Raw genomic sequence first — 60,948 nt, 5'->3', positions numbered from 1 at the left:
ATTTCTGCAACTTGCTGTACATGAGCCTATCTTTATGCCTGACACAGAAACAATTGGTCCAGAATGTGGCAGCCAGGGTTCCTATGGGAACCGCCTGGAGGGCCCTCATTTGGCCTTTGAATATCAGATCAAGCTTAAGGTTCTTGTAATCACCTTCAAGGATGATATGATAACCATCTTCAAATACTTGAAGGGGTGCCATATAGAAGATGGAGCTTGGGGTGGGAACTTCAATAGGATATAATGGCATAGATAAGAGTCCAACTTACCAAGTGGCCATTTCCCCCAAATGAACTGATCTCTGCCACTGGAGATCAACTGGAATAGCAGATCTTCAGCCAATACCCTAGTCTCCTAGTCTTTGGGTAAAATGACTGTATCAAAACAGTTTAAGGTCTGCGTTTAGGGGGATCCCTCCAACATATGCAGAAAGCCAGTTTTTTGGATTTGCAAAACCGGCTTAGCAGAGCACAACTGGTGCTGTTACTTGTGCTGTACCAGAGGGGGTTGGGGGTTTCCCAGGCATAGTTGTCACTTTGGAAACAACTGTGACAGTTTCTGTTTTTAATTATTGCGTTCTACAAGCCAAACAAGTATGAATCACAGTGTGAAAGCCCCCAGCATCAGGAGGCCCCTGGATCCATACGCCCGTGGCATGTGATACATGGGCTGCTAAGGTAAACCCCCTCTGTGTATTAGATTCCTTGCAGCTGATTTAGAAAACAGAACCCGAGAGTGTTCCTACATAGAGCACCCCAAGCCGCCTTCTAAAACGCCCAACACTCTAGTTAGCCTTTGCTTCTGGGTCCTAGATATGCCTTGGCTGAAAGGCAATTTATTCATTTTGCCAGAAACCAGAAATGCTGCAGTTGCACCGGGGAGCCGCTGGGCGGCCGCCGAAGGAGCTGAGCGTGGCCGGTCTAGGCAGAGACTCGTGTCCAAGGAACCGGAAACCAAGGCGGCGTTCCTGCCTGCGCGTGTGTTGCTGTGCAGGAAGCTCGGCAAGCAGCTCCAGGGGCTCCCCAGGTCATGGCGGAGAGGATCGAACAGCGTATTGAGGATCGGATCCCCGAGCTAGAGCAGCTGGAGCGGGTCGGGTTGTTCACGCGCAAGGAGATCAAGTGAGCAAGGCAAAGGCTGCCTTAAGAGCCATGGAGGGGACAACTTTGACCGTTGAGGCGCAGGGGTGCAAAGCTCCAGGTGGCACCCGGAGATCGCTTCCCTTGGAGTAAATGGCTGCTTTGGAGAATGAACTCCATTGCATTATACCCCGCTGAGGTCCCTTCCGTCCCCAAACCCGGCTGTGCCCAGGTTGCACCTAAAATCTCCAGGAATTTCCCAACCAACTGTTGGCAGCCCTACAACTTGGGAAGGACACCAAAGTCTAGATTTGATCTTTGGGACTAAGAATGTGGCTCAGAACAAATGTGTGACAAAGTCCAGTAAATATGTGGCGTTTCCTATTGCTGTAATCTTGGAGTAACTGCTCTCTTGATTTCATTTCCCTACTTGTTAATGCTGAGTATAATCCTATTGGTTATGCCTGCATGTTTTTGACCCATGGTGTTTTTAAAGTTTGGTAAGGATGAAACATTAAGGTGTTTGTAAATGTGTGATGTGGCCATGTGGGTGACCCTGCCTCCTGATTAACACTTTAATTGATACTTGTTAAGATTTTCATATGAATTCTAGGCTTTTGTTTTTTTTACGTATCTAGCTTCTTATTCTCTTCCTCTTAACAACTGATGACCCTTGTTTGCTACTTAAGTGATGGAAAGTCTTGTTAAAACATTGCTTAATTCACCTATCTTCCGTGTATTGTTTGGTCAAAGGAAATCCAGTATCAAACTGCAAAGTTCTGCTGAACAAGAGTCAACCCTAGAGAACAGCATTATGAATCCGTATAGTGTTTCAAGCTATATTAAAGTATTGGATTGTTACAATCTGTTGGTTGTGTTGTACCTATTTTATCTTTCAACCACAGGTGCAGAAGATAACTTTCTGTGTATGGATCAAGATGGGTAGTCATGTTAGTTTGTAATAGTAGAAAAGAACAAGAGTCCAGTAGCACCTTAAAAACTGACAGAATTTGTGGGAAGGTATGAGTTTTCATAAATTACTGCTCACTTCTTCAAATAAATGAAGAAGTGAGTAGTGACTCACTAAAGCTCATACCCTGTCACAAAATTTGTTAGACTTTATGGTGTTACTGGACCCTTGCTCTTCTGTGTGTAGAAACTGTGCAAGCTGTTAATGTGATATTTAAAGCTTGCATTCAAATTACACTTTCAATTAATCTTGGAAACAATTCACTTCAAGTTAGTTGTAATTGCCAGTTTAATATAGCAAAGTAACAAGACACTAATAAAATCTATTTCTAGACCCCTTGTTTACAGAGAAATATTTGCAGGTATGGAGGCAGTACATGATAAAAGATAGGAAGTAAGTAATCAGATAGGAATTGTGAATAGGGTTTTACATGTTACATGGAATATATACTTTTCTGGTTATGTCCCTTGTTTGTTTAACCTTCTCTCTCCCACACCCACATTTCCCATCAAAAACTTGCACATTCAGAAGGGAGGTCTATATTCTGTATATTAAAAATAATCTGCTGGATTAGACAATCTGTTCTAGCATTCGGTTTTCCAAGGCAGCCAAGTGAGTGTCTGTGGGAAGTCCCCAAGCAGAGCATGAAACCAATGGCTTTGTTGCACTTATTGGGAGGCTCAGTCCCCTGTAATATACTTAATTCCATTCAAATATAATGATGGAATAAATTAGAGCTGAATAAAGTTAAGATGATGTTTTGTTCTCCTGAGAACTTTTTAAGTACATAAATCTAGACATTAGATGACTGCATGCTCCTTGCAGACATAACCATGATGCACCTGGGACTTGGGTGAACTTTCTGCTTCAAGTGGGGGTGAAGCCAGGATTGGCTATTTATTCTGGCAAAGTGATGCTTTAAGGAAGAAACCAGTGGTATGCCAGGGGGGAAAATGTATTAATGGGCACCATGTATGGAATACTGTTGTAGAAAAATGAACAGAGAAAGAGAGAACTGAATACTCTCAAATATTGGCTGTCATTTGATTTCTTAACACAAGCACACACATGTATAATTATTGGAATTTAGAAATAGCAGGTGTTTCTCTGTATAGCTGTGTAGATGTATGTCAATCTAGCCAATGCCAGTTGTCATATTTAAAAATGCAAAAATTTAGGAGAGGTTTTGATAAAAATAAAATATAATGAAGGTGTATTGTATGGGTCAGAACCATGACAGGATGCTACCTTCTTACCTTCCTATAGGGCAGTTATTAAGAAGACCTCAGCTCTAGAATATAAAATACAACGGAGAGCTCTTCATAAGAAGGATTTTATCAGTTATATTCAGGTAACTTTCCTATGTAGAATTCTTCTCTCTTGATATTTATCTCAATTACCTCTTTACTTCAGTTGTTTTTGTCTTTTTTCCTGTCCATTACACAACTCATTTAGCAGCTATTCTACGGTATGGCATATGAAGCATTCTGGTCTTTGATTCAGTCTGTATGTTGAGCCAGTCGTCTTGATGTTTGAGCCAGTCGTTTTGATCCCAGTTTTGTGAATGTTCACAGCTAGGCTGAAATAAAATTTCAGCATGCAGTATGACTATAGAGGATCATGTGCCTTGAGACAAATCAGCACTTGGTAACCTTATTATAATAGCCCATGTAGAATTCCAATTAATTCCACTATGGTGACACGCGAAAGTCTGGGTGCCTACCCTGTGCTATGTTAGAGGGGCTGGTAAGAAAAGGAATCTTTAATGTGAATTCTTTCAAAGAGGCTCATCAGATCCAGGTAAAGCCCTCATATAAAAGGAACTCCTCATATTAAATAATCTGTCCCGGCAGCATGTTGGCAGATTGAGCCCTCTGTTCTGCTGCAACACTTCTGCTTTTAGGAAGAATGTGACATAGTTAACTCTGCGTTTTCAGACTTCAGTAGAAATTATAGCAATAAGCCATATATTATTTTAGCTGTGTGGTATATATAGTTTATATCTAAAATTGTTACTGGGATTAATTATGGTGTTGGCTTTCCCCCCCACCTCTCTTGTCCCAGACAGCTTCCTTTGTCGTCATCTTTGTGCATGTGTCTAAAGTATAGTTGTGTGAGCTTGGCATACTAGCTGTTTAGTCCTGGAGAATTGTGCTATTCTTTAAATATTTTTCCTTTCTAGTATGAAATCAATCTGCTGGAATTGATTAAGAAAAGAAGAGCGGTAAGTAGACAAGTAGCTGAAAATGAACTCTTCTTCATTTTATTCTGGGGGATTTTAAAAGATTGCAGTGTGCTGATAATCGTCTCTTTCCCCTACTCCTTAGCGAATCGGCTACTCATTTAAGAAAGATGAGATTGAGTACTCTATTGTGCAGCGGATACATGGCATCTTCAAACGTGCCACAACAAAATGGAAGGTAAACCTATTTTTAAGCCGAACGTGGCATCAGGCAATGCCTGGAACCATTTGACTAACAGGTCTAGGCCATCCAAACTGGTATGTCAGTTACTTTATTGAAAATATTAAATATAGAAAAAGGAAATTTCATTGCAGGAAATAGAATAACTACAGCAGGATAACATGGAGCGACTTTTTAAATAATTTGTCCCGATCACTATGTCACTGCTGACTTTGCTCTTGGGCCAAAGATTGGCTCCATAAAAGAGGGGTGGCCAAGAATTTCAGCAAAAGGCTGAAGCTTCTTAGGTGACCTTGTAGCTTGGTGTAGTGGTCATGAGCGTTGACTTCTAATCTGGCGAGCTGGGTTTGATTCCGTGCTTCCCCACATGCAGCCAGCTGGGTGACCTTGGGCTCGCCAAGACACTTATAAAGCTGTTCTGACCAAGCAATGATATCAGGGCTCTCTCAGCCTCACCCACCTCACAGGGTGTCTGTTGTGGGGAGAGGAAAGGGAAGGAGATTGTAAGTCACCTTGAGACTCCTTCAGGTAGAGAAAAATGGCATATAAGAACCAACTCTTCTTCATTTTATTCTGAGGGAAGTGTTGGTGCTGCAAAGTGCCATGTGTATTACAGATTCTAATGGCTACTCTGTGTGGCAACAGTATGAAACACACAGTCAGCAGAACTTTGCTTCTTTGTGAAGCCTCCTTGTGGCTGGAAGGGAAGGATCCAGAAAGAGAGATCCAGAGCTTACAGTCAGTGGGTTAGTCTAAGCGAGGGAGTTCTGCTTCTACCCAAGTATCTGGGGAGAGTCAAAAGGCCAGCAATAGGAGCAGTTGGTTTAGCCGGAAGGCTTGGAGAGAAGACTGGAGGCAAAAGCTTCCTATGTGGGATGAGAATCCAGGTGCCAGCCTTTCGGCTATCCCTCCCTTCATTTCCAACATGCTGAAGAAGAATGCCCTCTTTCCAACATGTGCAAGGGCCCTCCCCTTTCTAAAAGAATACCCGTGCAGCTCCCTCAGTCAGGTTGCTGCATTATTATTTGAATGGTATGATCTGAATTTGCATGGAAAGATGCTTTGGGAGCCAGTGTGTCTGCAAAGGATTGACTGCTCTGGGTTCTATGCAAGGCACTTGCCAAGTTGAAAGCAGCTCCTTGTGTGGGGCTTTGCAGCGTTTGGTGTGATGTTTCTCACCACCAGGTACTCCATGTAAAAAGAGTAGATGCCCAGCAAGCCTCTGCAATGTCCCACATCCTCTTGAGCACTGCTGGGAGAGGGACCTTGGAGGCTCAGCAACTTCTAGATGAACGTTGTTTAAATATTTTCCTTGAAATGAGCGTGTGGTGGTGTGGTGGTGGTTTAATGCCAAAATGTTGGTGCTCTGGATCCATTTCTTAAAAGCCATGAGCTGGATGCTTTAGGTGCTGTTGGGTGTTCTGTAATGCTCGCAAATGAATGCACAGTGATTGCACTGCCCAGCTCATAACTTTCTGAGTTTGGATTTGTGGATTCAGCTCTCAGCTCACCTTGGCCTTGCTGAGTTGTCCTCTCTCATCTTACCTGTCATTTGATGAATAAGCCTGGTCTGTCTGCAAGATCAGCATGCAGAGGAGACACAGCACATTTGTAGTTGTAATGCCGTACAAAATGAAGACAGAAAAGTGATGCAGGTTGAGAAGTCAACAGTGGTTCTAGAGGAGCATATTGACAAGGGGCAGGGTTATCTTGACTTGCTTATTGGCTCTTAGCCTACAACCTGATAGCCTTGCTACTCCAGTGGATCCGTTCTCTGCCCCCAAACAAGTGAGTTGTGCATTTTATGGGTGCAGAACATGAATACAGATTCCACAATGGCACAGAGCAAACGTAAGGAAATGCTTGTTTGACTGTTTCTGGAGGAGAGGGCTGGAATCGGCTGATAATTAAAGCGATGCACCTTCATGTCCCTGCTCCCGTTGCAGATTGGGAAATTTGTTATTGTGTTGCTGTGCCGCTCCCAGTTGCTACAGCAAGGCTTATTGTGTGTTGGGTGAATGGTACATAGAAAATAGCACTTGTGTGCTCAGCTGTTTCTTTTTCCCCTGTGCTTCATCCCAATAGGATGACGTTCAGCTGTGGCTGTCTCATGTTGCCTTTTGCAAGAAATGGGTGAGTATTTGGGCATGTCATTCCCCATTCAGGCTGCACAAATTGCGATAACACACCACGAGGGACAGCAACACAAAGCAGGGGAAAAAAATTCTCGAACCGCTGCCGCTGCAGGTTATTTTATTCCCTGTGGAGAATCCCAAACGCTTTTTCCAGAAAATTGGCTTGTCTGTTAGAGGAATGTAAAATATCACTGCATTAGTGGTCTTGTAAAAAGAGCTGATACTGCCTTTCATTTGCATTGTTCGCTGACCAGAATTAATAAGACATTGAGCTTCTTTCAAGGAAGTACTGGGTGAAGGCTTGGCATTGGTGGAGAGCTTGATCAAAATGCCTGAACTTGACTGAAGTTTCTATTTGTATTTGGTAACACCAAGCGCAGCCTGCCCTGGATGGCCTAGGCTAGCTTGATCTCAGAAGCTAAGCAGGGTTGGCCCTGGTTAGTACACAGATGGAAGACCACTAAGGAATACCAGGGTCTTTTGGAGAGGCAGGCAACAGGAAACCATCTATGAATGTCTCTTGCCTTGAAAACCCCTTGAGGGGTCACCATAAGCGGATGCATTGCAGGTAGAGGAATGTTTTCCACAGTTAATTGTACTTTAGAACAGTGGTCCCCAACCCCCGGTCTGGGGACCGGTCCCGGTCCGTGGATCAGTTGGTACTGGGTCACGGCTCCTCCTTGTCCTCCTCCCCGGCTGCTGCCTCAGGGGCTGCCCTGCCACTCTGCCGCCGGCTCACCTTTGGTGCTCTCCAGAGGCCACCATGGCTGAGGCTCTGCTGCTGGCAGCACCCCCCAGCGGGCGGCAGGAAGTCAGGGGCGCCAGCGGGAAAGCAAGTGGAGCAGGGGCTCAAGCGGCAGCGGCAACGTCCCTTGGCAAAAGACTACCCCCCAGGCCTCAGTAAAATTGTCAAGCGTTGACCGGTCCCCGGTGATAAAAAGGTTGGGGACCACTGCTTTAGAAGAATCAACAGTACAGCCATTCTAGCAATGGGCCAATGTGACCGATGCCTTCTGTCTCCTAACAGAACAGGAAAATACAGCTGAGCAAGGTGTTTTCTTCCCTCTTGGCCCTTCATCCAAACAAACCAGGTACAGTAACTAAAAGCAGTAATTTGCAACCAAAGAGGTGCGACATGTAAGAAACAGACTCAGTTTGCTTGTACCATTTTTAAATTGACGCGACAGGCTAGCCTGATAAACTAGTACTGAGATATATTTGAGGTGCGTTTCTTTTTTTCTTTTTCATTTCTTTCTTGGGGGGGACGACCCTAGAAAAAAAGAACAAGGGAAAAACCATAAAATCCAACAATTAAACACATCGGGGGAGGGAAATAAACATAGAGATGAAATTCTAACAGTGGTGGCAGATCTATACATGTTTCTATAAACAGTTTACCAGTATTTAAAAATAAGTCCATACGCAATTGTCATCGACATGCCATGCCTTCAGATTTTGATAGTGCTCCAAAGTCCTCAATGCACTGATTTGTGATTCTCTGTTAGGGGTGGGCCCAAGGCACAGTTTCCCATGAAAATACCCCAGTGTCTCCCCCAAACATTTTATGGAGCTTTGTCCAGTTTAGTTCAGCCGTTTGCCTGGCAGCCATTACAGACTGACAGCAGTTGGGAGTGCCTGCCCGCCCAAAGCATGTATTTTAGGGATGCCCACAATTAGACACCTTACTCTTTGCTACAGAGTCACTGCGGTGTTCAGAGTTCATACTCTTTTTACTTTGTGAGTCACAACTTAAAACAGACACGGAGAGAACTGGCATAAACTGGAAGGCCATAGTCAAACGGCAGTCAAGTTTCTTGTTCCATTAATTGCTGAGGCTTGTTTCAAATTGAACAACACACAGAGGTCCCCTGTGGGTGACCACTTCTTTTCGTTGGGTGTTTCCCTGCGGAAAGTAGCCCTGAGCTGAAAAGGGGGAGCGATTAACTTCCCTTCAGAGGATGTTTCTACCAGGTGTTGGGGAAAGACCATTCTTTACCTGAGATCTTGGAGAGCAGGTGCTGCCCAAAACTACAGGAGACCCTCTCACTTTAGCGATTCATGATTTGCAATTGTAGTTATTCTGGCTCTGATGTCGTGATGCAGTCTCCAGCATGTTGCTATTCTTACTGTGCCATCATTATGAACATTATGTAGGTAAATTTTGCTGGGGATCTCATGGTTTTGGTGCTGGGTTCAGAAAGCATTCTGTCTTCCAGTATCTGTGGATTTAGCTGTTTGCGAATGAGAAGAGTCCACTTTATTACTGAACTACATGGATCTGGTGTGTTCTGAAATGGCTTCAAGCATTCCGTGTAATTTTCCCACCTAGTACTTGCGTAAATAGACGTTTGTTGTTTGTAAACAAGTTCAATCCAGGTTTTGCCCCCACCATATTTTTTATGATGTATCTAGTCTGCCTTCAAAACTGCCCTGAGACTGATGAGTTTGTGCATACATGCAATTTCAAATTGTTTCCGCACAGCAGTTACTTATGTGAAAAATATGTGATAATCATTCTGTCAAAGGCCTTGGCCAGTAATGGCTGGTGTGGGTGTGGCTGCGTGTTGTTAGACACACACATGCTTTTTGTTAGACACACACATGCTTCTCTTTATGGAAGAGAAGTGATTGTTCCAGGGTTTGTGACTGCCATGTGCTGGGAAGTGGTAGTATCAACATGAGCACAAATGCTGGGGGCAAATATAGGGTAAGCTGAACACAGCATAGATACTTCTGCTTACCTGTTAGTTCTGCAGCAGCTGAATACAGTTACAGCCAATGTCTTTCTGTTACAGCTCTATGGATTATGGCTGCAAAATGGGAAATGGAGAACCGTCTGTCATCTGAAAATGCCCGGCAGTTGTTCCTGCGTGCATTACGCTTCCACCCTGAGTGTCCCAAACTTTATCAAGAGGTAGCACATGGTTTTGCTACACACACACTATATGTTTCTTACATATAAATACTAGCTTGAAAGGGCCCCCTCCCCTGGACCCTGGCCAGGCAGCTTAAGGTGGCTTTGGGCCGCAGCTTGCTGCTGAATCAAGTGGGGTGGGCGGGGGCTGGCCAGCTCATTAGCAGGCCCGGGACAGAGCTCCTTAGCAGGCAGTCAGCAGGCCGGGAGGCCTTTGTTAGCAGGCCCAGCCTAGCAGGCTAAGAGGCTCTCATTAGCAGGCTCTGCTTAGCAGGTCAAGAGGCCCTCGTTAGCAAGCCCTCCACCAGGACCCTTTGCCCAGGGCCCTCTCCCCTTACCTGCTACTGGTTCCAGGCACTGAGGTGCTTCTGAGATCAAAGAGCCTAGAGTCCAGGAATGGAGGGTGGGAGCTGCAGGGGCAGGGCCAATCCGGGTGCAGCCAGCTTTGCTATTCCAACTTGGACAGCCGGACACGTTCCCCCCCCCCCCCCCCGGCTGTTTCACAATTATATAGAGGAACCAGGAATAAGGATATATATCCTTCTTAGCTCATAGAGTTATATGTTGATAGAAAATGTTCGGTTTTTCCTTTCTCCCTGGTAAGTGTGTCTGGTGTGATGGTTGGAGCCTCTGTTTTTATTGCTACTTCTTCTGTCCTCTGTAGTATTTTCGAATGGAGCTGATGCATGCTGAAAAGCAGAGGACAGAAAAGAAAGTGTTTGAGAAAGCTAACATGGACTTGGTAAGAAAACATGGGTGAATCAGTTCCACTTCGGTGGTTAAGACATGGCATTTGATGTGGTGTATTAAGAGATAAGAATCACTGCCCCATCTGTACGACTTCCCCTGTACACTGTTCCCACATGTTAGAGCTGAAGCGAAGAGATCATGTGAAACCCTGCTGATTCTTTGGTGGTAGAAAATGCTGTTAAGTCACAGCTGATTTATGGTGACCCCATAGGGCCGCCTTTCTCAACTTTTTAGCATTGAGAACCCCCTAAAACATTCTTCAGGCTTTGAGTAGCCCCAGAAATGGCATGATTGTAGGTGGCAAGAGAAAGCCTGGTTGAGAAAGCCCGATTTAAAGATTCATATCCTGGGTTTTTTTTCCTCCAGGGAAATCCAGACTAGATTACAACATCATCTTCCCTTCTGTTTTATCCTCATAACAGTAAACTTGTGGGATAGGTCAGGCTGAGTAAGAGTGATTGGTCCAAGGTCGCCCAGCGACTTCACCTGCCCTTGTGGACATTTGCTGTTAAATTCTATGCTGGCTACCAAAGGCTGGTTTGAATGTAAACATTTTACGCTACTTCTGGAACAAGCATTTCAAATGATGTAGGATTGTAATAATAAAATTGGTTGTTATAGGAACACACATTGACTCAGGGTTTGGTGAATTTCTGGTTTGTTTTGTCCTGGCACTTTCATTCTCCTCCACCTCGCACCGCACTTATTGAAAATAAATGCTTCCAAGAAACATGCTAATCTACCTTATGTTGAATCAGACCATTAATTCATCAAGATCAATACCGCCTACTCTGACCGGCATTGGTTCTTTAGGATCTAAAGCTAATCAGTGACATGAGCTTTCTTCTTTGACTGCTGCCTTTACATTATAGTCTGCTTCTCCCCTGATGAGGAATGGTGCCTGTGCTCTTTTGTGCTTTATGCACTAAGGGGCTACACCATTTTCTTCATTACCGTGGCAGTAATGCTGCTGTATATGGAGCATTCTTCTGAACTCAGCTGCTTGTGGAACCCCATATGCATGCTGGATTTTTGTCAAACTTTGGCTTGCGTCAGAACTGTGGAAGAAAAAAGACTCAGTTGTATTCCATACATTTTTTCATCTTCTGACAGTGAGAAATTGCTTATTGTAAAATTGCGTTGTCTCAAATTTTAGAGCGAGTTCAATTATTCGGAGGATATACTTAATGGTGAAATGGCTCGAATAGTCTGGAGAGAGGCCATCCAGAAAGTCAAAGGTAACTGAATTATTCCTTCTCTCCTTCCATCTCCCATTTCAGTTTTTTAAAAAAAAATAGAATTAGATACCTTGCAGTATATTTACTGGCAGGTATTTAGACATCTTGGGTAGCTTTGAATATGGCTTAGTATGCTAGGTTGGATGGCCCAAATATCTGATCCATTTTGAGCTGCATTTGCTGAAAAATGAGATCCTGTGAAGGGCTGTCACATAGAGGATGGAGCAGAGTTGTTTTCTGTTGTCCCAGAGGGTCAGACCAGAATCAGTGGGTTGAAATTAATTCCCAAGAATTTTCAGCTAAGCATCCAGAAGTTGTTCTTGACAGTTAGAGTGGTTCCTTGATGGAACAGGCTTCCTTGGGAAGTGGTGGGTTCTTCTTTGGAAGTTTTTAAGTAGAGGCTAGATAGACATCTGACAACAATGCCAATTCTATGAATTTAGGCAGATTGTAAGTGGGTGGACAGAAGGGATTGTGTAGGTGCTTGGCTCTTGTGGCCATTTCCTACATTCTGCAGGGGGTTGGACTAGATGAACCCTGGAGGTCACTTCCAACTCTTATGATTCTGTGATTCTAAGGCAAGCAAATAATACAGAGCATTGTTGACCTAAATTTGATGGTTCGGATGACCCCTTTCCTCTCATTTATTAGGATGTCCACTTACCTCGGGACATCCATGCTGAGCCTCTCTCCCTCTCTCTCCATTCTAGGTGCGGAGTTTCAGTTGACGCTGCTCTCTATCGCAAAACTTTTTGATTTTACACAGGAGCTCCAAAAAGGAATTTTGGACAAGTAAGTAGGCAGCCGTGGGGAGTGATACAGACCGTAAAGTGGTTGGTTCTTTGTAAGAATTTGTTCAGTTTTTTGGTCTAGGGTTCCACTTTTTCAGGTCTAGAGTTCCATTTTGAATACAGCTGACAAAATTAAATTGGCTTGTTTAAATCTGCTCCATTGATGGTGGCCGTGTGTTTTTCTCCCAAGTAACTTGCTTCGGCCAAAAAACTCTGTGGGCATGTGACCGGCTGTAGTATTGCTTTTAGTAGCCTTCTCCAGCAAGTGGATTTGAGAACCTACTTTCATAACTCAAGTGGGTCTGTTCATTGTTCAGCGAAGTCAAGTTATTAAAAAAAACAAAAAACCTTTGCTGCATTTGCCAAAACCAATGGAGTGTTTCACGATGTGCACACTGAAGAAGCTACAGCTGCTTGCTGATGCCAGGCATTTTGATGTCCCTTTCAGTGGGGCTTTCTCAGTGGTGTTACATCTTTGAAAGGTGTCTTGGATTGATCTTTGATGGTGTCTAGTCAAACAAGTTAAGCCTGATGAGTGAAAAAAATGTTTGTTTTTTTGCGAGGGGTGGAGCACTGCTTTCAATTAACAGTGTTCTTCTGACTCTTATCAGATTCTATTGGGTAGTCATGTTAGTATGAAGTAGGAGAACAAAGTTTGAGTCCAGTGGCACCGTTAAGACCAATAGAATTTTATTCTGGGTATGAGCTTTCATGGACATTCATACTTCTTCAGATACATTGAAACACAAGTCACCCACAATTACATATAGGTATCAGGTGAGGAGAATGTTGCCAGGAAGGGCCAATTGGAGTCAAGATACATAAATAACTTAAGTAGTAAATATAGCTAAGACTGGATGAAGGTGTTCAGTAAGACCTGTGAATAGCAGCAAATTAGCATACAGCGTAATAGATGCGAGAACTAAATGTTAGTATGTGCATTAAGAAACCAGTGTCTCTGTTAAGTCCTGAGGGTTCCATTGTTCTGAGTGTTGTAATAACCTCCTCACCTGGTGGAATGAGCTCCCGGGAGAACTGAGGGCCCTGATGGCACTCGCGCAGTTCCGCAAGGCCTATAAGACAGAGCTCTTCCCCAGGTCTTTGGTTGAGGACAGGGCAGTTAAGATGTGGGCTTCTCCCTTTGAACTTGCTACTCCCCATTAACCTCCCATGGCAGTTTTTGCATCCTCTGTGAGTGGGGATGGGATGGGGTTTTTAGTCCACTGCCAATATACTGTTCTGGATTTCTTTTATGTTTTATGTGGGTTTTTTTATGGGGCTTGTACAGCCAGGCTCTACATCTGCATCTTTTCCAAACCTACAGAGAGAGATTCTCATGTGAGGGAACTACAAGAAACCTTTTTGGAACTAAAATATTTTATTTGTTTGATTGTTTGTTTGATTTATAGACCACCCCTCACTATGATGTCTCAGGGCACCATATCCACCTGATGAAGCCATGAAGCAGATTAACAAAGCCCAAATGGTACCCAGAGGAAAACTGTTGCCAGACAGGCCCCAAAGAGACAACAGCAGAACACTACTAGTGGTCCTGTACAGTGACCAATAGTTCAATGCATCATTGGCAGCTTACTGTATCTACTGCATTATGAGGTCACTTTCACTTTCAAACAAATAAAATATTTTAGTTCCAAAAAGGTTTCTTGTAGTTCTCTCATGTGAGAATCTCTCTCTGTAGGTTTGGAAAAGATGCAGATGTAGAGTCTGGCTGTACACAATTGATTGTTTTGTAAGTTTAGGATGGTAGCTGGAGGCATGTCGATACATTTGTTGGTCACTAGAGGTCTGGTATAAGGTGACGTCTACGTGTCCATTGTGTGTTTTTATAGGAGTATCCAGAAAACATATTTCTTGCCTAGACTGGTTAATTATTGAGTCGATGGCCGTCTTATGAAGTCAGCTTTTTGCTGTGCCACCAAACTCTGCCCTTTTGTTCTTCCCCTTAATCGCTTTAATTTGGTGACAACTTGCTCCTTCAGATCAGTGGTACAGCCCTGTGTTCCCACGTGGCCCCACAGTAGCTAACATCTTCATGACCTACTTGGAACACTGCTTCCTAAACTCTTACCCACTCGCATAAAGACATGACATTTTTGGTTTTTAAGCTTGCAGGCAGAGTACTCTAAGGATCCTCTTGTGTGGGATTACATGGCACGGCGGGAACTGGAGCTGGACTCCCTGCCATCGAAAGAAGATCTGCCTAAGCGGTCAAAGGCCCTTGAGGTGGCCCACAAAGAAGAACGGTGCTGTAGAGTGTTTGAGGAGGCAGTGGCAGCCCTTCCCACAGGTGAGAAATTGTACAGAGATGCATTAAATGCTGATTCCTGCCCTTCTTTTAGAATGGAGGTTTGGGAGGTGCCTGCACTCCTCAGCTCTCTGGAGCTCTTTACGAAGCAGTGGGTTTGATGAAAGGGCAGCATTTTTTACTGGCATTGGCTTTGACTCCCCCCCCCCCAAAAAAAAAATTCTTGTATCTGTTATCTAAGGCTCATAGGGTAAGAGGTAGCAGTTCTCTCTTGCAAAAACAACACTGGGAACTTACTTTACTGTCTAAAAGAAAAAAGAGGTTTTTGTTGAGAAAATGGATTTTGAAATGTTCTAGACCAGGCTTTCTCAAGCAGGGTTTTGGGAAACCCTGGGATTTCTTGACAGCCCTGGAAGGGTTTCCTGGATGGGTGGGAGTTAATTTACACATGCACGCACTCACTCACTCACATATATATATTTGTTAAACATTTATTGGGTGAAATGACCATATTTGGTGCTGTCGACTCACCCCCCTCCCAAAATGACTAATATTGGGCCTGGAGGTGTGGGAAGGGGAGGGGCCCTGGGTGGGCCTGTACACAGCTATGTTTCCCACCATATTCTACACAATAGAGCCACTTCTAGGGTTTCTTGAAGTCTGAAGAATGTTCCAGGGGTTTCTCAATGGTAAAAAAGTTGAGAAAGGCTGTTCTAGACCAAGGTCTAGTTCTTGCAAACAGCAGGTAAGGTGACAAACCTGTGTTTTGATGAGACCACTTGACTTTGGAGGGGAGGGCTCTCTCCTGGAAGCATTAGCCAGCTGCCTGGAAGCAGTGACAAAATGGCTCAAGCAAAGTTGTCTGAAGCTCAGTCCTTCAAAGACGAAGGTCCTATGGCTAGGCAGGAAGGGATCATGTGAGGAAGCACACCTACCCAACCTGAATGGTATGCAGGTATCATTCCACCAGAAACCTGGGTATGATCCTGGATGCTTCCCTCAATGGAAGCTCAGGTCACAAGAGTGGCGCAGCTGGCATTCTACCACTTTTGCCAAGCCAAACTACTAGCGCCCTACTTGACCCCAGAACACTTAGCCATAATGATCCATGTGATGGACAACTCTAAACTGCTGCAATTCTCTGTACCTAGGCCTGCCCTTAGCTTTGATCCAGAAACTACAGCTGGTTCAAACTGCAGCGGCCAGGGTCCTCACACCAATACCATGGAGGTTCCACATCTGCCCCAGCCTTCAACAACTTCAGTAGCTACCAGCCTTTCTGTCTATACCCCTCAAAGAGCGTTGCACTCCACCATATCACCCGATAATCACCCGATCGTATCACCTGATAAATGTTTAACAAATTCTTTTAAAAAAATAAAATTAATTAACTCTCACTTATTTGGGAAACCCCAGGGCCATCAAGAAACTCCAGGGTTTTCACCACAGACAAGGTGCCACTACAGAGAAGACGTGTGTTGAGGACACTGGAATAAATTTTCCAATAACAGAAGATGTTCCCTCCAGATCCCTCTTCCTTCTACAGGCCCCCAATTTGCCTCTCCTCCTGTTCTTAAGGGTTGTGCTTCCTGTCCCCCTGAGCAGCCGCATTTGAGGGGGGGGGGAGGATATCAGTGAATGCAGCAGGAGGGAGGGGTGGTAGGAGTGTTCCATTCCAAGAGGCACCTTGTGTGAGCAGAAAACTAAATCTGGATCCAGTCTCTCTCTCTGCAATGGAAATGGCAAATGATCAGTTGACTGATTGGCTGGCTCCCACAACTGTGTCCACTTCTGGGATTTCTCTAAGCTTGAAAAATATTTCAGGGGTTTCTCCACGATCAAAAGGCTGAAAAAGGCTGAGTTGGGATTTTCATTTGATGGCCTTGGGAGGATAGGTGGTTATTGATTGTTACCTTCTCTGAAGATCGTAACTATCATTTTTATGTCTTTAATTTTCCCAGAGGATATGTGGAAATGTTACGTCACTTTCTGCTTGGAAAGATTTAACCGGAAGACCAATTGTGAAGAATTAAGACGGAAGGTAAATTTCTAACCTTCAGAATAATAAACATGTTCTATTACTGCTTTCTCTAGCTGCTTTTGGAGAGATGTTGTTGGAAATTAGATTGATGTTTTAATGGGAATTTTAATGGGGTTAGTTGTTGTGACCCGCCTCGAGCCTGTTGGGAGAGGCGGGAAATAAATCTAATATTAATATTAATATTAATATTAATAATAATGTTAATATTAATAATAATAATAATAATAATAATAATAATAATAATAATAAATATTTACCTCAGTTTTAGGCAAACCTACAGCTTGCAGGCCTGGAAGGATTTGTTCCCTTAAATGCTGTATATCAGGGGTAGTCAACCTGTGGTCCTCCATATGTCCATGGACTACAATTCCCATGAGCCCCTGCCAGTGTTTGCTCATGGGAATTGTAGTCCATGGACATATGGAGGACCACAGGTTGACTACCCCTGATCAGCCTCTGTCCATTTTTACTGGTGGGCCCCCTTTGAAAAAAATCACAAATATGTGGTACAATCAAATTATTTTGATGGATGACTCTCTATTCCTGTAAATATCCATAAGCTTGTTTGTGCACATCTTTAGCCTGCCCATCATCATTCCAGTTACTTCATTTTAAAAAAGATTTTGGAAGATAGGCTCCTAATGTCCTAGCCGGACTTGCAAAGTGGCTGTTTTCATTTAAAGTCACTGATGAAAAATTCTATATGACATCAAGGCTCATGGTAGGTAAAAAGGTAAAGGTAAAGGTATCCCCTGTGCAAGCACCGAGTCATGTCTGACCCTTGGGGTGACGCCCTCTAGCGTTTTCATGGCAGACTCAATATGGGGTGGTTTGCCAGTGCCTTCCCCAGTCATTACCGTTTACCCCCCAGCAAGCTGGGTACTCATTTTACCGACCTCGGAAGGATGGCTGAGTCAACCTTGAGCCGGCTGCTGGGATTGAACTCCCAGCCTTATGGGCAAAGCTTTCAGACGGCTGCCTTACCACTTTGAGCCACAAGAGGCTCTTCATGGTAGGTAGCGATGGACAAGTCTTTTTACAAACAGGATTTGCAGTCAGTTTTGGACAGCTTTATTGTGCCTTGAAGTGGCAATACCAAAGCGATGCCAGGAGTCTTTGAAAACTGCCTTGAGCATCTTCTGTGAAAATGCTAGAACTTTTTATCAAATATTGCTTCCTACCTTTTTAAGCGGTTAGCTCTAAAATCTAGAACATGGATAACCTGAACATTAAAATACCAGTTAAATTCTGGAATTTCGGTGTGCTTGTAGGTACAGTACCTTTGTAAAGGCCCGTTCGTTATGGGGTGATTTACAGGCATTTTCCTCTGTGACTGAGAGACAAATCTGTCTTTTTGTGGTTCTCAGATGTTTCACTTTGTTGTCATGGCTCCTAGTTTACACAGGGGCAAAAGTTACATTTCTTCTCCCTGCCTTCTTCTTGTAGAGGCTGGAAAGGCTGCTGGGCGTCTTCAGTCAGGCTCATGAGTCACAATTGCTGCCGGCTTCGTCGTATAAACAGTGGGTAAGGATGCGTGCAGTTGAGGGAGGCCGCCTCATGCTTTGCAGCCTCAAAAGCCGCCACCTCACATCAAAAAAGGAAGGCCAGAGGTGGATCTTGGAAGTCTGCTTCAAAATGCTGACACTTTACCTTCAAATTGCTTCTCTTCAGGTTCAGCTCTTACTAGAACTCAACCTCCAAGAGAAGGCCGAAGAGATGGCAGCGGCGGCCACCCAGCGATTCAGCCAGCTGGTAGAAATATGGGAAATGAGACTGCAGCTGCTGATCAAGCGGAACTGCGATGGCCTGGCCTCTTGTTTCCAGGAAGCTTTTCGGGCAGTTAAAGATAAGGTGGGTGATGGTGGCATTTGAAGAGTTGTCAGTCAGAAGCCTCAGTGTGCTGGTGCAGGCTGAATGCTTGAGGGCAGCGTTTAAAATTGGCCATGTCTGGGGTGAGTAGCAGTTGATTGTGGGGGACACACCTCAAAGCTCCTGCTGTTGTGCCCCTCCCACTCCCTGCTCTTTATCCCTAAGGGCTAAGACACTCATCCATACCATTATGGTAGCAACACAGTTTCCTGCTTGGAATTGCATAGGTCTGGAGTCCCTCTGGATTCTTGCTGTTTCCTGCAAGATTTGCATATTGATTCCGTGGTTCTTTGACTTCCCTCCAAGGGGAGGGAGGCGCATTAATTGTCACAGTATCCTATTCTTCAGCCTTGCTCTGGGCTTCCTGTTAGCTTGAAAATCTGCTGTGCAGTTGCATGCTGTGACTTACAACGATCTGTTGTTGTTGTTATGTGCGAAGTCGTGTCCGACCCATCGCGACCCCATGGACAATGATCCTCCAGGCCTTCCTGTCCTCTACCATTCCCCGGAGTCCATTTAAGTTTGCACCTACTGCTTCAGTGACTCCATCCAGCCACCTCATTCTCTGTCGTCCCCTTCTTCTTTTGCCCTCAATCGCTCCCAGCATTAGGCTCTTCTCCAGGGAGTCCCTCCTTCTCATGAGGTGGCCAAAGTATTTGAGTTTCATCTTCAGGATCTGGCCTTCTAAAGAGCAGTCAGGGCTGATCTCCTCTAGGACTGACCGGTTTGTTCGCCTTGCAGTCCAAGGGTCTCGCAAGAGTCTTCTCCAGCACCAGAGTTCAAAAGCCTCAATTCTTTGACGCTCGGCCTTCCTTATGGTCCAACTTTCACCCTCACCATATGGGAAGGGAGACATGCTCTGTCTATATGCCCTTCCACATGGGAAGGGAAACATGCTCTGTCCATGTCCAATTGCTGTGCAATTGCTGAGTCCTCTGGACCAGGCAAATGTACTGCAGCAGTGTGTGCAGGTATGCTGCTTTTCCTCGATTAGTGGCATTGGCTAAGCATGCCATGCAGACCACTTGGAACTTGTCCAGGATGCCTCCAGCCACTTGCGCATGCTCTGCCTCCCCATGCATTGAGTTGATGGTGCATTTGCACAGGGCTAGTATGTTTTTGGCTCCCTGTGTCACTGTGTTTGGTTTTCCTCCTTGCACTATTACACTGCTGTTTTTATCTAATTTGTAATGGACAACTGAATTAAGAGGGGTGGTCTATAAATCAATCAATAAATAAATTCATTATTTTTTGTTTGGTAATATTTATGTTAAGTTTAGATGCAGAGCTATTGGGCCCTCCTCACATTCTGACTTCTTTGACCTTTTGGTTCTTCATTCAGTTCTTTTGAGTTGAGTTCCTTGTGTCTTTTGCTGGTTTTCCTCCCCCACAGGACAGCTTGCCGATATGGATTTTATGGGTTGATTGGAGTGAGACGATGAATAGCAAGACTGAAACTGAAGCTCTCTATCAGGTATTGTGTAACATCAGGAGCCTTGGGACTCCATAAAGAACACTTCCCCCCCCCCCCAGCATAAGGTTTTGTGGACCATGCGCAGTTCTCTCAAAACTCTCTCAGCCCCATTTACCTCACCACATGCCTGTTGTGGGGAGGGGAAGAGAATGTGATTCTAAGTGACTTTGAGGCTCCTTAAGGTAGAGAAAAGCAGGCTATAAAAACCAACTCTTCTACACATGTTTGTAGTTGGAACCTGTGTGAATTGGGAGATTCACCTGTGCATGAATATGTTTATGCTGCTCTATTCTTAGTGTGCTTTTGGGTCCCTTCCCATCCCTTCTCCATGGTAGTTTCCCTTGTAAGTAGTGACAGCTGCTGCAACTTGTGGAAGGCTTCATTAGAGTGAACTTGGGTTCCTTGAAGCCTAAGACTTAAATATATATCCCATTTCTCTCCTGCTTGTTCCTTATTTTCCATGTGTTCCTTATCTTTAACTCTGGAGCCCCCTTAGAGCATGTAAGTTCCTGGGCTTATGTATGAGTTCAGCAAGCCTGACTCCTTCTCCTTCCTTCATCCTGTTCTTTCCAGACAGAAGTTAGCCTATGATGTGGCACAATATTTTTGCAGAGGGGCAAGGGCGGGACAACAGTACACAAGAGCCCAATAATCTTTTCCTTTCTTGTACCAGGTAGAAAAATGTTCATCTACCTGTTAAGTTCTTGCTTTAGGAGAAGGTGATAGCAAGACATCATTGGAGGACATCTTTTTAAAAATGTTATATTATCTGTGTATTAAGGATAACGTATATGTTATAGATTTAGCATATTTATGTAATAGAAAGCCGTGACTAACTTTTGAAAATAAAAGTTTACATTTAACTTGGCAGAAATCCTTACTTGCCACACTCCCAGCCGATTCTGTAACGATGAAAGAAAAGTACCTCGAATGGGCCTATAGGATAGGTGGCTATAAAAAAGCCAGAAAAGTCTTTATCAGGTTAGTGAACATTTTGGGAACAAACACCTGAATTATTAACACATGCATGCACAAAAGCCCCATCAATAAGCGACATTGACATGCCTGCTTTCTGTTCTAGCTTGCATGAAAGCCGGCCGTTTTCACTTGATTTCTTCAAGAAGATGATTCAGATGGAAAAGGAGCAAGTAAGTATTAAGCCTATCTTGGGGGTGGCTTATTTTAGGTTAATGTTTTCAGAGGCACAGGAAGCTGCAGATTTAAAGAGCTTGGTAGATGTGGGGGAACTCCATGGGACATGGCAGAGATGGAAACGGGGAGGAAATTGGCAAGGGAGAAAGCACAGGAGGGGTTCGAGAAGCACGGAGAGCCGCAAGATGGGGGAAGGTGAGAAAAGAGTTACAGAAACTCCTCATGACTTTCTGCCCAAAACCTTTTTCTCTATCTTGCCCTCATGCGGCTGATTCTGTGGACATAAATAAAATAGGTCTGCTGCCAGATTGACTGATAATACAGTCCACAAGTACCACCCTTCTAAAGCCATCTTATGCTGTAATTGTATGTGTTTGAGCCTATTTACTAATAGGCTTAAGGTTGCACCTTTGCCTTCTGCCGTCCATCTTGCCACTAAGGTGGCAATATTCAGCATTACTCCTGGGGCCCCCCTGTACACAGAAGCGAAAGAAACAGCAACAAAGGACTGAGCCATTTTGACACTCACCTTGGCTGCCTACCTTACTGTTCATTAGACCCTAAGCCAAAATGCTCCCCCCTTGCACTATAGCAATTATTTGCAACTGGATTATCCTGTGCAGGAATGCCATTCCAGTTGTATTATTGCAGCTGAGGTCCAGATGTAACCCCAGGCTTTCAACTGTGTTATATCCCCTTGTGTGGTTTACTCCCCACTTTTGTTCTACTTGGTTTTATGCCTGTGACAATGCCTGCCTTTGTGTTGCTGTTTTAAAATTGTTCTTTTTTTATTATTGCCATTTTAGTCTTACCCAACCACTTAATTGCTAGATGTTTTGATTTAAAACCGTATGGTTTTAATGTTAGCTGCCTCCAGCAGATTCTCAAGAGTGCAAAACACAAAGTTTTAAAACGCACGCTTGCCTAGATTTGCATTAGATAAACAATAGTTCTTAATGGTGGAGAGGGAGAAAGGGGATCGTGTTGCTTATATGTGCTGTAGCAGGTATCATCCTGGAAGCATAGGGCAAGTGTACTTATCTGGCACAGAACATGTAATAGCTGAATTCTCAGTTTTTCTTACCCCTTTTTTCCCCTTTTGAAGGAATCTTGTAAAATGGTAAATATCCGGGAATATTATGAGCGTGCTTTGCGAGAGTTCGGTGCCACAGAACCCGGTAAGAAGCCTTTCTTTCAGGGGAGTTTAATCAGTAGTTGGCTTCCCTTTCCCTCCCCATTGACTAGAGAGCCTAACTTGACTAGAGATACTAACTTTTAAAAAAGGGTGGGGGGATTGGAACTATACAAACCCAACTGATAACATTTAGGACCTTCAAAGGTTGAATGCCTGTATAAATGTTCAAATTATATTATTTTTATATTATTGTACACAATGAAAAAAAAACTTTAGGAATTAAAAACATCTATATATGAATCAATAGACCGATATGTTTCGGCTCTTATTGGGCCTCCTGGTTTTAACACACACCAGTTCTTAACACATACAAAATATGTACAGCAGTCAATAAAAGCTCCAAGGTAAGAGCTGTAAATTATCAGTCACTTCATGAAAGAAGATGTCTCGTTATCAGTCATTAGCTCTCTTCCAAAGGCTGCCAAAAATTTCAATGGTGTATTCTCTTATTAGTGCATGTATTGCAATGAGTGAAGTGTAAGAAGCTTTTATTTCAGTGGTGTTTGATCAGTAGTTGGCCTCACTTTTCCCTCTTGACTAGAGATACTAACTTTAAAATACGTACACATTGTACTGTGAGGTTCCCTGAAGGATATCACAAGTGTTTTTAAAACTAGCAGATACATGTGTTAAAAGTGCCTTACAGTATATGGAGTGGAGATTAGCCAGATTGATTTGTAGCCCGTCAAGCAAACCATTGGGCAAAATTGCCTTGTGGATTTACCCAGCATCCCTGCTTAAGCGTGAGGCCTAACGTGGGTTTGGCTGTGAGACTGTGGCAGCCATCTCCACAAAAATTCAGTGTTGCTGAAGGGGAAGGATGAGGTATTTCTCCTTCAGTAGTGTGCTGGTAGCTATTGGGTTGTGAATTTAGCCCAAAGATTGCACACTGCTCACCAAGGCATCTTTCCATTGGTGTTGCTTAAGCATACAATATTACAATGCAGTTCAGTGTTATGAGAAGCGTACTATAAATTACTTTGTGCTCTCATTCCCCTTCATAAATGAGATTTGTTGATAGTGTTTGGTTAGTTTAAGATCTCAAAGTCAGAGATCCTAATAAAAGGAGTGTGAGGTGGTAAACAGCAACAGTTCCCACTGTTTGGTGTAGTGGTTAGGAGTGTGGACTTCTAATCTGGCATGCTGGGATTCGATTCTACACTCCTTCGGGTAGAGAAAAGCGGCATATAAGAACCAACTCTTCTTTATTCCTATTATTTTTCAATCAAAATAATGGGGAGACCAGGTTACCTCCAGGGGAGGGGAGCAGCTTCTTCCATCTTTCTGAGGGACCAAGCACTATGAAGATAGGTTGAGGGACTTGGGAATGTTCAGCCTGGAGAAAAGGAGGTTGAGAGGGGACATGATAGCCGTCTTTAAATATTTGAAAGGTTGTCACTTGGAGGAGGGCAGGATGCTGTTTCCGTTGGCTGCAGAGGAAAGGATACACAGTAATGGGTTTAAACTACAAGTACAACGATATAGGATAGATATCAGGAAAAAAATGTTCATAGTCAGTTCAGCAGTGGAATAGACTGCCTAGGGAGGTGGTGAGCTCCCCCTCACTGGCAGTCTTCAAGCAAAGGTTGGATACACACTTTTCTTGGATGCTTTAGGATGCTTAGGGCTGATTCTGCATTGAGCAGGGGGTTGGACTAGATGGCCTGTATGGCCCCTTCCAACTCTATGATTCTGTGATTCTATTCTATAACTGTCCTTGTTCCAGTCACGACAGGGTGTCAGTCTGCATGCAAAATGACTAGGGTGCAATGTTCTCTTAACTAAGGAATTTAATACAAATGAAGTTGTCTGTTGTTTTGAAGAAGGTCGTTTACAGTGAAAAAAGATAAAAAGCATTTTGGCAGGGAGTTGATGGTGAAGGACGTATTTTTTAGGGTAAAATGTTTGTTGGAGAAACACAGGAATTAGGAAAATTGAATGATTATCAAGCTGAGATCTCTACTGCAACCACATTGCCTTTTCTTCTACAGAGTGCCTTATTTTCTGAAAGGAAGGCAATGGGTTTTTTGCCAGTGATGGGGTAACATTTTGTGTACCCCAAAATCCTACAGCAGTGTAGTTGCAGACTGTATGAATCTGTGTACCAGACCGGACCCTACTAGGTGTTTTTGCAAACAAGGGCATCCCCTTTAACATTTCCATAATTATAATATTTCCACCCTTTCTTGTTCCTCTTGAAGATCTGTGGTTGGCCTACATCAGAGAAGAGCTGAGTTCCCAAGGCAAACCTGAGAACTGTGGCAGCATTTACTGGAGAGCTATGAAAATGTTGCAAGGAGAACAAGTGGAAGAATTTGTTTCCAATTACACCTTGCTGCAAACTGGACATCTGTGAAAAACATAGCTGCGTCTGTGTCCTGGAAGACAAGCACCAAAGAACTAAATTGTCATCTCTGTATTTCATACTCCCTCCTTCAAGCAGAAATATAGCTATTTCTAGTCTTGTAGGTCTGTGTGCATTGCTGATTTTTCATGGGATCATCATTGGGATCACAGTTACACTGAATATCCAGAGGCTTGGATGCAGCAACCTAATGACATTTGCAGGGGTTCATGTGGATGAAAATTATTTCAGCTTGGCATATGGTGTCCAACCACATACATAGAGACCCAGAAAAGGTGCTACACCTGCCTCCCAGTGGCTTAGACAGTTCTCCTTTCCTGCATTTGACCTTCACAAGTTCCTTATGAGGCAGGGTTAGGTTGAGCACCATGCCCAGGTATCATGGTTGAATGGCATTTGAACCCAGGTTTGCCAATTCCTAGTTCAACACTCTATACCACACTGGTTCTAAGGAAATAAATTGTATTAGAATACTCTTCAAATAAATGTTTTCATTACTTGCTCACCTGTAACCTTTCTACAGATGTTTTGGTTTGCAGCACAATCCAGTTTAAGTTACTTTAGCTGGGGTTCAGACACCATCTTAGTGCCATCTGTTGATATTTAAAACCAGAGGTTAGTACCATGAGATTTCCCTCTGTCACACGCATGCACCCCCCCCCCCAGCCAGCAATTTAAAATCTCCCAAAATAATAGGAACAGTACTGTACCTTCAAAGAATGGATACTCTCAATTATCTCAGTGGCTCCAGTGGGGGTTGCTAGGCAACCACAATACTACTGCCAGGTTCCAAACCTGGTTTTTGGTCAATAAAAGGGAGAGGGTCTACAAATTCACTGTTCTCCTTCCTCCTATTTTGGAGGAAGGACCTCATCATGTTCAGTCCCAGCAACCACCACCAGGCAACTTGCTACCATTCAGTATGCACAACTCACACAGGTGCACTGGTGACTACAATTTGATACCCCACAACTCGCCTAGGCCTAGTGGCAGCTTCCACATAACTACTGCAACGTCCAGACTTTTCCCAGGAGGAGGCTGTCATGGGGAGGGAGTAAGGGTAAACTGAGAGCTGGCATGGTGTAGTCGTTGGAGTAAAAGACAAGTTTCTTGTTCTAGTATTCATACCTGGAGGAGGAGGGGCCTCTTGACTAGATCTCCGTTCAGTAAACACATCTGTAAGCAAATGCTTCCTCAGCTATCATGGGTGTACAGAACCTTCTATGCTAAAAATCTAATGGACAATCACTGAAATGGTTTGAAAACCAGCATAATGTCAGCCTTGCACCTCAGGCTGGCTGTTGTGTTTTTAACCAGTGGGAACCCCATCAGTCTCCAAGGGAGCCCCAAAGTGCATTTTAATAATCAAGTTGAAGTTATAGAGGGAAAATGGGAGCAAGTGTGTTTTCTAGGACAGGATTCAGCTGCAGCTGGAGAAGAGTATTTCTGCTTACAGCTGCTACCTATGAAGCTGTTCCTGGTAAGGACGATAATTCCTTTTGAGAAAAAACTAAATAAAGGGTTGGGATTTCCAAAACTTTAGAGAACCTATCATACCAGGGTGGTCTACTATCCTTTTTTACAGCTGATCTATTGCAATTGTAAAGGTAATAATTCCAGTAATACTAGAGATCCCAAAAGATTCCTATTCCTTATACCAGTCAACATCAGAAAGTTCAAAATTAACTTGAGTTATTAACCCAATTTTAGCAACATTTTCTGGCCCCAACATTGGGAAAACTGCTTCCTGTAGCATTTGTGGTGGGACAGTCTTTATTCCCAAATTCAAATCCTTCTAAAAAGGTAAATTGCCACTATCAAAGGGGTTTCCCAACAGAAGTGATCTAATACAGTCACAGAAAATGAAACTAAAAAATAACCATACTACAGCCTCTGGCCATAAATTCCTGTTCCTTAGTGTCACGATTTACAGCTTTTAAACCTAGTTCAGTGACTGAATCAAGAAAAAGGACCATCAGAATTTATCATACCATGTTTTGAAGATTGAAGGCTTGAGAAAGCATTTTAGAAGGTCTCTCAAAGTTATTTTCTTTTTCTAACAGTTCCAATTTTTGACAGCTTTTTCCCATTGGCCAGATTGAATGTTTTACAACTTTCAAAATTGTTGGGTCACTGCAAGGCTATTCGTTATCTCCAAAGCCTGCCCTTGCGGTAGAGCTGTAATTGAAATTTTACCTCACTTTGTATTTAGTCATTTGTATATTTGTTGATAAAAACTAAGTCTCCTCACTGTTCACATGATTTTCATCTGTTATGTCTTTCGGCTGGTAACGAGAGGCAAGTTACTTTGTCTATGGTAAAGTTTATATTTTGTCCCCTTACAATTAGACAGGTAAGTGTTAAAATGGCGCCTCAGCCAGCAGAGTCATACTTCCGCCTATGGTGCCACTGGCAAGTCAGCAACCAGCAAGATAATGGCAGCTTCAGTTCCAAACTCTGGCCATTGAGATTGACCCAGATAACCTACTTCAGCCAGAGGTATCTGAATAGTGGCAGGGCAGAAGGGTCCTGCTTGGGAAGGGTGTCCAGGTCTGAAAGGTATTTGAAGTATACCCACAGAATTCTCAGTTATGTATTCTTTATCAGATTTTAGCATGAGTACAAACCCAGGGATACAATATTCAGTATACAATAAAAACAGCATAATATAGGGTTTGTGGTGAAACAATTTCTATGATACCCAGATCTCAGGTATACTATTTATGTGCGTGAAGTAGCTTACAATTAAAACAACAAAACCATTAAACCACAGCCATTAGAAGCAAGTCATCAAAACACAGTGGCAGGCTACCCAGAAACAAACTGCCTGAAAGGGCAGAGCAGGTTTTTGGACCCAGCAGCAGGACTCACCTGGATGGAGAAGCGTCAGAACAAATGCCCTGGCAAGAAAACAGATTTTGCAGTGGCTCTTTAGGCCCAGGTGGTGTGAGGCAAGGCAGGGAGAAGAAGAGACTAGGTGTGAAGCCAGAGATATAAAAAGAGAGGAAGGGGAAGAAGAAAGTGGAAGGGAGAAGAAGAAGAAGAGTTGGTTCTTATATGCCGCTTTTCCCTACCCGAAGGAGGCTCAAAGCGGCTTACAGTCGCCTTCCCATTCCTCTCCCCACAACAGACACCCTGTGGGGTGGGTGAGGCTGAGAGAGCCCTGATATTCCTGCTCAGTCAGAACAGTTTTCTCAGTGCCGTGGCGAGCCCAAGGTCACCCAGCTGGTTGCATGTGGGGGAGTGCAGAATCGAACCCGGCATGCCAGATTAGAAGTCCGCACTCCTAACCACTACACCAAACTGGCTCTCAGGTGGGCATGGTTGGTGTCATACAGTGTAGCCCTGAGGTGGGTGAGTTGACTCTGCTTCTGGAGGTTTGTTATGACAAATAAAAGAACTGCTTAAAGAAAGCAACTGGGCTTGTGGTGTCATGACCTTCCTGTGGAATAGTAAGGTCCATGTTATTAAGCAGGTTGCTGCATTTTGTGCTCATGTGCTTAGCATGTGGGAAAAACAACTCAAGCGCAATTAAAAAGTGTGTTAAAGGAATTTATTATTTATTATGCAATTTTTAATGTACCTATTAATCATGCAATTTTAAAATTTTTAAATTTTGTATCGGTTCCCAGATTATGTAATTTCTGCTGCACAGTATTCTTTATTATGTTTTATCTGGCCATAGTGCTATATTAAATAAATTTGATTTGACCCTCCTTATGGACTCCTGGAGGATCATTGTCCATGGGGTCATGATGGGTCGGACTTCGCAACTAACAACATGGACTCCCAAATACACCATTCCCCTGAGCCCAGGGGTAGCTATAAATACACATGTATTGAGCAGCCTAAAATTATTATATATAAAGCTTTCCAGATCAGAAGCAGACCATCAATTGGCTAAAAAATGTTAAAAACTTTCATTAAAAGACCGCATGAAAATAGTTTTTGCCTGGGGTCGAATGGAAAGCAAGGTAGAAGTCAGGTGGGCTTCATAGAGCAGGGTGTTTCAGAAGATGTGGTGCCACCACTGAGAAAGCACTGTCTGATCACCAGCCAACTCACCTCAGAAGGGAGGGGCACAGAAAGTAGAGCTTGCAAAGGGAAGATCATAACTGTTGCACTAGATAATGCTCATAAGAGGCAGTCCAGTAACCTCACACTATACATTCAGTGAGATTGTTGTGTCTAACGGCCATCCTTATTGGTAGACTTGATTCTTATTTGCTGGGGAAGAAACTGGATGGTGATGGGGAGCTATGTAAGGCAACTGTCTGCTTTTGATTGTTGGAAGCTAATGCAACTGGGAGAAAAGGGCTACTTAAATCCAGCCAATCTTGAATGTCCTACCATTAGCCCCACTAAGATGTGTAGATTACTCTGGTGAGGGGGTATGGGCCAGCCCTGGTTGACAATGGCCAGAACAGTAATTCTGTTTCATGTTGAATATTACAGTTGCTGTCTTAATAGCAATTCTGGGACTGTCTTCTAACAAATGGTTTTCCTCTTAAATCACTGTGAAGCCATGCAACAAATATGATATGAATTATTATTATAATGGTTACAGTGCCAGTGTCATGGTTAGAATGTTAACCTAGGATCTGGGACACTCAGTACTGAATCTACCAATGAAACTTGCTGGGAGACCTTAATTAAGCCACACCCCCTAACCCAGGGGTAGTCAACCTGTGGTCCACCAGATGTCCATGGACTACAATTCCCATGAGCCCTTGCCAGCATTTGCCATAGTACATGGACATCTGGAGGAACACAGGTTGACTACCCCTGCCCTAACCTACCTCATAGGGTGGTTGTGAGAATAAAATTGAGAGAGTAGTGATAAACACTTCTAAATATGGGGTATAAATGAAGTAACTGAAACAATCACACTTACATAACTAGCTATAATTTTTCCAGGGTGCTGGAAAGGAATTTTCTCTGCAGAATCATCATGATTTTTAGCCAGTTACATAATTCAAGCCGATGTTGTTACCTGCAAATCAGAACTAATCGTTTTTATGGCCAGCGAGGGAAGATTAAAGTCTTGATTTAAAGTCGACCTGATTATAAGCATTTGAATTTTAAATGGAATGGCTCTAAAGGCTTGCTTGGTCTATAATCCCTGATACAAGCTTCACATTTACAAATAATTACTAAGATGTGATCTGGGCACTTAACAGATGAGCAATATATTATGTGCCGTGTACTGCATTTCTAATTAACAGAGTGGACGCAGAGAATGTAGACCACCAAATACAAACGGGAAATTCAAGCTTGTCTCTCAGAGGGGACTGATAGTACAACGCAACATATATACAAGTGCAAAATCACATGGGCAGACATGCCCAGATTTCCCCAAGCATCTGCATCATCCAGCCATTAATAGCACCAATCTGAGCAGAGTTATACCATCCTAAAGCCCCTTGAATTCAACAGAAGGATTTCAGTCTTAGGACTGCTCCATTTCTCTTGTTTGTTCTTCACCAATTGCCTTCAAGCTGGGTTGCTCCTATCAAAAGCACATGCAGGGGGATTCTGGTCTTACGCCCAGCTCCATAGGTAAGTGTGGTTTGTATTTTAAAGTCTGGAATGTCAACTCAGGGTTATCCTATCCAGCTTTTACATCTACCCACTCTGGCTTAACTAGAATGTAGGTCACTCTTCCTGGCAATCACATATCAGTTTCTGTCCTCTTATGCATTTCCTCATTATCATTTTAATTATGTGCTGCCCTTTAACTCCTTTCCTGTGATAAATATGTCATACTAACTAGGCAATTCCTCATTTTTATAGTACAGTCACACAATCATAATACCTTCATTGGCATAAAGCAAGTTAGGAGCAAGGAAAACACAAATAGAATTGTCATAATGCACCAGTCATTTTAGATTCAAAAATCCCAGACAAAAAATTAGCCATAATAAAAGTGACATTAGCATCCTGATCACTTGGCACATCAGGTCTTTGGGTAGATAAGGGGAATGAAATGCCTTCACTGGACCCATGTACAAAGGGCAATCAACTAAAAATGTTGGATAGTATTGGGAACATTTAGTTTGCAAGGACATAATCTTAGCAAATCTCCCTTGTAACACTTTGTGTGGAAAAGCATTGAGTCATGCAAGCATAAATGCTCTGCGATAAATGGGGTTCATCAAGTGATAGAAATAAGCCAATATTACCCCTTGCTGCACTCAGAGACCAAGAGACTGGAACAGTCAGATGGATTTTTTGAAACTCTTGATCGTGAAGCCTTTGTTTAATTAGATGCATCATGGAAGTCTCATTAAGAGACAGAATGTAATCGCAGTCAATGCCAATTGGTTTGTGTGGTCAGGATGGTAGAGAACTATTTGAATTTAAAGGAGTCCCTCAATAAACTGGACAGTAGACTATCTGATGCAATTGTAGCCAATATTTAAAGGTGGAAAGCCAGGCTTTATTTTCAAGAAGTTTATGGCTGATTTCAAGGCATAGGGAAGAATAAGGAATACAGTTCGTAGTCCCTATGATCTGCCGAAAGAAGGCAGACTGTGGCCTTTCCAAGCTTTTATTGAAAGCTGAGATCCAAAATGGATAATATAAAACTTTAGAGTCCAAAACATGTCAGGTGGACCAATCCTATAGTAATATTTGGGCTAAGGGATTTTGACTCTGTGCCAGTTACTGGGTGTCTTATGAAGTAGACCGGTACCCTTATGATCACTGCCAGTTTTTGGATTCAGTTAAGTAGCTGCAGTCATGTAAATTATCCCATTGTCAACCAGAAAGAAAACATTTTAATTTAGGAGCTTTTGGGGGGCAATTGTGCTTTCCTAATTTGTTGAAAGCTCTGTTAGCCACTACAAACTTTGCAGTGTAAACTGAATCAGACTGGAAATGAGGAATTAACACGGAGACTTCCAAAAGATGTTTCTATCTCCTCCAAGGAACTCAAAGTAGTGTATACTCATAGGGGTACCAGCCTGGAGTTCTCATGGGATTACAAGGGAAGTCCCATACCACTGAGATCAGTTCCCACTGATGAAATGGCAGTATGAGAGCACATATTCTGTGCCATCACATACCTACTGATCTCCCTCCCAGTCAACCCCCCCCCCCCAATCTTCAGTATATTCTCAATCCAGAATTGGTAACCCTACTTGCAAATTATATTCGCTTTACTTCCTCAGCATGCCATCACCTTTTTTTGCAATGCCTATGTACGCAAGGCCTTAAGTGCCGAGCAAATACAGACGAGATCAGAGCCCTACAGCAACTAGGACAGTTCTGCAAGGCCTGCAAAATGGAGTTCTTCCACCAAGCCTTCAGTCAAGGTCATCAGAACAACTCCAACCCGGAAGACCCCTCCCAAGCACCAGTTATGCCCAAGAGAGACAACATAGGGCAATGCCTCACCGGCTACTGCACATTATAAACTGCTAAGTTGTGGTTAAGTTCTGAATTTTAATCTATATTATATATATTGTTGATATATTCCCCACTGTTATGTTCAGAGTGTTACAAGTTCAAACTGTTACTGTGCTCTTGGGTTCTGTGTTCTATGTACTATGAGCTGCAAGCGATAAACCTTTATGGTAAACCGCCCTGAGCCATGAGGGAAGGCGGTATAGAACTATAACAAGAAATAATAATAAGTAAATAAACCCACAAACGGACCCAAACAAGAGCGCGCCCTCTGGCGGAGCAGCGCAAGAGCCCCTAGGAGGAAGCGTCGCGCCCTTCCTTCCCGGCCGCTCATTGGCTGGCTCGGGCACGGCGGGCCCTCGGCGGGGCGCGTGACGCGTGGGGGCGCCTGGCGAGCGGGCTGCAGCCTCTGAGGGCGCCCTGAAGAGAGGGCGGATGGGAGTCGCCGCTGGGCGGGCATGGAGACCAGCGGGCAGCAGGAGCCCCCCGGGGCTGCCCCAGGCCGGAGGGTGAGGAGGAAAGAGGCAGCGGGTGGACGGATACCGTAGGGTGTGTGTGTGGGGATCACTGTGGGGCTGGGAAGCGCCTGTGATGTGAGGCAAAAGGAGCGTGGAGGGGGGCAAGGCGGCGTTTCGGAGACTAACCCCGTTTTTTGGGGAGCGAATTCGCATTTATAGTTGCAGCCGAAGCCGTAACCACCGCGCCAACCACATTCATGGCAGCGCGCCCTTCCTCGGGTGCCTCGCGTGCTTGCTTGGCTCCCTTGAGGACTGGTGGGCTCGCTTGGAAGTAAGGATTGCATTGGAAAGGAAAGAATACGGACGGCGAGTTGGTTTTCAACGCGTTCCCTGCTAAGTCTCCCGGTTGGAGGGCGCCGGTTCACACCTCGTCTGCCCCCCCCCATCCCATCCCCAGTGCGGGGTCACCAAACAAGCAAACCTGTGGCAGATATTAAATGGCTTGGGTCCCCCTCTTGCAGGGATATGTGAAGCCTCTTGCAGGCTTCGTAGAGGTAAATATAAATAAGGGTTAATGCGGCTGCCTCAGGGTTCTGGAATACACACAATCCTTCCCCCCGCGATGAAATAAGTTGGTAACAAGTTAAATTCATTAAACGTTTGTCTGTAGGATAGCGCTCTTCTGGGTTTGCTCCTCGCCTGTGTTATAGAATAAATCTGCACCCCGATCTAAGCAGTGAGCATTTGTGTTATAGAATAAATCTGCACCCCGATCTAAGCAGTGAGCATTTGGAAGGTATGGTTCCAGGTGGGTGGCCCTGTTGGTCTGAAGCAGCAGAATAAAGCTGGAGTCCGGTGGCAACTTTTAAGGCCAACAAAGTTTTATTCAAGGTGTGAGCTTTCATGTGCAGGCAGAGTCTTCGTTTGGAAGGAAGTTGGATTATTCTAATAGAGTTTACAGTTAATAAATACTGCGGTATTAGAAGTAAATCTACTGAAACTCAGTGGGACATTGCTTCTGAAAAAAAATGTGTAGGATTATGATTTAAACCTTGGTGCTTTTTTTCTGGAAAGAGAAAGGGATGATCTGGATAATAAATAGAATATTCCTGAAACAATGGACAATTCTGCCAGGAAGTGGCATTGCTTCCCATGCTGGTTTATGATAAAGGAGGCAGCTGAAAACAGGTATTCTTAATTGCTCAAGGCCAGAGGTCTGATGAGGAGCCCCAGAATTGCTGTTCTAGAGATCCAGTGCATTGCAGAGGAGGCTGAATTATGTGCCTTTTCCAGGCACTTGCTTTTTGAACCTCACACATGTAAACTGAAAATGGATTCCAGAATACACCTGATATTACTTTATATAAATTGCACAACAGTACTAGACGGCAAAGGAATGTAAGAATGTAAGCTTATTTTGTCGTTACTTGGGTGCCCTTAATTTATTAGGAACCTCACTATGAAAATTGCTGGGAAGTCTTGTAAAATAATAGTTCTTAAAGGGATAGACCACATGTTTCTAAGAGGTCTCATTCCATGGCTTCATATAATGGAAAAGTCCATACTGAAACTCCCCTCAAAGTTTTTTTTAATTCCAGACATTTTATTAAGTTTTCTTTCAGCAATGTTTTGTGGGGGACAATATTAGATAAATTAATGCAGCAGTAAGAATAAATAACAATTTTGAACAGCAGTGGCAAAGTTTTAACATTTGGGCAATCAGCTATTCTGTAGGATGGTTTTCAAAATCCCCCCACCTCCAGCTCCTGTCTTAATCACAGTGTCCATGGAAGTGGACTGACATGTTCCTGACTGCCTTTTCCATTCATATATTGCATACCCCCTTTCCAATGCCTTTGTACACAACATTTTCAAAATTTGTTTTTCTGTTGCATTTCTCTTGAACTGAATTGCATGAATCCATATCTGATCTACTGTGATCTAATCATCAAAAACATTGCTTCACTTGATCAGTTTAAAAAAAATCTCAGTTGTTGGAGCTGCTGTATAATTCCTAAACAAGCTGGACTTGCATGAAGTTTTTCTGTAATACCAAATGAAAATCACAAGCACATCTGTGGTTTATATATTACTATACTTCTGGCAGTGAAGCATCTGAATCAGATTAAACAAATTCTATGGAATATTCATACAGTATGGTCTGTGGAAGGAAGGTAATAGAAGGTGTACATTTCCATTCAGAAAAAGAGAAGGGAAAGCTGTCTTTGGAATCAAACACCACGCAGGCTCTGGGGACAAGAATGGGTCTGAAAGATTGCCTGGGAAGAAGTCACATAAGAAGTTCCTTTTTGGATCAGACCAGTAGTGTGTCTGATTCAGAATACTGATCCATGTGATGACCAACTGGTTGCCCCAGAGAGTCAACAAACAGTATGGAGGTTAAAACTGTCCACACATGTTGTGCTGGTATTCACAACTTGGCTGCCTCTGTATATAGAAGTTCCCCTTGTACTCACAGAAAGTGGGAAAGCTAGGGCATGGTAGTCCAGAAGGAAAGTGGTTGAAAGAAGAGTTTAAAGTAGGTAACTTAACTGCCAGGTCTGTACAACATGGCTGGAGTGTGTTTGTTTTAGCTAAAACTAGAGAATTGCTGCTTATTATGCAAAAGCCCTTGGTGTACTTTCAGTTTCTGAGCATGAAAAAACGAAGATTACTATACCCTTCTACTGGCAATAAAAGGTTCTCCTTTAAGACAGATTTTGGGATTGGTCTTGAGATAGGAGGAGGAGGAGGAGGTGAGTGACTACATTTCCAAGCATACGTTGGAAATCCTATTCAGTCAGCAGTTTACTGAGTAGCTTAACAAGTCATGGTCATGACATTAGCATAAAAAATAAGTGAAAATTGGTCAAATCTTTAAATTTTTAAACAGGCTAGATAGCCATCTGACGGGGAGGCTGATTCTGTGAAGGCAAGGGGGTGGCAGGTTACAGTACATGAGCGGTTGGGATGTGAGTGTCCTGCATAGTGCAGGGGGTTGGACTAGATGACCCATGAGGTCCCTTCCAACTCTATTATTCTATGATTCTATCTCAATAGCATAACTGGAGTGATATGATAATTAAAACCCAAAAGACACTGGAATTTCCTCTCCAGGGAGATTTGTTTCTGTCTCCCTTTGTTGTTGACTTCTGCCAGCAGGCAGAAGACTTTTTGTTTCATCTGATGTTCGTTTATTCATTTATTTTTAAATTTATATCCCACCTCTCATGACAATGTCTCCTTGAGGCGACACTGGCATTGTTATTGGCACTCTTCCTTGGTGTTGGTGTTATGTGTGTTTATATGTTTCTGTTGAATTGTTTTATAGATTCTTTAAATGTTGTTTTGGTGCTCATTGTCCTGGGTACCCTACTTGGGTGGAAAAATGGTATGACTATATTTTTATAATAATATAGTAATAATAATAATTTACAGTCCACAGCATTAACCTTCACTTCTTGTACTTTACTTGTACTGTATAGAGATATGTATTTGGCTAATTCCACCCCCCAAAATACCACCCAGTACCTTATCAGTATTTTTCAGATCTTAATTCAACTGGATACTAATTTTTATAATTTTTTCAGTTTGTGAAATGACCAAGCCTAAAAAATATTTGGGATTTTTTTGGGACCACTGGATAGCTGCAATTGAAGTGTATTTAAAGGACTCTCTGTTCCTTTAAATGCCTTTGGAGTGAAAGGTTGGAGAAGGTATTTAAGGGGAATGTGAGCCCTTTAAATGCCTTTGGGGTTCACTTGCGCAAAAGGCATTTAAATTTTTTAAGGACTGTGTTTCCTTTAAAGTTTAAATAATGTTTCCTCCCTTGGAAACAAGGGAGGATGAGGGCACCTTTTTCCAGGTCCCTTAGAATTAAACCCCCAGTCTAATCTTTTTCACCCTTTTTTCTTAGGAGAATCAGCAGCAGTTATGCTGCAAATTTGGCACCTCTACCTAAGAAAATAATCTAAAATAAAAAGCTCTCTCCCTCCCCCAAGAGCCCCAGACATCCCTGGAACAATTCTCCATTCTGGCCTATGGGGACCATTGACTATAGCAGAGCCGAAGAAATTCGGCATTCCCGAGTATTTAACGAATACCATACTAATATTGGGATTCAGGAATATTTGGAAATACCCGAACCTGAAAAATACCAGATTTTATGAACACCCCTAGTACTGTATGTTTGGGTTTTCTGAAGGTACGGTGATCGAAGTCAAGCTTAAGTCTCATGATAATTCCTATAAGGAGATATTTCTTAAATAAGCATTTTTGCCCTGCAGACAGAGGTTGATGCATCTGCTGCCACTGGACAGGGGGAAGTGGTGAAGAGGGTAACTTTCGATTGGAAACCTGGAAAAGGTATTTTATGATGGAGTGGCGATTCTTGCATTAGATAGAAAAGATTTCATTTGGCAAAATGATCCATAGCTCAGTAGACAAACAGATACTTTGTATACATCTCAGATAAAAGCCACCTATTGGGTAGCGGGCTGGAAGATTTTACAGTTCCTTAAATTGTAATGGAAAAGTGAGAATTGTGACACAGTAGCTAAAGTAAACAAATGCTGTTCTAAAGAGACAGATGGCATTTCAGACATGACTGGTAATAATAATGGTACTCTTTTTTTATATCACTTCATACCCATATGTTGATCTTGAATTAATTAGACATGTCCATATTTCCTTCATCATTATTGTAAATATATAGGCCACATAAATGGAGCCAGGAGGAGAGGGAAATATATATATAAAACCCTACCCATGAAGAGGTAAAAATAATGCATTGTAAAAGGTGCAATATAGCTGCTGAATTACGTAAAGAATAATAAAAGTGAACAAGAATTGGTGTTATTTAATCAGATCTTAGGGTGATGGATTTATAAAACATGTTATACTAAAGTGAGGTCAGAACATTTGTAAATGTTAATCCTTGAGAAAAGGAAGCTATCAGGTCTGGGTTTTTAATCTTTAAATATTTCTTATGGTTGCATCAAAGAAGATGGAGAGCAATCGTTTTCTGCTGCTCCTTACCTGGAGACATGAGGAAGTATATTAATTGGTACATTTCCTTTAGTCCATTAAACTCTCCTTTTTTTCACTGTTTAATTTTCTAAAGTTCTAGTAGTTGTTCTGTTTTTCTAGATGTAGGAGACAATGAGGCAGACGAAGATGAAATCATTCTTGAGGACATCGAAGATCTGGAGTTGGACGATGAAGACCTGGAGAATGAGGACTATAGTGTGCCTGCAGATACAGCTTTTCCTGAAAAGAACTCGACATCCCATTATGAGCCAGAAGATTGGGATAAAGAATTGGCAGAGAGCGAATCCAATAAAAATCCTTATGGTAGGTGGTGGAACCTCCATATACCTTCCTTGAGCAAGTGCTAGGAGGCTGGGGAGAGCAGTATTATTATAAGAAGATATTTGTGGAATGTGCTTTTGAAACTGAATGAGCCTCCTCTGTATTCAACTAAGAGAAACCGCAGATTTAAAAAAGCAATAGGCTTATTTATCGTATTACTTGTGCAGTGCAGCCAGGAGATCCAAGGATTATCTGGCAGCCGCACAAGGGGCATTCAGAGGTGGTTTGCCATTTCCTACGTCTGGGTCATGACCCGTAGTGTTCCTTGGGGGAACTACCACCCACATCCTTGGAGGTCTCCCATCCAAATACTAGACAGGGTTGATCCTGCTTACCTTCTGGGATCTGATAGTATCAGGCTTGCCTGGGCTATCCAGGTCTGGGTTCAAAGCAAGAGATGAAAGGGGCAAAGCGTACCAGGGAGCTATTGCAGTAGAAAGAGAGAGGAGGCTGTTTTGCACATTTATTTACTTCAGTTATATCCTGCTTTTCTCCCTAATAAGGAATCTAAGCAGATTACATCATTCTCCTCTCCTGAATTTTATTCTCAGATCCAATGTGGCTACTAGAAGATGTAATAGGCACTGGCCTGTTTGGTTATGGCACTGTCGAGGCAAGTCTCCAATAGTTTTCTTTGTTCTTTCAGAGCTTTTGGTGTTAAGCCCTGAAGAGTAAAGATGACACACCATTTCCTGTCCTGAAACAGGCCTTGGGAGCTGCATTGGAAAAACTATTGTATACTGATGGGCCAAACTGGTATTGATGAGATGTATTGATGCAGGTGTTCCTAGTGGGGCCAATAACAGCTCCTCAGGGCTGTCAGATCTGGAAAATTGCATTCTTCAGCCTTTTCTACCTGGAGATCCAAATCAGTCCCCACATGCCTGAGAATCTTAAGTTTCAAAAGGAACTCCCAGCATGTGACTAGATGAAGGATGGGGAGTGGGGGGGGGGGAGGGTGGCAGCGACTTGTGGGGTTGGTTGGGGGGGCCAAGAACAGTGCAACATTAGGTCCTCAGCAAAATTAGGCACACAGTATAAGGAGCGAGCCTCTTGTGGTGCAGAGTGGTAAGGCAGCAGGAATGCTGTCTGAAGCTGTCTGCCCATGAGGCTGGGAGTTCGATCTCAACAGCCGGCTCAAGGTTGACTCAGCCTTCCATCCTCCCGAGGTTGGTAAAATGAGTACCCAGCTTGCTGGGGGGTAAACGGTAATGACTGGGGAAGGCACTGGCAAACCACCCCGTATTGAGTCTGACATGAAAACACTAGAGGGCATCACCCCAAGGGTCAGACATGACTTGGTGCTTGCACAGGGGATACCTTTACCTTTATAGGAGTGAGACATGTATTCAATCTCAACTAAACCTTTTCAGAACTTTTTATGTGCTTTCATGAGGCATAACCTCATGGCTGTAAACAGTATGATTATGAGGAGGATGATGGCAGATTTGTGTGCAGGGAAGATAATTCTGAATAATGGAAACAGGGAGAGCTGTAAACGAGTACTCTGGAGAGAGGGGAAAATGGTTTGGGGATGCCAAGGGCAGGTAGTGTAGGGTGGGGGACTGGACAGAAGTGAGATTCCTTCCTTGTGAATCCCTCATTTGTAGAAGCTATAATATCAAGCTACATGTAACTGGTAATTTTCCTGGTCCTTTATGCTAAGTACAAATGGTCTTCCGACAGTTTTCTGTTGTTGAGTGGATAGAACAACTTTTGCAGCCATATCAGATAGTTATTATTTATTTATACGAGGGACTGAGGTTGTAGAATCAGTGTAGGGAGGGATCTCAGGGATCATCTAGTCCAGCCTTCTGCACAGTGCAGGAACTCACAAGTAACTGCCCACCCACAGTGACCCCAATTTCATGCCCAAGTGATCACCCCGCACAAAATCTCCAGAATCCAGCGTGGCCTGGAGGAAATTCACCTTCATTCACCATGGAGGGCTTTGTACATGATTGTTGTTGTTGTTGTTATGTGCGAAGTCGTGTCCGACCCATCGCGACCCCATGGACAATGATCCTCCAGGCCTTCCTGTCCTCTACCATTCCCTGGAGTCCTTTTAAGTTTGCACCTACTGCTTCAGTGACTCCATCCATCCACCTCATTCTCTGTCGTCCCCTTCTTCTTTTGCCCTCGATCACTCCCAGCATTAGGCTCTTCTCCAGGGAGTCCTTCCTTCTCATGAGGTGGCCAAAGTATTTGAGTTTCATCTTCAGGATCTGGCCTTCTAAAGAGCAGTCAGGGCTGATCTCCTCTAGGACTGACCGGTTTGTTCGCCTTGCAGTCCAAGGGACTCGCAAGAGTCTTCTCCAGCACCAGAGTTCAAAAGCCTCAATTCTTTGATGCTCGGCCTTCCTTATGGTCCAACTTTCGCAGCCATACATTGCAACTGGGAAGACCATAGCTTTGACTAAACGCACTTTTGTTGGTAGGGTGATGTCTCTGCTTTTTAGGATGCTGTCTAGATTTGCCATAGCTTTCCTCCCTAGGAGCAAGCGTCTTTTAATTTCTTTGCTGCAGTCCCCATCTGCAGTGATCTTGGAGCCGAGGAAAATAAAATCTGTCACTATCTCCATTTCTTCCCCATCTATTTGCCAGGAATTGAGAGGGCCGGCTGCCATGATCTTTGTTTTCTTGATGTTGAGTTTCAAGCCAACTTTTGCACTCTCCTCCTTCACCCGCATCAACAGGCTCTTTAGTTCCTCTTCACTTTCTGCCATTAGAGTGGTATCATCTGCATATCTGAGGTTGTTGATATTTCTCCCTGCAATCTTGATCCCAATTTGTGACTCCTCTAATCCCGCCTTTCTCATGATGTGCTCCGCATACAAGTTAAATAGGCAAGGCGACAGTATACAGCCTTGCCGAACTCCTTTCTCAATTTTGAACCAATCCGTGATTCCATGTTCAGTTCTCACTGTTGCTTCTTGACCTGCATATAAATTTCTCAAGAGACAAATAAGATGCTCTGGTATTCCCATCTCTTTAAGAACTTGCCACAATTTGTTGTGCTCCACACAATCAAAGGCTTTAGCATAGTCAATGAAGCAGAAGTAGATGTTCTTCTGGAACTCCCTAGCTTTTTCCATGATCCAGCGTATGTTGGCAATTTGATCTCTAGTTCCTCTACCTCTTCGAAATCCTGCCTGTACTTCTGGAAGTTCTCGGTCCACATATTGCTGGAGCCTAGCTTGTAGGATTTTGAGCATAACTTTGCTAGCATGAGAAATTAGTGCAATGGTGCGGTAGTTTGAACATTCTTTGGCATTGCCCTTCTTTGGGATTGGAATGTAAACTGACCTTTTCCAATCCTGTGGCCATTGCTGAGTTTTCCAAATTTGCTGGCATATTGAGTGTAGCACTTTTACTGCATCGTCCTTTAAGATTTTGAATAGTTCAACTGGAATGCTGTCACCACCACTAGCTTTATTGTTGCTCAGACTTCCTAAGGCCCATTTGACTTCACATTCCAGGATGTCTGGCTCCAGGTCAGTAACTACCCCACTGTGGTCATCAGGGATGTTAAGCTCGCTCTTGTATAGTTCTTCTGTATAATTTTGCCACCTTTGCTTAATCTCTTCTGCTTCTGTGAGGTCCCTACCATTTTGGTCCCTTATCATACCCATCTTTGCATGAAACGTTCTCTTCATATCTCCAATTTTCTTGAAAAGATCTCTGGTCCTCCCCATTCTATTGTTTTCTTCTATTTGTTTGCACTGTTCATTTAAGAAGGCATTCTTATCTCTTCTAGCTTTTCTCTGGAATTCTGCATTCAATTGGGTGTATCTTTCTCTTTCTCCCTTGCCTTTCACTTCCCTTCTCTCCTTAGCTATTTGTAAAGCTTCCTCAGACAGCCATTTTGATTTCTTGCATTTCTTTTTCTTTGGGATGGTTTTAGTTGCTACCTCTTGTACAATGTCGCGAACCTTCGTCCATAGTTCTTCAGGCACTCTGTCTATCAGATCTAATTCCTTAAATCTATTTGTCACCTCTACTGTATATTCGTCGGGGATATGATTTAGTTCGTACCTGAGTGGCCTAGTGCTTTTCCCTACTTTCTTCAATTTAAGCCTAAATTTTGCAACAAGAAGCTCATGATCTGAACCACAATCAGCTCCTGGTCTTGTTTTTATTGCCTGTATAGAACTTTTCCATCTTTGGCTGCAGAGTACATAGTCAATCTGATTTCTGTGTTGACCGTCTGGTGATGTCCATGTGTAGAGTCGTCTCTTGGGTTGTTGGAAAAGAGTGTTTGCTATGACCATTGTATTCTCTTGACAAAATTCTACCAGCCTGTGCCCTGCTTCATTTTGTACTCCAAGGCCAAACTTGCCTGTTATCCCAGTTATCTTTTGGCTTCCTACTTTAGCATTCCAATCCCCCATGATGATAAGCACATCATTTTTTGGCATTGCTTCTATAAGGTGTTGTAGGGCTTCATAGAACTGATCAACTTCATCCTCTTCAGCAGCAGTGGTTGGGGCATAGACCTGGATCACTGTGATGTTGAATGGTTTGCCTTGGATTCGAACTGAGATCATTCTGTCATTTTGGGGATTGTATCCCAAGACTGCTTTTCCTACTCTCTTATTGATTATGAAGGCTACTCCATTTCTTCTGCGAGATTCTTGTCCACAGTAGTATACCTGATGGTCATCTGAATTAAATTCACCCATTCCTGTCCATTTTAGTTCACTGATTCCTAAAATGTCGATGTTCAGTCTTCTCATTTCTTGTTTAACCACGTCCAGCTTGCCTTGATTCATGGATCTGACGTTCCAGGTTCCTATGGAATAAAAATCTTTACAGCATCGGACTGTCTTTTCGCCACCAGTTACTTCCACAACTGAGCGTCCTTTCGGCTTTGGCCCAGCCGCTTCATTCATTCTGGCGCTACTCGTACTAGCCGTCTGCTCATCCCCAGTAGCATATTGGACACCTTCCGACCTGAGGGGCTCATCTTCCGGCGTCATATCGTTATGCCTATTGGAACTGTCCATAGAGTTTTCATGGCAAAGATACTGGAGTGGTTTGCCATTGCCTTCTCCAGTGGATCACCTTTTGTCAGAGCTCTCAGCTATGACCTGTCCGTCTTGGGTGGCCCTGCACGGCATAGCTCATAGCTTCACTGAGCTACGCAAGCCCCCTTGCCACAACAAGGCAGCGATCCTTGAAGGGGGTTGTACATGATAGCTGGTATCTAATGGTCAGGTGATGCTGTGATGGGAGCTCCTGATAATAAAACAAGCTGCAGTACTCTATATGCACTAAACACTCTGCTGACTTCAAGGGGAGACATAGCAGAGGGAATTTCAGTAGCCTAGTCTTGATGTTACCATGGCATGGATCCAGCTGGCTAAATTGAGGATTGGATATGAGGCCATTTATTCACTTTTAGCAATTTAATTGCAGTAAACAGGCAACAATTCAGGACCTCTACTTTATTATTTGGATAAGGAGATACAGAGATGGGTGTTGTCAGCATATTGATGATGGCCAACCCCTGAAGTATGACTGATTTGTCCTAAGGGCTTTATGCTGAGCTTTAAAAGCATGGGGAACAGGACTGCACCCTGTGGAACAATATGCACATTAAAAAATGTATATGCATGTGTCTGAAGCCTTTGTGCATAGTTGTTTTCCGCTAGTGTGTAAGAGAAAATGATTTAAGATACATCTAGTGGACTTCAGGTTAACCTGAAGAAATCAATATTTTTCACCCCATTGGTGCTTTAACCTGAGCATTGCTGTCTGTCCTTTGACTTCTGCAACTCCATCCTTTTCCTTGACCTAAAAAAGCTGCTAGCTATTTGAAGAAGAAGACTTGGTTCTTATATGTCACTTTTCTGTACTAGAAGGAGTCTCAAAGTGGCTTACAATCACTTTTCCTTTCCTCTCCCTACAACAGACTCACTGCGAAGTAGGTGAGGCTGAGAGAGCCCTGATATTACTGCTCGGTCAGAACAGCTTTATCAGTGCTGTGGTGAGACCAAGGTCATCCAGCTGGCTGCATGTGGAGGAGGAGTGGGGAATTAATTGGGAAATGAAGTCAGCTCTATGTGCAGTCTATGCAGTGCCACTTGGTTTAGCACTATGATGACTACAGATTGTACTTTCTCAGTCTCCTTTTTAGGAGGTGCAGGTTCTTAGTAGTTTTGTTGTTTCAAGAGGCTTGATTTCTTCTTCTAAAGCCATCTGACATTCCTGGGTGAGTTGCAGTTTATTTAATTTCAATACCACCCTATCTCACAAATGGACTCAGGACAAATTTCAATAACAACACAGTTAAAAAAACAGTCTCCTCCCTCCACCCTCTTAAACATCCTCCGCCAGTTACCAGGACTAGGGTGGTATACAATAGGAGATGGTCTAAAATAAGCCAAGAAGAAGGATTGATGCCCATATAAGACAGCCATAGTCTCAGCCATAAACCTGGCGGGAGTATGCCATTTTACAGACCCTGCAGAACTTTGACAGCTCCATCAGAGTCCAGGTCTCAGCTGGCAACTAATTCCACCAGGTCGGGGTCTGGGCTCTGGTCAAGACCAGGTAAGTGTCTTTGGGGCTGGGGATCACCAACAAATAGTGCAGTGCTCTCCGGGGAGCATATTGGGAGAGGTGGTTCCTCAGATACACAGGGCCTGGACTACATAGGGTCTTGAAGGTCAGTACCAAGACCTTGAGCCTGATCCAGAATTCGACTGGTAACCAGTGCAGCTACTGGAGGGCAGTTCGAAAATGGACTTGCACTGAAGAACGCTTTACTACTTAGTAATAGTAAAGCTTCTAATCTACTTGGGCAGAGGGAAGGAAAATGTTTACATGGTCTTAAACTTAGAAGTTAAGTTTTAGCTCGGTGGGAACTTCCTCTGTATAACCAAAAACATTATTTTGAAAATACTAAGATGATTTCCAAATTATATCTTCAGATTCTGATGATGTGATCTTCTGCGGTAATGCGCAAGACCGAGATCCCGTGGCATTATGTTCTGTTCAAGAAGAGCCCCTGTATGACCCAAGCTCTCACCACGTAGCACCAGTGACTCTGAAGCACCAGAAGACCAAACCAGTGGATGGCCAGTTTGACGATGCTGTTGACTGAAGTACTGTGAACACTGTAGGGGAATTCTATTTCTCGTGGCACTGACTTGAGAATAATGGGTTGGATCCCACTGTTTTATCAGCGGGAATTGCTGATGGCAGCAGGCTGTTCCCTAGCATTATTTCTGGCCTGGGGAAAGTTTATTCCTGGCGTTTCAGGACTCTCGAGTATCAGTACAAGGCCAGAAATCATGCTAGGGAAGAGCCAGAAATAATGCTAAAGCTGGATGTGGAGGAGGAGTGGGGAATGAGTTGGGGAATGAAGTCAGTTCTATGTGCAGTCTGTGCAGTGCCAGTTGTTCAGAAATGGTTGCTAGTGGACATGGGAGAGCCAGGAATGCTGGGGATCCTTGTGTTGGATCCAGTAAGCACCTTTAATGCTCCAAGCGGGAATTGCCACCTATTATTTTTAAACAATTGCCTATTACACGGCTGTCAAGCAGAGAAAGAGAACAGTTGTTAGATGCATGACAAAAAGTAGCACTGTTTGATTTAAAGTAAACTGTTCCGGAAATGATTTGGATTTTATTTCAGTGATAACGGTCTGGTCACTGAGGTCTGCTAGCTGCACTGTGCAATCTAAGCCCATGCATTCCAGTGGATTTGCAAAGATGTGACTCTGCATAGGATGGCTCCGTTACTTTCCCTTGCTATCTTTGTACTTTTAATTCTTTTATTTGACATGAGCGGCTACACTCATATAATTGTAAATATTTCTGTCCATGTTTTAAATTCTGTGCTATAGTTTTGTTATATCTTTATTTGAGATTGAAGGCTTACTGGCATGTTGGAGGGGTGTGTCGTGGCATCTTGTCTCATGGAGAATATGGGTTGTTTGCTTTTATGTTTTGTGTATGTGTGTGTATATATATATATATATATATATATATATTTCATTTAACATGCTTGCCATTATACATCTGAGAAATGGCTACTCTGCTCCTTGTCAAGTACCTTGTGTCATCCTTGCACTGCTTTATACAGACTTAACAGAGGCCTTGAAATTGATGGGCAGGTTATTGGTCTTATAGCTGTCATCCCCATATATATCTCTAATGAGAATTCCAAGCTGTCCTTAGGAATTTGTCTGGGAAACTGTAATGGAATAATGAATAGGATCTCTCTGAACAAGATTTCCCAATCCTGTAAAACAGATACCCGTGCTAAAGGAATGCCAAATTCCTCCAGAAGCATTTAATACAGTATTCTACCTTGCAGTGTGTGCCTCCCCCGCAACTTTTACCTGCCTTCCATCACTCCTTCTTACAAAAGAAATGCTCTCAAAATTATAAGGTAGACAGAGGAAACCAGTAGCCGTTCTGGTGACTTCATTTAACATTTGTGTGTGGGATTGTTCCAGAGTATCTGTAAGTTTTTTCAGTGCACCTAGTCCTTCTTGAAAGACATGTGATACTTGAGATGAACCTATACTGTTACCCTGTGGAGTCATTGGTGAGAAGAACTTCAAACCCCTGTGCTACAAGGTACGCGTTATATATTTTTATTTATTATTCCATTTCTAGGCCAGTGCTCCTGAGCCTGCCAGCTCATGGTGGCTTACAACAAACATTTTACAATAAAATAGTAAACAATAAAACTTGTAAAATCCTCAGTCCCTCCTCCCATGCCAGTTCACCCCCCCCCCCCAATATGTCGGTCCTTTTCTTTGCCATTAATTCACTGCTAAATTACAGGAACCCACCGCAGGGTTTTAAAGAGATATTCAGAGGTGGTTTGCTGTTGCCTGCCTCTGCATTGCCACACAGAACTTCTTGGTGGTCTCCCATACAAATGCTTATAAGGGCCGTTCCTGCTTAGCTCCCAAGTTCAGATGAGATTGGGCTATCCTAGGCTATCCATGACACTAGACTACCAGATACTTCCATTTTCATCTGCAGTGAGTTTCTGCTTAATTCCCAGGAAATAATCTGAGCTGGTATCTGCTGAATTTCTAAACATGCCCGTCACTTGTATGTATGAGTGTCTACTGATCCTCTCTTCATGGATTGCTAGTAACCTTTGCTTTTTCTGGCTACATAGTAAAGCCAGTAGAGGGCAGCATTAATCCAGCCTATAGACTATTAGCTGTTTCTCATATTCTGTTTTTTTCACAGCCAGCTGGAAAACAAATTCATTGCTGAAGCAGGTGAAATTATAGGTCAGTGAGGTATTTCAAATGCTGTCAGTTTATGAAATGTCTGCTGTGAAATTACCAGCTTTTAAAAGATCTCTATTTTTCTCAAAGGTACTTGGTATTGCTTTTAATGTTTTATAATGTCTTTCCTAGCACAAGGAAAGTTATAGTGTAATAAATTGTTTTCCTTCTCTTCACCTCCCCCCTCACCTTAGTATAAAGCTAAGTCATAGGGAAGGAGGTGGTTGACTTGATCCTTTATACTTATTATTGGCATGAAACCTTTATACTTATTATCCTTGTTAGAAGAAGAGATTTTTTAAATACCCGGCTTTTCACTACTTGGAGGAGTCCCAGCATGGCTCACAATCACCATTCCCTTCTCTCCCCCCAATAGGCACTCTGTGAGGCAGGTGGGGCTGAGTGAACTTCTCTGCAAGAACAGCTCTAAGAGCAGCTCAAGATCACCTGTAGGTGGAAGAGGAGTGGGCAATCAAACTGCCCAGGAGTGGGCAGTTCTCCGAATTAGAGTCTGCTGATCTTAACTGCACCACCACATTGGCTCTCAAAATTTATTACACCAGAAGTCATTTCTGTCCCACTCTTTAAACAGCTGAACCTGTTACTGTCAAGGCAAATTTGATATATTCTGGTTTCAGGTTAAAGGACATGTCACACTGTGATCCCAATGTTTATTTAGAAGCAAGTGTCATTGAATTTTTTGAGAATTTCATCTTCTGCTTAACTTGTAATTTATTCCTTTCCTTTCCTTTCCAGAAAGAACTCTGGGAACTGTGGTTCTGTGGAGGGGCTGAGAGTTGTTGCATAGACATCTTGGAACACTAAAAAAACTCACCTAGCTTTCTAGAGCCAGTTTGGTGTAGTGGTTAGGAGTGCGGATTTCCAATCTGGCGAGCTGGGTTCGATTCCACATTCCCTCACATGCAGCCAGCTGGGTGACCTTGGGCTCCCCATGGTGCTGTTAAAGCTGTTCTGACTCAGCGGTAATCTCAGGGCTCTCTCTCACCCTCACCCACCTCACAGGGTGTCTGTTGTGAGGAGAGGAAAGGGAAGGTGACTGTAAGCCACTTTGAGACTCCTTCGGGTAGAGAAAAGCAGCAAAGAAGAATCAACTCCTCTTCTTATGTGTGTTTTAATCTCATTCCCACTTTTGCTTCTAGTGTGTTAGTAACCAGCCTAACGAAGAGTTCTGCAAAACTCTGAAACTTGCACACTCTTCCGATATTATAATAGCTACCTGCAGTATCGACCAACAAGATATTACTAGGTTTTGAGGTCTTTGACCCCTTATATTTGAAAGATATATTTTTTCTATTGAAAATGCAGGCATAATTGTGGTATGTGTGATTTACCTTGCAGGAGGGGAAGTTCAGGTGGTTTGTTAATTGGCTGGCAAGCTGTTACATCATTATCCCACTTTGCTTGCATCTCAGTTTCTGTCTGTGTTGCCAGCTGTTGTTTTTTTTTTTATAAAGAGCATGCAAATAATTTCACAGACGGAGAGGAGAATGCTGAGGGCAGCAGCTCTTCCAAGACATCTGCTGTTCTTGGGTTTCCCTTCGAAATCCCTGCATCTCAGAGGCCACTTGACAGAGCAGGCTGACAGGTTCTGTAGGTGGACCTTGCATTTTGTCAGGGGATCAAACGATAAGAATCTCTGGAGCACCAAAACTGACACCTGGTGAGCTACCTGCGTGAGTTGTGGGCACCCAGGCTTAGGAATGCTTCCATGTGCAAAAGCTTGTGTGGGCATGCAGCCTCTCTGCTTGTGCATTTGACAGGTGATATGAAACTTCTGGCTTGGCCCCCACCTGGCATTTAATTTACATATTTATATCCTGTGCACTGAATAGAATATTTCTGACACAGCTTATAACATCGCTGAAAAACAGCACTGATAAAAAGTACCGCTAAAACTAGCTGTATGTTATAAAAACAGCAACGGCAGCAGAATAAATGAAGACAACTTAAGTGGAATCATAGCAAGAATCAGCAACAAAATAATTAGACTCAGACGGCAACAGTTTCTTAAGCCCTAAATGAAAGCAAAACTTCAATGAAATACGAAAACAACAAGAACCAGCCAGTGAGGGGAAGGGTTTGAGAAAATAAAAATGGTTTGGTGTCTAAATCTACAGCACCAGGCAAACCTCTGTTCCAGAACGGGGCCACAGTAGAAAAGTTCCTGTTCCCAGTGCTTGCCTTGGCTAGATTTTAGTCACTGGCAAGGTTTGCGTGTGAGGAAATGGTGCTTTTAATACTAAGTGCTTGTTCTTCTGCTCTTTCTAGTTCAGCAGAGTGTCATTCAGGCTCTGGCTTCCTGTGTCTGCCTGCTCTCCAGTCCGCAGGGCCTCACACAAACCTTGACGCAGTTTGTCTTGGTGGCACAGCAGTGGAGACCCATGGAGATGTACTTGCAAGCACCAGTGCAAACGAGACATTACATGCAAATGAGGCAGCTTGGTGTAGTGGTTAGGAGTGTGGACTTTTAATCTGGCTTGCCCGGCTTGATTCTGCACTCCCCCACATGCAGCCTTGGTGACCTTGGGCTTGCCTCGGCACTGATAAAACTGTTCTGACCGAGCAGTGATATCAGGGCTCTCTCAGCCTCACCCACCCCACAGGGTGTCTGTTGTGGGGAGAGGAAAGGGAAGGCGACTGTAAGCCGCTTTGAGCCTCCTTCGGGTAGCGAAAAGCGGCATATAAGAACCAACTCTTCTTCTTCTAATGTTGGTGATGGTGGTGGTGTGTGCGCTTAATCCTTTCCCAGTTGGCCGTGTTTTGTTTTAAATCCTGCCACAGCTGCTTCCAGTGTATACGAATTTTTGTGCATGTGCCTACACCCGCAACACCTGAAATTTGGGTAGGTGGAGAGCTGCTGTGGACAGTGACTTTGGGAATATGGCTGGGAGGGAAAGGGTTAAAATTTGCAGCCACTAGAGATTGCTTTTCACTGTGTTAAATCGCACTGTGTGCATTTGGAATCAGTCAAGGAGCCAAACAGCTATTGTGTCCTGGCATAATATCTGCAGCTCATGTGTCATGCAATTATGAAGAAAAAGGAGAGTCTGAGGCCCTGTTAGGAATATCCTCCTAAGCGTATGTGGGAGTGCGCAGCGGCTTCTTGTAGTAATCATGAAAGCTTCCATTTAGCCTCCTTGTGCAACTGGCAACAAGATTTTGCAAACCAGCCCCTGCTGTTGCTTGTAATTTGCTCTGTTGCTGGCATCTGGCTGCTTGAGGTTTCAGTATAATGAAGAGTTTCCATCTCTTCAATAATCCCATCTGATTTTACTGGAGTAACACCCAGGAGGGTGTTACTAAATAGGCTTATTCTCATTGATCAATGTTGATTTCCCCCCCTCTGTGCAGGTTAGTTTTGATATTGTTAGTCTTTTTCCGTAGCCTACGACTGCAGCAGTTTACAGATAAATCGTATGAACACAGTCAATCTGGGATTAGATTAATTTGATCACTTTATAGCACCTTGCCCTCTGCAGAGAGGTTAGTTCTGGGAGCTGGCTCTTGTAAGCAGGACGACCCAGCTGGCTGCTGGGTAGGATTACCAACCTTAAGGTGGGTCCTGGAGTTCTCCCAACATTATTGCTGAACTTCACAGTTTCCCTGGAGGAAATGACAGCTTTAGAGGAAGGCGGTATGGCTTCATATACCACTGAACTGCTCCCACCCCAGGCACCACCTCCAAATCTTCAGGAACTTCCCAAACTCTTTGTTGGCACTTGTACTGCAGGGTATTCCAACTCCTGTACAGTAAGTTTTTCTCAAATGCCAATTGTTTAGAATAGATTCAAATGAGTAGCTGTGTTGGTCTGAAGTAGCACAATAAAATCAGAGTCCAGTAGCACCTTTAAGACCAACAAAGATTTATTCAGGGCGTGAGCTTTCAAGTGCAAGCACTCTTCGTCAGACTAAGAACTGTCCATCGAAAGCTCACGTCTTGAATATATCTTTGTTGGTCTTAAAGGTGCCACTGGTCTCTGATTTTATTGTTTAGAATGTGATGGAACAACAGTTGCGGTAATAGACTGAATAGAATACGGCTTGTGTTGAAAACCCCAGCAGGGCAGAAAGGCAAACGTGTGCATTTTGTGTGCACCCTGCATTATGCTACAAGGGAATTGTGTTGCAAAATCTGGCAATGATTGTGAAGTGTCATGCAAGTGGTGGGAGCATCTCTGAAGCCTGAACCTTCTGATATTATTGCAGCTCCAGCCTGTCCTCTGCCATTCAAGGCAATGTTTTGTCACAAGTGTTACATTAAAAAAATGTTTTGGGTCATGGTTTAACAATTAAAATATTTCTGATTGTAACTGATTTGGCTCTTGACACTTGCCTGTTTCTCCCTTCCCTCCCCATTGCATGCAGCATGTACAGATTTAAGACTTGTATTGCTCTCTGCCACCATGATCGTTTTCTGCCACGTTAATATGCCAACCTGACAGCTTCAGCAGAAATACCTTGAACAGGTTGGGGTTTGGAGCGTTCTCTGCTTCTGTACCTTCATCTCTTATGCTATACATTGATTTTGTATAGTAAGGCAGTCTTCTGGAATGCAGCTACAGTGTTAAGGCAGAGCTAGCTGTAGTAGGCAGCAGCGCATCAGGAGTAGGAAGCAGTTGGCACTGGGAGAGGCCTTGAGAAAGGCAGGGGTTTTGGGGGCTTCAAAGAGCAGGGCAGGGATATAGCCCTGGAAACACGCAGCGAGGGATCGCCCAGAGATTTCAGGCAGCAACGCATGCACCACTCCACGACTGTCTCAAAACACCCAACCAACGCGTCCAGAGGAGCATCTGGTCGGCCATCCATCCAGGAGGTAGAGCTGGGTGTCATCTGCATATTGGTGGCACCCAAGCCCGTAGCTCTGGATCAGTCTGGCGAGGGGGTGCATGAGGATGTTAAATAATGTTGGGAAGAGAACCGTACTCTGCATTGGAGTTGGCAGAGAGCCATGATTGATTCTCCCTGATTGCTACCTTTGTCCACAATTCCAGAGCTAACTCACTGATGGGCTATTCCCAACATCCCTGCATCGACGAAGCAGTGATCGAGAAGCTTGTGGTCTACCATGTTGAATGCTGCCATAAGTTCTAATAATATGAGCAGTGCTGACCTGCCTCGGTCCAGCTGTCTCTGGGAATCATTCATCAGGGTGACCAGCACTGTCTCCACGTTGTGGCCTGAGCAGAAGCCTGACTGGAATGGGTCAAAGGCCGACGTTTCTCCCAGGTACGCTAGTCTCTACTGGCAACTCATCCCACCAGGTGGGAGCCAAGACTGAAAAGGCTCTGGCTCTGGTTTAGGCCAGTAAATTAAATCATCAGCTGGTAGATTAATTGCTTATTTAAAAAGGCACTTTTAAAACCAGAATAAAGTACAACAATTTTCAGTTGGATATGATTTTTTTTTAATGCTACCACTAATTTTTAGAAGGAAAGACCACTGTTAAAATGTATTACTTGATACCACAGTACAACAGCACCAAAGTAGACCTGAATAAACTATTCAGTGTGCCTTTAACTGCCAGCTATGTGAATAAAAGCCAATTTGAAGCTTAGGGTTCTCAAATTCTCACTGCTTGTTCCATCTGTTGAGATAGTGGGCCACGAGGGGGCAGCCTTCAGTAGCAGTCTGCAAAATTCCCAGGAAACCCTGAACATAAATCCAGAGGAACAAATCGTGCTCTTTTTGCACAAAGGCATTGAAGAACTGACCAATCAAGGAGAACGAAAACGGCAAGCCCCCTTCTTTAGCTTTTAAAAAAGTTCCAAGCAACTGAATTCAGGAAAATGTTGCTGTGATTACTTCTGTATAGTTAAACTTGTGCAATGTAACCTGGGGCTTCATTTCCCACAGCCAGCCTTACAAATCCAGAATGCAAAAAAAAAAAAAAATGACATGTCTTGCCAGGAGGCCCAGAGCTAACCTGATGTTACTGACTTCCCCCCAGTTGTTTTTCATGTTAAGTTCACTAGAAAACTCTGATCTTTTCTTCACTAGGTCAATGGCTTTGATCCCCGAGTAGCTTCCTGTGGTCAAAAGTGTATCATGAGAATGTAAGAAGGGCCCTGCTGGATGAGACCTTTAGGCCAGGGGTAGTCAACCTGTGGTCCTCCAGATGTCCATGAACTACAATTCCCATGAATTCTATGTAAATGTTCCAAAATGTTTTATGTAAGCCGCCCAGAGCCGTAGGGAAGGGCGGTATAAAAATATAAATAAATAAATAAATAAATAAAATGAGCTCCTGCCAGCATTTGCTGGCGGGGGCTCATGGGAATTGTAGTCCATGGACATCTGGAGGACCACAGGTTGACTACTCCTGCTTTAGGCCATCTAGTCCAGCATCCTATCTCACACAGTGGTCATCCAGTTCCTCTGGAAGGCCAACTAAAGGGCATGGAGGCCGAGGCCTTCCCCTGCTGCTGTTGCTGCCTAGCTCTGGGGCTCAGAGGATTAGTGGCTGTGAATGTGGAGGTTTCCCCTCAGTCCCCGTGGTTGGCGAATCTATCTAATCCCCCTTTAAAGCTGTCTATTCCTATAACAATCACTACATCCTCTGGCAGCGAATTCCTCACTACAGTCACTCTTTGTGCACGGGAAGGACGGGTTAGAGGAATAAAGTTGATTATTATTTATTATTGTTGTTGCTCATTGGATGTTTTATGCTATATGAGTACGTTGTTCTCATCCTGAAACCAGCCTTCAGCTTCAGCAAGAAAGGAAGGCTATAAAATAAATCACTGGGTGTGTTTAATCACATTCTTTTCACCCACTCTCCTTCGCAAGATTGTTGTGAGGATAAGCTAGGCCGATGTGGTGTACAGGCTCCTCAGAGCTCCTCAGATGAAGGGCAGAATAAAAAGGCAACATCACCTACCGCCAGGCCAAATTATGCATCCGAATTAGGTGGGATCAAAGCAAGACAAAATGACAGGGATCTGGCTCCAGTTCAACCGGCACTGCTCAGATGACTCATTGAGTTTTGAAAAAGGCCAGCAATCAGGGCAGTGCATGCTGCTACTTAGGAAAGAGCGTCAGGACTCCATTTATGACACAGATTGCCAATAAATTGCCAGTAAAAAATGATAAACCCCCATAAACAACAACAACAGCAATCTTCATGGCACACAAAACGAATCTATTTCCCTCCCCCTACCCCCGTCCACAGCCGATGACACCAGGCTACGCTAGTCCCCAGTGGCCCACCATTGTCCTTGGGAGAGGCTCCCATGCCCAATTTATCTAGGCTAATACCTATACAGGGGCTTAAGCAGGGAGGGATTTTCCTAGCCCGGCCTCAGCCGAATGGCTGGCTCTCCTTCTTAGCCTGGCCTCAACCAAATGCCAGGCTTTCCTTCTTCCTAGCCAGTATCAACCAAATGCCTGGTTCTCCTTCTCCTTCTATATTGACCTTTCCATGAACAATCTCCCAGAAACCTACCTTGTTCTAGTTGTTCCAAATGCTGGCTCCTTCTTGATAGCCGCCCCTAAGGTCAAGGAAGGTTTGAAGAGGTCAGAAGCATTCACTTGCCCCTTCATTCCCAAGGGAGCAGACAGCCTCAATGATGCCAGATAAAGCCCTTGGCAAGACCATTTCCACATCAAGGGAAAGGAAGGGAGAAAACCTGATTGGGCTTTTCTCTTTGCATTGTCTTCGATGGGGAAATCTTCCCCTGTTCTTCATCCTCTCAACTGTTAGGGAAGCTGAACCACTCTAGAGATTACCAATTCTGGATAGCAAAGATTCTCCCATTCCTTCCCTCTTGTAAAAGCTTGACATGTTAGCCAGGCCTTGGGGAACTGCACGCCTTGCATTAATTAAATCAGAGTCCAGTAGCACCTTTAAGACCAACAAAGATTTATTCAGGGCTTGAGCTTTAAGTTTTATTAATTAATTAAGGCCACCTTTCTTTCCTTCACCCCAGTCAGAGCTACCGGAGATGACTTAAGCAAGAGAACATACACTCTGATGGACCTAATTCTGTGCATGTGCTGTTAAGTGCTATTAACCAAAAGGTGCAAAGTTTGCCATGGGGGCATCAATCCCCACATATCTAAGACATAAAAACAACTAGGAAGTACAGTATGATCAACGTGCTATTGGAATATGGCATCTACCCTGATGCTTAAAGCAAAATAAAATGCTGCTAATTATGTGCAACAAAACCGTGCAGATGGGCTGTGGCCTGGTAGCTCAGGATGCATGTCTGTCATGGTTGCAGTACTCATTAGTAATGGTCAAGGTGAGTTGATGTCTGCAAGGTACATGCGCTGGATGTGTGAAATTGTCAAGTGTGTCTCCGGTCCAAACTAAATGTTCAGTCCTGCAGTGCTAACTCAGACTCCATCATCAAATGGATTTAGGGCTGGGGCTTTTGAAATGAACGCAGTCCAGAATATGTTCTGGAGAAGAAATACTGATTCCAAGCTCTGCACCTGCTTGTGAGATTCTGTTTATGCCAAGGGATACTTATTTCTAGCTCTTCCCTTCACTAGGTCCTTGGCAACCTACCCAGATGGTGCTATTTTAAAGCTGGATGAACCATCTAAGTCATCCACCCCCCTCCTCAAGTATCTACAGTGAACTAATAATATAAACAGTGAGATTCACTCTTTATTCTTGGTTAACTTAAACTTCTGCATGCTGGGTGCTAGCATTCCCAATTCTGCTGTCTAGGAAAGTGTTGGTAAAGTGGCCCTTCCTATTATTTATTATTATTTATTAGATTTATTGCCTGCCACTATCAGCCAAGCCATGTCATGGTGGGTTCCATAATATAATACCCCACATAAAATACATTAAAAATCATTAATCCCACTGTTAAAAGCATATATTTCCTGGCAGCAAACACCTATCCTCCCCTCCCCAAGATCAGTCAGGTCCCTCTATGTGCCTCAGGGGACAATCTCTTTATTTGCTTCATTTACAGCCAAGGGGGACCCCAAGTGACCTGCACTGTTCTCCTCTCCTCCATTTTACCCTCAAAACAAGCTTGTGAAGTTGGTTTGGTGGTCCAAGGTCACCCAGCAAGCTTTCGTGGCAGGGGGACTATTAACTTTGGTCTTCCAGATTCTAGTCCGACACTCAAACACTCAAGACTCTCAGCCATTTGTAGCCAGTTTGTCAATATGCTCAGTTTTCTTAACGACGCTCAAGCTATGAAAGAGAGAATAAGCATTCTATGAACTGTATTAAAGTACCTAGGCCGAAGCCTCTATCATTGACTCATCACTAGGCTGGCTGTGGACTGGCTGGCCTTTTCTACTTCCATGTTGGCTAGACTGCCACCATAAGATGGGAACACAGTTTGCCTGTATAGATAAAAATATCCTGATCTCACCAGATCTTGGAAGCTACACAGGGTTAGCCAGTTGATACTTGGATAGGAGACCACCAAGGCATACCATGGCCATAAAACAGAGGCAGGCAATGGCAACTCACCTCTGAACATCGCTTGCCTTGAAAACCCCACCCATGGTCACTGTAAGTCAGCTGTGACTTGCCCGGGGGGGGGGGGCATTGATTGTGGGCCGTTCCGCATTCGTCCAAAATAGCACAATGGTTACTAATTGAAATCGCTACAGTTTTACCGTTATGCACAACGTCGTTGACAATCTGCAACACTCCTGAAACCGATCCGCAAAAAGCGCTTCGTTGTAGTGCTTTCCGGGAAATCCCAAAAAGTGGATTCACCCTCTGGAAAGCGCTACACTCCTGCAACCAATCTGCAACACTAGCAGGAAAGTTCTGTGCGTTACCATTGTTGCTTTTTCTGCAAAGTCACTCCCCCTGGCTCTCTCCTCTGATCTTCCGGCGAAGCGATCGCCATTTTTTTTTCTCCGAGCGAGCGGAGATCAACGCACCGGCAAGCCTTGGTTTACCCAGCGAGGCTTCCCCGGCTGCAGTCCCTCTGTTTAAAGTCACCAAGCACAAGCAACACAGAGGCCGTTTGCTGGTTTATGTTCACTTTATTTTTCACACTATTTTCGGCTGAAAATCGCGCCCGTGAGGGGGGGAATTTTTTTTCCACTCGGGGGGAGCATGGCAACGATGAAACGGCGGCTCAAACACCACCTGCTAGCTGGATGGGTCTCTCAGTTGCAACGAATCAATGCAGATTAGTTGCAACGTGTGTGTGTTTTTTTTTTAAACCTTCCTTAAAGGGAAAGGGGCTGTTTGGGAGCATGATAACGGCCGCCCATTGGCTGCTTGACGGCCAGGGGCGGGACACAGCTCAGCAATATCGCTTCCTGGCTAGGAATTTTTTCCCGAGACCGGAAACCTGTGGGAAACAATAGAAATGCAAGTGGATTCCACTACAAAGGCAGGTATGCATAATGACGAATTCCACTATTTAAAATGGTGATTTTTCGTTCCGCAAACAATTTGCAACATGGATCCTGGTGCGGAATGGCCCTGTCAGTTCATTTCCAAATTCAGTTCAAGGATATGACCTATAAAGCCCCAAACCCACATGTCTTAAGGCAGGGGTGGTCAACCTGTGGTCCTCCAGATGTTCATGGACTTCAATTCCCATGAGCCCCTGCCAGCGTTTGCTGGCAGGGGCTCATGGGAATTGTAGTCCACGGACATCTGGAGGACCACAGGTTGACTACCCCTGGTTTAAGGAACATCTCCTCCCATGTGTTACTTTGCACCAGCTGTGACCCTCAGGCTGCCACCTGCTAATTGTTCCATCTGCTTAGGTGGGCCACCTGGCATCACCTGTGCTTTCTGCATCATAGCGCTCACCCAACAGAATGGATTCCCTGTGGAGTAGGGGGCAGCGGAATGCTTCTCCAGAGGTCCTTGAGTAGGTTCTGAAAGGCCGGTCCATCAACTAGGGTCTTTAATGTGGTGTAGTCTGTAGGGATTGTTTTAAATGGGATGGGATTGTTTTGAATTTTTATTGTGTTTTGTCTGTCTTTTAAGTTTAATTTGTAAGTCTCCCTGAGCTATGGGGAAGATAGGGGTATAGATATTTTAATAAATAAAAAACAATAAATTAAAAGACAGGTGTCCTTATGAAGCAGATAACAACTGAGCTACGGACAGGTAGAGACTTGGAAAACATTGTGTAAGTTGGGTGTGGGAGAAGAGATTCTCCAGCCGAGCAAGCAGTAAAGGGGAACAATCTTCAAGAGGAGGGCTCCCCTTTTAAGTCTGCACCCTCTCCATTCCTCTGATTCCTGGAACTAACTGATGATACAAGCCAAGTCATTGCAATAACAATACTGTCAGTGCACTCCTTTTGTCTGTATCCCGTTACCAGCTTTTAAATCAAACACAAGATTCCTGTGCTAATAAATTATAATGGATTCATACCTCTTCTCATTCTTTGAGGGGGGGGGTGTTATTAACTGGATCCTTTCTGTTCCCCAGCTTGCCCTGTCTCGACCATCATTTATGATTACTCAGTTTTCAGGGAAAAGAATTAGTTGTGCTTGATCCCACATGTACCTTGTTTAAACCCTGGCCGGTGGTGGCTTCACTCCTGTGCTGTGTCTTCCCTTTACTATGCTTCCAACTAGGGTTGCCAGCTCCATGTTGGGAAATACCTGGAGATTTTTGAGGTACACCTTACGAAGAAGACATTTTCTCTAGGTAGCCTGATAGCTGCTGCCTGGAGGACAGTTGTAGCCCCAGGAGACCCCAGTTAACACCTGGAGATTAAACAAACCACAAAGGGAACACAGACCCATGCACTAAGAAAACAAACTGAAAGGTCCTTGTTAAGTCTGGCTATCAAATGCAATAATATAGACTATACCGTGTATCGAGAATATGTTAATGAACAATACAAATAGTACATAGGCCAGAACAAACTGATAACATAGGCTTGAACAAGCCAATAAAAATGTATACAACAAACAATACAGTAATCAACAATAACAAACAAGTCTTAAACAGTCCAGAGAAGGAGATCAGAATGCTAACACAGTTTGCCAGCCAAATGCAGCACTAGGAGTGCCTGCCTTATCTTCATATAAACAAAACAGTATTCAAGGAGAACTCAAGTCCAGCACGCATTTCACTCCACATCATGCTTCACCAAGGGGCAGACCTCCAAAAACAATATTATAGATTGTACAAAAACAAAATAATGCCATGTTTAAATACATCTGCAACATGTTTTGCCTAAGGCAGAACAATGTCTTGATGTCTTACCACTACTGTAAATCTGTATAAGTCTATTTGTCATTGGTCAAGCAGAAGAAGACTCTGTTTTAGAAGAAGAAGAAGAGTTGGTTCTTATATGCCGCTTTTCCCTACCCGAAGGAGGCTCAAAGCGGCTTACAGTCGCCTTCCCATTCCTCTCCCCACAACAGACACCCTGTGGGGTGGGTGAGGCTGAGAGAGCCTTGATATCACTGTCCGGTCAGAACAATGTTATCAGTGCGTGGCGAGCCCAAGGTCACCCAGCTGGTTGCATGTGGGGGAGCGCAGAATCGAACCTGGCATGCCAGATTAGAAGTCCGCACTCCTATCCACTACACCAAACTGGCTCTCTTTAGGTAGGCTTGAAACAGGAAGACCCTACTATCTTGTACAAAGGCTCAAGTAGGGCCAGAGCTGCTAGTAAGCAACCTTGGCCTCTCCCATACCACGGTTGCCTAAGACTTAAGAGCACCAACTGACTTGGGAGCTTGATATCAAACACTATCATCAGATTGGCCCTATGGTGTCACCTGACTTTCAAACCCAGAGGCTTCTGGGTATTTCTATAAGTGCCCTGCTGGAATGACTGGTCATTCTTTCAGTCAAGAACCTTGGTAGTATAGAGAGCCAGCTTTGATCTGGAGAACTCCCGGCTCAAGGCCTGCATTGTTTGAAAACATCTTTATTAATTGGAAATGGAAAAGGCCAAAATCTCTTTTTAGGGGGCGGAACCACGGAAGAATTTGGAGAGATTAACAAACAACACCCAAACTTGTGACCTTGGAATTAACAATGGCAGCTTTGGAGCTGTCAGCCACAGCTGCCGTTTGGTTGTTGCCAGTTTGTATCTCTTCCATAAAGCAAACATCTGAAAACACTTAGCTTGTTAAAACATTGTCAGGAGCAATGGTGGCAGAAGTGGGAAACATGTAGCAATTGTTCTTTGTCAAAGCTGATAGGAAAATTATATTTGCAGAACAGCTGTGTGTCGTGGGGGAAAAAGCTTCACGTTTTAGTGACTGCAGGCAGAATCGGCTTTGCAAAGAAAATTAAGATGTAGAACACGGTTGAGGGGGAGTCCCAGGATGCCGAGTCATTCATTGTCCCTTCTTGTGAATACAGTTTGATGTTAATTAGGACAGGCTGCATTCGCCAGGCCTGTGCTCACTGGGGGGCAAATGGCATGTTCCAAGCAGGTGCCCCTTTGCCGTTTGGTTTATAAGGCTGCTATTGGGAGAGGAGGAACAGTTTAACAGTTTAACTCTCACCCTTTTATTTTTTGGTCCCCTCCCAGTTATCCATTTCATGTAGGGCGGCCAGGTCTCCCCCTCCGCCGGCCACCAGTGGAGGGGATGGAAGGGGGTTGCTGGATCCAGGTTTGGAAACTCCAGGATATTTTGGAGCCTGGGAGGACAGGAACCTCAGTGGGGTCTATGCCAGAGAGGCCACCCCCTAAAGCAGTGGTCCCCAACCCCCGGTCCGGGGACCGGTCCCGGTCCGTAGATCAGTCGGTACCAGGACGTGGTACCTCCTCGTCCTCCTCCCTGGCTGCTGCCTCAGGAGCTGCCCTGCCACTCTGCCACCGGCTCACCTTTGGTGCTCTCCAGC

The 60,948-nt window shown here is 43.8% G+C and overlaps 2 protein-coding genes across 2 annotated transcripts; both read left to right on the top strand.

The window, feature by feature from the left end:
- The first annotated feature begins 948 nt into the window (after positions 1 to 948).
- Positions 949 to 26,909, top strand: UTP6 (UTP6 small subunit processome component). Its single transcript, XM_077328731.1, has 19 exons — positions 949 to 1,121; positions 3,316 to 3,400; positions 4,232 to 4,273; positions 4,377 to 4,469; positions 6,558 to 6,605; positions 7,635 to 7,698; positions 9,403 to 9,521; positions 10,186 to 10,263; positions 11,428 to 11,509; positions 12,220 to 12,301; positions 14,427 to 14,608; positions 16,528 to 16,607; positions 18,054 to 18,131; positions 18,279 to 18,458; positions 19,870 to 19,950; positions 20,822 to 20,931; positions 21,032 to 21,098; positions 22,208 to 22,280; positions 24,499 to 26,909. Exons 1-19 carry the CDS (start codon positions 1,030 to 1,032, stop codon positions 24,651 to 24,653), a joined length of 1,791 nt encoding a protein of 596 aa, XP_077184846.1. The 5' UTR covers positions 949 to 1,029; the 3' UTR covers positions 24,654 to 26,909.
- Positions 26,910 to 32,404: 5,495 nt separating this feature from the next.
- Positions 32,405 to 45,793, top strand: COPRS (coordinator of PRMT5 and differentiation stimulator). Its single transcript, XM_077328730.1, has 4 exons — positions 32,405 to 32,578; positions 36,814 to 36,892; positions 37,676 to 37,879; positions 44,833 to 45,793. The coding sequence occupies exons 1-4, from the start codon at positions 32,528 to 32,530 to the stop codon at positions 45,003 to 45,005; spliced, it is 507 nt and encodes a 168-aa protein (XP_077184845.1). The 5' UTR covers positions 32,405 to 32,527; the 3' UTR covers positions 45,006 to 45,793.
- The last annotated feature ends 15,155 nt before the right edge of the window (positions 45,794 to 60,948 follow it).

Source organism: Paroedura picta, chromosome 3 (assembly GCF_049243985.1).
Source record: "Paroedura picta isolate Pp20150507F chromosome 3, Ppicta_v3.0, whole genome shotgun sequence".
NCBI lineage: Eukaryota > Metazoa > Chordata > Lepidosauria > Squamata > Gekkonidae > Paroedura > Paroedura picta.
Note: the sequence above shows the minus strand (reverse complement) of the source record. Positions and strands in the feature narration are given on the sequence as shown.

Coding starts and splice junctions, on each gene's coding strand:
- UTP6 (XM_077328731.1), top strand. CDS start 1,030: ATGGCGGAGAGGATCGAACAGCGTATTGAGGATCGGATCCCCGAGCTA. Junction 18,459..19,869: donor TTCGGGCAGTTAAAGATAAG/GTGGGTGATGGT, acceptor CCTCCCCCACAG/GACAGCTTGCCGATATGGAT. Junction 20,932..21,031: donor GCCAGAAAAGTCTTTATCAG/GTTAGTGAACAT, acceptor TTTCTGTTCTAG/CTTGCATGAAAGCCGGCCGT.
- COPRS (XM_077328730.1), top strand. CDS start 32,528: ATGGAGACCAGCGGGCAGCAGGAGCCCCCCGGGGCTGCCCCAGGCCGG. Junction 32,579..36,813: donor GGGCTGCCCCAGGCCGGAGG/GTGAGGAGGAAA, acceptor TTTGCCCTGCAG/ACAGAGGTTGATGCATCTGC. Junction 37,880..44,832: donor ATCCAATAAAAATCCTTATG/GTAGGTGGTGGA, acceptor TTATATCTTCAG/ATTCTGATGATGTGATCTTC.